Source organism: Cibotium barometz, chromosome 58, assembly GCF_041138505.1.
Source record: "Cibotium barometz isolate CiBa-2024 chromosome 58, ASM4113850v1, whole genome shotgun sequence".
NCBI classification, from domain to species: Eukaryota; Viridiplantae; Streptophyta; class Polypodiopsida; order Cyatheales; family Cibotiaceae; genus Cibotium; species Cibotium barometz.
Window position 1 is genome coordinate 33573052 of NC_141103.1, and position 72089 is coordinate 33645140.

General features: G+C 40.2%; 6 pseudogenes; all 6 read right to left on the reverse strand.

Moving 5' to 3' along the window:
* Nucleotides 1–1701, reverse strand: part of LOC147606187 (3,9-dihydroxypterocarpan 6A-monooxygenase-like) — a 2019-nt pseudogene extending 318 nt beyond the window's left edge.
* A 17589-nt stretch (nt 1702–19290) lies between these two features.
* On the reverse strand, nt 19291–21310 carry LOC147606188 (3,9-dihydroxypterocarpan 6A-monooxygenase-like; annotated as a pseudogene).
* Nucleotides 21311–26778: 5468 nt separating this feature from the next.
* Nucleotides 26779–27255, reverse strand: LOC147606189 (cytochrome P450 71B37 pseudogene; annotated as a pseudogene).
* Nucleotides 27256–34163: 6908 nt separating this feature from the next.
* On the reverse strand, nt 34164–36174 carry LOC147606190 (3,9-dihydroxypterocarpan 6A-monooxygenase-like; annotated as a pseudogene).
* Nucleotides 36175–43056: 6882 nt separating this feature from the next.
* Nucleotides 43057–45071, reverse strand: LOC147606191 (3,9-dihydroxypterocarpan 6A-monooxygenase-like; annotated as a pseudogene).
* Nucleotides 45072–52123: 7052 nt separating this feature from the next.
* Nucleotides 52124–54140, reverse strand: LOC147606192 (3,9-dihydroxypterocarpan 6A-monooxygenase-like; annotated as a pseudogene).
* Between the last annotated feature and the right edge of the window lie 17949 nt (nt 54141–72089).

The following is a 72089-nucleotide window of genomic DNA, read 5'->3' on the forward strand; positions in this document are numbered from 1 at the left end:
TTCTCTGTCATGTCTGGCTTGTCTGTAGTTGTCCAAACAAAACCATGAAGGAGACTTGCCAAAACAATGTGCACATTGAGAAGGCCTAACTTCAACCCAGGGCAAGCCCTCCTGCCAGATCCAAAAGGTATTAGCTCAAAGTGATGTCCACGTACATCCATGCTGCTGTCCAAAAATCTCTGAGGACAAAACTCTAAAGGTTTTTCCCATGTGTTTGGGTCTCCCATACATTCACATAAGCTAGGCTGTTTGCAGGGATGTCGTAACCAGATATTTGGCATGGTTGCATTGACATATGTGGTGCTAGGAGAGGCGCAGTTGGATGCAATCTCAAAGACTCCTTCACCCCCACTGCTCCTAAGTAGGGTAGGTGAGGAATGTCTGACTCTTGAACTAGGCGTGATGTTCCCACTATGTGTTCAAGTTCTTCTTGCACAGTCTGCATTTTTCCGGGGTTCGTAAGCAGGTCTGCAAGTGCCCACTCAATTGTGATTGCAGATGTGTCAATCCCTGCAAAGAACATGTCCTAGTTGAAAGAAAAAAACAAACTAGTTAGATCCTGAGAGCATCACATCACATATATCTGCGCCAAAACGAGATAAGATGGCATGCTTATAATAACTCCCTCGACGCAAAAATCAATCAATCTCTCTCTCTCTCTCTCTCTCTCTCTCTAAATGATAGGAAAACGAATGGTCTCTAATCTTACCATTAAAATTGCCCTGATTTTTCCGTCTCGAATTTGGAGATCCTTGTGCTTGGCGTCGAGAGAGGCTGATAATAGTAGGTCCAGGAAGTCGTGTGCACTGTTTGCAGGAGATCCATTGCTCCGACGTCTCATGTCGCGCCGATCGTCGATAATCTCTTGAAAAACAGTGCTTGCTTTACGCGCAACGGCCTTGCTTTGTCTCACATAGCCTTGCAGATCCATCCACGCCAAGGAAGGGATGTAGTCGCCCACGTTGAAGACGCCCAGGAGATGGATCATTTCGAGCATTAGGTCTACAATGTCATGAGAGCTAGTGGCGAGCTCCGCCAGGCTCTTGCCGAGTGCCATTCTGGAAATGATGTTGCTGGAAGCGGTGTGCAGCTTTGGCCGGAGAGATACGGGTGTTCCCACTACATCTAGGATGGAGCGCATGAGGGCGCTCACTTCTTCTTTTCTCACGGGCTCGAAGTACTCGAGCCGCTTGTTGGTGAAGAGGTCGGTGACGCAGAGCTCCCACATGAGCTTCCAGTAAGGGCCGGGTGGAGCAAAGACCATGTCCATGTGGCCGTCGAAGACGTGAGTAGGGACGGCGAAATTGTGCGGGCGCGAAGAGAAGGTTTGGTCGTGCTTCTGCAGGATCTGCTTAGCCATGTCCGGTGTGGAAGCCACGATGAGAGGGACGGAGCCCAGCCTGAGGGACATGAGGGGGCCATGGGTCTTGCTGAGATTGTAGAGAGAGTGGTGTGGGTTCTTTCCTAGCAAGTGCAGGTGGCCAACGATGGGCAAAGCTGGAGGTCCTGGGGGCAGCTTAATGCTTGATCGTGCTTTCCTCAGCAACACAATAGGAAGCAGAATACACACGAAGATGGTAGGAAGGAAGGCGAGGCACAAGCCATAGCCACCAGCCAACAAGCTGCCGTGGTGATGACGAAACGCCTCCATAACCAGGAAAGAAACTCTGATAGGAGGATAATGATCACTTAAGGCCTTCGTATTTCAATCAGTTCATTGCCTCTCCAACCTTGTAGAGGTCTCACTTTCTCTTTCTGTGCACCCTCCTCCCACGTGCACCGACAGAAATAAACTATTTTTCTAACAAGTCCAATTAGTTCATTTCCTTCGTATTTCAATGAGTTCTATCTTTTTCTTTTTCTGATCTTTTTCCGTAGTGTAGCCCCTATTTCTTTTTCCAACTTTCCCCCTGTTTGAATATGTCTTAAATGAGGGTCTAGCAACAAGTGTATAGTCCACTTGTTTTTCCTTGAGATACCACCTTTTAGTTCTAGGTCCATATCTGGGTAAGCTACTTCTCAAACCATTATAACATCTTACCTACAACAGTAAACCAAAGGTTAAGAGCCCTCTCCTAGTATGTTTGAGGCCACATCCAGACCAGGGTACAAGTCATGTTATGTTCCTCTGTAGATTCAGTAAAAAATAACCCAGCTCAGCACATCTCATCTTGTTCACATTACACACAGACCAACACATGCAAACACATTTATGCATTACATCTGAAGCTTCGAGACCAACAAGTGAGACCTTCTGAAAAACAGTGGCATTCCTAGTGCACCGGATTTCCCACAGAACACAAGCTCTGATAATGTTCCATTCTCTTCTCAGAATCTGGATTGCACGGACGTTCCAAGATTTGTACGACCGTTCCTTCTTGCACCTGTTGCCATGGACATTCCAAGATTGGTACGACCGTTTCTTCTTCCACCTGTTGCTATGGCCATACCAATTCTTGATCCAAATCCCCCATCCTTGCCCCTCTTGTAGAGTTGGCCCTCTATCAGCATATAGTTGGCCGCTTCAACTTCAATAGCACGCTTTCGATATTTAGGAATTGTTCGATCAGTATGACCATGCTGAAGATAGTCCACAATATACTTACTCCAGCTTGGTGTAGTTGAAATTTGGAATAATGTGACATTATGAATTGGTTGTTGAATATGACATGAAGCACAGTTACGAACAAATTTTTCAGCATCCGCATGCATGGTAGGCCACCATTGCCCATCCTGAGTTTTATACGTCGCACACAAGTAGTAGCTGATGCATGGATTCCACCAATACCCTCATGTGCCCATTCCAAGATCTCCTCATATTGGTCAGGGTTAGGTATAAGCCGCAACACTCCATCATTACCCTGACGATACAATCTCCTTGAGATTAACTTGAATGGTCGCCATAGGTCCACATTAGGACCCGCTAGTTGTATCTGCCCACTTGTCAAAATTTCTAAGATGGGTTCAGACCATTTAGGAGCTGTCTCTACAAGGAAAAGTGTTGAATCTAACATATCATCATCCACACCCACCACAGGAGCTTCTCCAGAGGTGATTCGAGACAAATGATCTGCCCTAAGATGAGTTGTTCCTTTTCGAACTGCCACTTCAAAATCAAACTAAAGAAGGATGACAAACCACCTCACAATCCTTCCAGTTGCACAAGGCTTATTCACCAAATATAGCAGTGCTTGATGGTCCACAAAAAATATAAATTTGTTTGTCAAAAGGTAATGGCGAAACTTTTTCACTACATATATCATGGACAAACCTTCTCTTTCTGTGTTGTGGTATAATTCTTCTCAGCATTGTTCAACTGTCGACTAGCATATGAGATTGGGAAATCCTTATTATGTTCTCCCAATTGAGCCAAAATACATCCAATTGCAAAGTTTGAAGTATCAATATAGACATGAAAGATTTGGTTTCAATCTGGTGCCCGTAAGATGGGTGCAGATACTAATGCTTGCTTCAACTTTTCAAAGGATTCCTCACACTCATCAGTCCAATTAAACTTTACAAGAAGAGCATATAATGGTCTGGCTAGGACAGCGTACATGTAGATGAATCGACGATAATAGCCACAATGTCCCATGAATATTTGTACCCCTTTAGGGTTGATAGGCTGAGGTAATGAGACAATGACATCAATTTTATCCATATCTGTTGAAATACCATTGCGAGAGAAACAATATGGCCCAAAATCTTCCCTTGTCTTACCATGAATTTGCACTTGTCAGGATTCAAGCATATACGATAAACTTGACACTTTTGAAACACAAGTCTGAGGTGTTCTATATGATCATCACGCTCTTGTGAGTGAACACATAAATCATCCATGAAGATCTCAAGAAATAGCCTAAGGTACTCCTTGAATACATGACTCATTAACCGCTGAAAGGTTGCAGGTGCATTTGTTAGACCAAATGGCATAACACGATAGGCAAAGATGCCATCTTCAGTAGCAAAGGCTGTCTTGTGTTGATCCTTCGGATCAATTGACACTTGATTGTAACCAGAGAATCCATCCAAGAAACTATATGCCTTTTTCCCTGTAACACGTTCTAAAACATGATCCGTGAGATTGGAAGTGGGTAATGATCACGTACAGTAGCTGCATTTACCTTCTTGAGGTTTACACATACTCGAAGTTTTCCATTTTTCTTGGGCACCACTACAATAGGGGAGACCCATTCAGTGTGTTCAATCTCGTAGATAAATTTTTCCTCTAAGAGCTTGTCTATTTCTTCTTTTATCTTTCGTGCAAAATTCTCATTGTAAGTATAAGGACGTTGCTGGCTTTGCATCCTCTCGCAATGGAATTGTATGCTGACATATGCTTGGATCAACTCCTTTGAGGTCTTTATAACTCCAAGCAAAAACATCGCGATACTCCTTTATGGTTTGAATTAATAACTTCTCCTCATCTAAGGACAAGTCTGTGGCAATCCACACATAGCGAGGCTCTTCTCCTGGCTTAGCGATATCAAATTTTTTTGCATCTTCTGGACCATCATATGAAACCCCTGGCATGCTTGACTTTTGTCACATGGGCTGTTGAAGAACAATCTTCCGATCTTAAAGAGTGTACTGTGTGAAGTTGGGGGGAACATTGAGACCTTGTTCTTGTCCACTTGAGTCATCACTAATTGAAGACCATGCAGTTTGAGCTCTCTTTTGCAATCTTGCATCAGAGTTTTTCATTCAACCTTTATCTTTGCGCTTCCGAAACTCTCTTTTGAATCTGTTTGAGACTTGATTTTTTGTTTTGGTCTCTTTGTTTTTTTGCGATTTTTGCTAACAGTTTTTAGCTTTTCTCCTGGTTGGAATCTATCTGATCGTTTTACTTGGTCTTTGATACTATCTTGTGCTTGGACATAGTATAGATATCCATTCTTTCCTGAGAAGTGAGGTGGTGGTCGAGAGTGTTCATTCTTAAACTCCTTGTTTTCTTTTTGTATTCTCTCACGTCGTTCCCTCTCATCTTGTTTACGGATTCTCTTATGGCTCTTACAGCATTTACGTTTGAGGAATCTCTATTTGAACCTCCCTTCCTCTCAAGAGTAGGCGTGCCTTTCCTAACTCTTCCTCGAGGATTATCACATCATCATCAAAATCAGAGTCCCATCCATCTTCCTTATCAGCATCATTAGCAGATTCGAGTGTTAAATCCTCCACTGAGACTTCCTCTACACGCAGTGCTATGGATGCATCCCCATAGTACAAATCATCTAGAAGGTCACGTGGTTGTACCATTCGTATAGGAATAATGTAATATCCATCTAAGTCACAAAATTGAATTGGCTTAGGTAAAGCACATGTCGATAATGTTACAAGGACATGACTCCATTCTAGGGGATCAATTAAGTGCTCAGGGAAGGGTTGTGAAATGTATGCCTTATCTGATACACTTCGATTACCCTTAAGTTTCTCAGTGTTGAAATCCTTACATGAGGCTCCACACATCCACAGATCTTCTCGCCCATCTGACAATGTAACTCTTGAGCCCTCAGATGAAGCAGAATCAAACTCATCTATTGGAGACCTTGTTACATCACGATATGAGTGATTCTTTAGGTTGACCCTTGTGATGACAGAATCATGTCGGAGGTACAAATAATTGTATCCCCAATCTTGAATCATTTGAAATTGTTGCATGAATGGTCTACCCAATATCACTTCATAGTTTGGATGCTTTCCAAAATCCATTACTGCAAATGTGTGCTCATATTTAATCCCACATGTGGTGACCAATATGTTCTCTATCAGCCCAATGGGATGTTCTAAGCTTCCATATGCTAGTTGCAAGCACATCCTTGTACTCCTAATAGCTGGTTTGCCCCACTTTTCCCAAATGGACCTTGTCACAATGCCCACTCCTGCACCACTATCAAGTATTGCAGTTGAAGCTACTTTTCGCACTTCTAATGGGAGGGTAGCATTTCCCTGATTGTCCTCACAAAATTTTCCTACTTTGTTGATAGGAACTGGCATAACATGCTTTGTCTCAAGGTGTATAGTACATTGATGGTGACCCTTTTGTAGCAATACCTGCTCTGACAAACATGTGGCAATATCATTCCACAACTCTGGTCGAAGCTTTATCAAATCAAGCAAAGGTAAGGTACAAGCCACTGGTGCTGACAAAATAGCTTGCACGATACCCATATCCATCTCCTTTATTTCATATCTACCCCGATCCACATCACATCACATCACATCATATCCATTTCAAATCACATCTCATCCATTCACATCTATCCCGATTCACATCACATCCATTTCACATCACATCTCATCCATTCACATCTATCCCGATTCACATCACATCCATTTCATATCACATCTCCTCCATTTACATCTATCCCGATTTACATCACATCACATCCATTCACATCCATCACATCACATCACATCTCCTCCATTCACATCACATCACATCACATCCATTCATATCCATCACATCACATCCATTCACATTCATCACATTAATTTATATCACATCCATTCACATCCATCACATCACATCCATTCATATCCATCATATTCATTCTCATCACCATCCCATCACATACATTCTATCCACATTACATCACATCCACATCTATCCGCATCATATCTCATTCATACACATCCTATCTCATTCATCCACTTCCATCCAGTCATTCACATGCACGACTATTCACATCCATCCATTCATTCACATTCACACCTATCACTTCACATCTCATCACATTCACATCCACATCCACATCCCTTTACATCACATCACACCCACATCTCTTTACATCACATCACATCACATCCACATCACATCCATTCACATCCACATCCCCTTTACATCACATCACATCTCATTCCACATCCGCATCCGCATCCACATCCATTCACATTACATCACATCTTATCGCATCCACATCCATTTACATCACATCACATCCATCCACATCCACATCCATTTACATCACATCACATCTTATCACATTCACATCCACATCCATTTACATTACATCACATCTTATCGCATCCACATCCACATCCATTTACATCACATCACATCTTATCACATTCACATCCACATCCATTTACATCACATCACATCCTATCACATCCATATCCACATCCATTTAATTTACATCTCATCCTTTCACATAACCTCACATCTCATTCTCATCTCATCATTCACATCCACATCCATTTACTTCACATTCTTTCATATACACATCCACATCCATTTACATCACATCACATCCTTTCACATCCCATTCACATCTTATCACATCTCTTTCCTATTTAGTAGCTTTTTCTACTTCGATATCGACGATGGGACTTTTTCTAAATTTCTGCCAATTGCTTGGCCTAGGTAAAGGTTCTTTTTCTCAACGGATATTTTCATATTCTTTCTTAATTTTCTCAAGTGAAAAATATTCAATATTCTTCTTTTTGAGTAAAAGATTCATGGGATTTACAAAAATCAATTCTACCCATATTCCCAATAATGCTCAAAATTCCACTTTTGATAAATACTCATAATTTGAATTATGCTAAAAATTCCTCTTTCTCCCATTTAATTTCTTGGATCTCAAATATCATGGGAATTCTTCTTTTTGAATTTAATTAATTGCATTCCAAATGTCATAGGAATTTCTCTTTTATCATAAAATAAATTTATCTAAAATTTCTCTTTTCTTTAATAAAAATATCCAATATTATCCTAATATGCAAAGAATTATACTTTTACCATTTAAATGATTGAATTCCAAATGTCATGGGAATTCCTCTTTTATCATTTTAATATTTCTCATGCATAAATTTGCTCAACTTAGTGCAAAAAAAGCTATTGGAATCTCCCCATTTTAACTAATTAGGACTATAAAAAAGCTACCACCACACTCAGCAAGAAGAGGCAAATTTATATATGCAAATTGAAGTCACATTAAGGGTGTTGGTAACAAGGAGAATTTCTTAGAATGTAGCTCACCATTTTGCCATCAAAACAACCACCTAGAGGGAAACTTAAGTTTGTGCAACTCATCCCATCACCAAATCCTCGAAAAAAGAGACTCTTCAATGAACCACATTAAAATCCAAATCCCCCATCCTTGCCCCTCTTGTAGAGTTGGCCCTCTATCAGCATATAGTTGGCCGCTTCAACTTCAATAGCACGCTTTCGATATTTAGGAATTGTTCGATCAGTATGACCATGCTGAAGATAGTCCACAATATACTTACTCCAACTTGGTGTAGTTGAAATTTGGAATAATGTGACATTATGAATTGGTTGTTGAATATGACATGAAGCACAGTTACGAACAAATTTTTCAGCATCCGCATGCATGGTAGGCCACCATTGCCCATCCTGAGTTTTATACGTCGCACACAAGTAGTAGCTGATGCATGGATTCCACCAATACCCTCATGTGCCCATTCCAAGATCTCCTCATATTGGTCAGGGTTAGGTATAAGCCGCAACACTCCATCATTACCCTGACGATACAATCTCCTTGAGATTAACTTGAATGGTCGCCATAGGTCCACATTAGGACCCGCTAGTTGTATCTGCCCACTTGTCAAAATTTCTAAGATGGGTTCAGACCATTTAGGAGCTGTCTCTACAAGGAAAAGTGTTGAATCTAACATATCATCATCCACACCCACCACAGGAGCTTCTCCAGAGGTGATTCGAGACAAATGATCTGCCCTAAGATGAGTTGTTCCTTTTCGAACTGCCACTTCAAAATCAAACTAAAGAAGGATGACAAACCACCTCACAATCCTTCCAGTTGCACAAGGCTTATTCACCAAATATAGCAGTGCTTGATGGTCCACAAAAAATATAAATTTGTTTGTCAAAAGGTAATGGCGAAACTTTTTCACTACATATATCATGGACAAACCTTCTCTTTCTGTGTTGTGGTATAATTCTTCTCAGCATTGTTCAACTGTCGACTAGCATATGAGATTGGGAAATCCTTATTATGTTCTCCCAATTGAGCCAAAATACATCCAATTGCAAAGTTTGAAGTATCAATATAGACATGAAAGATTTGGTTTCAATCTGGTGCCCGTAAGATGGGTGCAGATACTAATGCTTGCTTCAACTTTTCAAAGGATTCCTCACACTCATCAGTCCAATTAAACTTTACAAGAAGAGCATATAATGGTCTGGCTAGGACAGCGTACATGTAGATGAATCGACGATAATAGCCACAATGTCCCATGAATATTTGTACCCCTTTAGGGTTGATAGGCTGAGGTAATGAGACAATGACATCAATTTTATCCATATCTGTTGAAATACCATTGCGAGAGAAACAATATGGCCCAAAATCTTCCCTTGTCTTACCATGAATTTGCACTTGTCAGGATTCAAGCATATACGATAAACTTGACACTTTTGAAACACAAGTCTGAGGTGTTCTATATGATCATCACGCTCTTGTGAGTGAACACATAAATCATCCATGAAGATCTCAAGAAATAGCCTAAGGTACTCCTTGAATACATGACTCATTAACCGCTGAAAGGTTGCAGGTGCATTTGTTAGACCAAATGGCATAACACGATAGGCAAAGATGCCATCTTCAGTAGCAAAGGCTGTCTTGTGTTGATCCTTCGGATCAATTGACACTTGATTGTAACCAGAGAATCCATCCAAGAAACTATATGCCTTTTTCCCTGTAACACGTTCTAAAACATGATCCGTGAGATTGGAAGTGGGTAATGATCACGTACAGTAGCTGCATTTACCTTCTTGAGGTTTACACATACTCGAAGTTTTCCATTTTTCTTGGGCACCACTACAATAGGGGAGACCCATTCAGTGTGTTCAATCTCGTAGATAAATTTTTCCTCTAAGAGCTTGTCTATTTCTTCTTTTATCTTTCGTGCAAAATTCTCATTGTAAGTATAAGGACGTTGCTGGCTTTGCATCCTCTCGCAATGGAATTGTATGCTGACATATGCTTGGATCAACTCCTTTGAGGTCTTTATAACTCCAAGCAAAAACATCGCGATACTCCTTTATGGTTTGAATTAATAACTTCTCCTCATCTAAGGACAAGTCTGTGGCAATCCACACATAGCGAGGCTCTTCTCCTGGCTTAGCGATATCAAATTTTTTTGCATCTTCTGGACCATCATATGAAACCCCTGGCATGCTTGACTTTTGTCACATGGGCTGTTGAAGAACAATCTTCCGATCTTAAAGAGTGTACTGTGTGAAGTTGGGGGGAACATTGAGACCTTGTTCTTGTCCACTTGAGTCATCACTAATTGAAGACCATGCAGTTTGAGCTCTCTTTTGCAATCTTGCATCAGAGTTTTTCATTCAACCTTTATCTTTGCGCTTCCGAAACTCTCTTTTGAATCTGTTTGAGACTTGATTTTTTGTTTTGGTCTCTTTGTTTTTTTGCGATTTTTGCTAACAGTTTTTAGCTTTTCTCCTGGTTGGAATCTATCTGATCGTTTTACTTGGTCTTTGATACTATCTTGTGCTTGGACATAGTATAGATATCCATTCTTTCCTGAGAAGTGAGGTGGTGGTCGAGAGTGTTCATTCTTAAACTCCTTGTTTTCTTTTTGTATTCTCTCACGTCGTTCCCTCTCATCTTGTTTACGGATTCTCTTATGGCTCTTACAGCATTTACGTTTGAGGAATCTCTATTTGAACCTCCCTTCCTCTCAAGAGTAGGCGTGCCTTTCCTAACTCTTCCTCGAGGATTATCACATCATCATCAAAATCAGAGTCCCATCCATCTTCCTTATCAGCATCATTAGCAGATTCGAGTGTTAAATCCTCCACTGAGACTTCCTCTACACGCAGTGCTATGGATGCATCCCCATAGTACAAATCATCTAGAAGGTCACGTGGTTGTACCATTCGTATAGGAATAATGTAATATCCATCTAAGTCACAAAATTGAATTGGCTTAGGTAAAGCACATGTCGATAATGTTGCAAGGACATGACTCCATTCTAGGGGATCAACTAAGTGCTCAGGGAAGGGTTGTGGAATGTATGCCTCATCTGATACACTTCGATTACCCTTAAGTTTCTCAGTGTTGAAATCCTTACATGAGGCTCCACACATCCACAGATCTTCTCGCCCATCTGACAATGTAACTCTTGAGCCCTCAGATGAAGCAGAATCAAACTCATCTATTGGAGACCTTGTTACATCACGATATGAGTGATTCTTTAGGTTGACCCTTGTGATGACAGAATCATGTCGGAGGTACAAATAATTGTATCCCCAATCTTGAATCATTTGAAATTGTTGCATGAATGGTCTACCCAATATCACTTCATAGTTTGGATGCTTTCCAAAATCCATTACTGCAAATGTGTGCTCATATTTAATCCCACATGTGGTGACCAATATGTTCTCTATCAGCCCAATGGGATGTTCTAAGCTTCCATCTGCTAGTTGCAAGCGCATCCTTGTACTCCTAATAGCTGGTTTGCCCCACTTTTCCCAAATGGACCTTGTCACAATGCCCACTCCTGCACCACTATCAAGTATTGCAGTTGAAGCTACTTTTCGCACTTCTAATGGGAGGGTAGCATTTCCCTGATTGTCCTCACAAAATTTTCCTACTTTGTTGATAGGAACTGGCATAACATGCTTTGTCTCAAGGTGTATAGTACATTGATGGTGACCCTTTTGTAGCAATACCTGCTCTGACAAACATGTGGCAATATCATTCCACAACTCTGGTCGAAGCTTTATCAAATCAAGCAAAGGTAAGGTACAAGCCACTGGTGCTGACAAAATAGCTTGCACGATACCCATATCCATCTCCTTTATTTCATATCTACCCCGATCCACATCACATCACATCACATCATATCCATTTCAAATCACATCTCATCCATTCACATCTATCCCGATTCACATCACATCCATTTCACATCACATCTCATCCATTCACATCTATCCCGATTCACATCACATCCATTTCATATCACATCTCCTCCATTTACATCTATCCCGATTTACATCACATCACATCCATTCACATCCATCACATCACATCACATCTCCTCCATTCACATCACATCACATCACATCCATTCATATCCATCACATCACATCCATTCACATTCATCACATTAATTTATATCACATCCATTCACATCCATCACATCACATCCATTCATATCCATCATATTCATTCTCATCACCATCCCATCACATACATTCTATCCACATTACATCACATCCACATCTATCCGCATCATATCTCATTCATACACATCCTATCTCATTCATCCACTTCCATCCAGTCATTCACATGCACGACTATTCACATCCATCCATTCATTCACATTCACACCTATCACTTCACATCTCATCACATTCACATCCACATCCACATCCCTTTACATCACATCACACCCACATCTCTTTACATCACATCACATCACATCCACATCACATCCATTCACATCCACATCCCCTTTACATCACATCACATCTCATTCCACATCCGCATCCGCATCCACATCCATTCACATTACATCACATCTTATCGCATCCACATCCATTTACATCACATCACATCCATCCACATCCACATCCATTTACATCACATCACATCTTATCACATTCACATCCACATCCATTTACATTACATCACATCTTATCGCATCCACATCCACATCCATTTACATCACATCACATCTTATCACATTCACATCCACATCCATTTACATCACATCACATCCTATCACATCCATATCCACATCCATTTAATTTACATCTCATCCTTTCACATAACCTCACATCTCATTCTCATCTCATCATTCACATCCACATCCATTTACTTCACACTCTTTCATATACACATCCACATCCATTTACATCACATCACATCCTTTCACATCCCATTCACATCTTATCACATCTCTTTCCTATTTAGTAGCTTTTTCTACTTCGATATCGACGATGGGACTTTTTCTAAATTTCTGCCAATTGCTTGGCCTAGGTAATGTTACCATATTATAGTAGTGATGTGTGTGAACACACTTAGGACCGCCGGGGCACTTTTTCCCTCACTAGGAGGTTTTTTCCCCCGTGCATTGTACATACGCCCATTATCTTCTAGGGCTTGTTATCTTTCATTTTTGGCACTCATAATACACTACTGTGTTGTGCTCAAGCTTCCTCATCTTCTTGAAGTTGTGTGTGCATTCCTGCAACCCTAATTCCAACAATTGGTATCAGAGCAGGCTTCCTCCTCCCGGGCAGCATCACCGGCACCTGCCGCTTCATCTCCTCCGATTGCGACGAGGTTTCACGAGCGTCTGCAGGTTAGTATATGCCGTGGGCGAGCCCGTAGGGCTCGGTTGTTTCAGAATTTTGATCTGAAGTCATTTCGCCCTCCGTTTTTGCATTCCAAGTACTGCGCAGGCAAAATCGTCCTACTGTGCAGATTTTCTGTCAAGATTAAAATCTGCAGGACAGGTGCCCATTCGTCTGTTTTGGGCTGTGCTACATAGCACAGGTCGATTTTATACAGGTTTACCTCTTACAGACAGCATTTACATCTAGTAGTAGAGTCATTGGCCATGGCTGACAACAATGATGTATTCCGCATGTTGGCTGCTGAGGATAAGTTGGATGGCACCAACTATCCATTGTGGGCATATATGATGCGACATGTATTGGTAGCAAAGGGGTTATGGAACATTGTGCAGGGTATTGATGCACGTCCTATTGTGGCTGGGAATGCTGCAAACACATCAGAAACAGGTACTGTTGATGATGGTGCAGGCACAAGTGCTGTAGCAACTGTTCGAGAACCACCACTTTCAGCAGAGCAGATTCGTTGGGATGGTAGAGATGCGCAGGCTCATGCCTTGATTGCGCTGTCTGTCAAACGTACCATTATCCCACATATTCGCTCCTGCAGGACTTCTAAGGATGCTTGGGATGTACTTGCCACATTGTATCAGGCAAGAAATGAGGCTCGTGTTGCTTACCTCCGAAAACAGTTGGAGAGTGAGCATATGAACGAAGGTGATTCTATGGATAGCTTTTTGACAAAGATCAAGGATTTCAAAGAGCAGCTCATTTCTGCAGATGAAATCCTGTCAGACAGTTCACTTGTGCAGACTGTTTTGAATGGTCTACCAGATTCTTATCAGGGTTTTGCTTCCACTCTTCGCTTGATGATGAAAGGCAATCCCAATGCCTTATCATTTGAGGAGTTAGTTTCTGTTTTGCTGCAAGAAGACCAGTCAAGGCAAAACAGGAATATTATGCGTGTCGCAGATCAAGCTTTCGTTGCTAGTCAGAGAAGCGGGAAAGGTAAAGCTGGCTTTTCTTCTAGTAAGCAGAAATCTGCAAATGCTGCGCAACCAAAGAAGGAAGACAAAGATGAGAAGAAGGGTGACAAACAGAAGACATTTTGCAAGTACTGTAAGGGAAATGATCATGTCATCAAAGCGTGTCCTAAGCTGGCTGCGAAAGAGGCTAAGAAGAAAGAGGCTGGTATGGCTGTTGCAGATGCCTCTCCTTCTAACAATGAATCTGCTAATGTTGTGCTAGATACAGAATGGGCATTCAATGCGCAGTGCAGTTATGACCCATCTTTGCATGACACATGTATGTCTGCAGTAGATTCAGATGTATGGTACTTTGACAGTGGTGCCACTAAGCATATCACCTCGCAGCGCAGTTTATTCACTTTCCTTGAGTCTGCTCCCACAGGGAATACTGTCACTTGTGCCAATAACTCCTCTTATCCCGTTGAAGGAGTTGGACAGATTGTGCTGAATGTTGCAAATGGCAACACCTTTACACTTTTTGATGCATTGTATGTGCCAGGGATCAAAAAGAATCTGCTGTCAGTCTCCGCATTTGCCAAAACAGGTTTGGTTGTAAAATTTGTGGATGACAGATGTACTGTTCATGATCTCTCTTGTGGTGACATCATTGTAGCATCTGGTTCACTATGTCGAGGGCTGTATAAGCTCAATATGGATGGCAAATGTGTAGAGGATTCAGCATGTGCTATTATGGATACGCAGGCTATTTCAAATGCAAAACTGTGGCATGCACGTTTTGGTCATCTGAATTTTGCAAGTTTGCTGTGCCTGCAGAAATCTGAAATGGTGTCTTCTTTGCCTAAGCTTGAGGCACCTGTCAAGCATGTTTGTGAGGGCTGCATATTGGGTAAAATGCAGCGTGCTTCCTTTCCCAAAGATGGATCAGTGAGAGCTGAACGCAGATTGCAGCTTGTTCACAGTGATGTTTGTGGTCCCATGCAAACTCCATCATTTGGAAACTACCTTTACTTCGTGACTTTCATTGATGATTTTACCAGGCATGCATGGGTATATCCTTTGAAGGCAAAGTCCGAAGTGTTTTTGTGCTTCAAACAGTTTCTGGTTATGGCTGAAAATGTGTCAGAAAGTAAGATGGGCACCCTCCGTTCAGATCGAGGGGGGGAGTATATGTCTTCAGAATTTAATGCATTTCTGGCTGAGCGTGGGATAAAACACCAATGTACAGTGCCGTATACACCACAGCAAAATGGTGTGGCTGAGAGAAAAAACAGGTCTCTCATGGAAATGGCAAGATGTATGGTTAAGAGTCAAAGTCTACCACATGGTTTTTGGCTTGAGGCTGTCATGTGTGCCACTTATGTACTAAACAGGTGTCCCACCAAAGCATTACAGGTTGTCACTCCATATGAGGCTTGGCATAGCCGCAAGCCATCTGTTGGCCATTTACATGTTTTTGGTTGCCTGGCATATGCATTAGTGCCTGTGCAACATCGCAGAAAATTGGATGACAAAGCTGTCAAATGTATTTTTGTTGGATATAGTGCTGAGAGCAAAGGCTATCGTTTGTATCATCCACAGACAAAGCGCATTTTGGTTAGCCGTGATGTTGTATTTGTGGAAGATGCAGTTCAGCCCTTGGTTTCATGTACTAAGGAGACAGATATCAGCTCACGTGATGTCTATGATACATTGTTGCCTCTTTTCAGTGGTGCACAGTCAAGTGCAATACCTCATGAGGCAGTTTTTCAGCCTATGCAGGTTTTAAATGATGGCACAGATCAGCCTGTATCTGATGCAGATGTGCATGATGCACTTGAGGATGAGAGACAAGAGATTGAGGGCTCTAGGAACATGCCTAGATGGCTGGTGCAGACTTTGCGTGACAGCAAGTTGGATGCCCCTTTGTCTAGTCGCACTCGTTCTGGCTCTCATGATGCCTCTTATGCGTCAGATTGTTATGCATTGGCTGTTTCTAGTATGTGCGATGAAAGTGAGCCTGTTTCATTTGATGAGGCACAAAGTTCAGAAAATTGGATGGCTGCTATGCAAGCAGAATACGATGCTATTATGAAGAATAGTACATGGTCTTTATGTGACTTGCCCCCTGGCAAGAAGGCCATTGGCACTAAGTGGGTATACAAATTGAAGCGTAAGCCTGATGGCACAGTGGATCGCCATAAGGCTAGGCTTGTTGCAAAAGGTTATGCTCAAGAGAAGGGCATTGATTTTGATGAGACTTTTGCTCCCACATGTCGTATGACCACTGTTCGTAGCATCTGTGCATTAGCAGCTCATAATGGTTGGAATGTACATCAGCTGGACATAAAGACTGCGTTCTTAAATGGAGATTTGCATGAGGAGGTGTATGTATCGCAGCCTCGTGGTTTTGTTCAAAGAGGGCAGGAAAACAAAGTGTGCAGGTTAAAAAAGGCTTTATATGGTTTAAAGCAAGCTCCACGAGCTTGGTATGAAAAAATACATGCATATTTGACTGCACATGGGTTTCAGAATAGTCCAACAGAAAGCACTTTGTATGTTAAACGTGTGGATGGTGTACATCTAATCATTGCTCTCTATGTCGATGACATGCTACTCACAGGACCAAATGAGAGTCATATTGCTGATTTTAAGGCTGATTTGAATGCCTCTTTTGAGATGTCAGATTTGGGGCATTTGCATCATTATTTGGGGATACAATTTAAGCAGTGTGATGGAGGTATTGCTTTGTGTCAGACAAAGTATATTGAAACATTGTTGCGGAGATTTGGCCTTGAAGACTGCAAGCCTATTGCTACTCCAATGGAGACAGGTTTGAAGTTGAGTCTTCATGATGCTGGAGATCACTTTGATGTCACACTCTATCAGACAGCTGTTGGTTGCCTCATTTATGTATGCATTACGAGGCCAGACATTCAGTTTGCAGTCTCACAGGTGAGCAGATTTATGCATAGCCCAGGCATTAAGCATTGGCAGGCAGTGAAGCGTATCTTTCGCTATTTTAGTGGTACTCGGCATCTTGGGTTGTTTTATCCCAAGGGGGGATCATTGCCGCCAGATTTACATGTTTTTTCAGATTCTGACTGGGCTGGTTGTTATGACACACGCGTGTCCACGAGTGGTTTTTGCTTCATGCTTGGAAGCTCATGCATATCATGGTTGAGCAAGAAGCAGCCTACTGTGGCCACTTCTAGTTGTGAAGCTGAGTACAGGGCAGCTTTCACAGCTACGGTTGAGTGTGTGTGGCTCAGACGCCTTATGGCTGATTTGGGTGTTGGGCAGCCATCTGCCACCACCATCTTCACTGACAGTCAGAGCGCATTGGCAGTTGCGCGGAACCCAGTGTTCCATGCTCGTACGAAGCACATTGAGGTGCACTACCATTATGTCAGGGAGAGACTCTCTGCAGGAGAGATCAGTTTGGCTTATGTGCCAACACAGGATAACCTTGCAGACCTTTTCACAAAGGCTCTGCCTCGTGAGAAGTTCGAAGCTTTTCGCAAAGCTTTGGGCTTACTCCCTTTTGTGGATTCGTCCACATAGCTAGACACTTCCCTATACATGAGTGCTAGCTCTTGTTCACCGCATCACTCCAGGGGGGATTTGTTACCATATTATAGTAGTGATGTGTGTGAACACACTTAGGACCGCCGGGGCACTTTTTCCCTCACTAGGAGGTTTTTTCCCCTGTGCATTGTACATACGCCCATTATCTTCTAGGGCTTGTTATCTTTTATTTTTGGCACTCATAATACACTACTGTGTTGTGCTCAAGCTTCCTCATCTTCTTGAAGTTGTGTGTGCATTCCTGCAACCCTAATTCCAACAGGTAAAGGTTCTTTTTCTCAACGGATATTTTCATATTCTTTCTTAATTTTCTCAAGTGAAAAATATTCAATATTCTTCTTTTTGAGTAAAAGATTCATGGGATTTACAAAAATCAATTCTACCCATATTCCCAATAATGCTCAAAATTCCACTTTTGATAAATACTCATAATTTGAATTATGCTAAAAATTCCTCTTTCTCCCATTTAATTTCTTGGATCTCAAATATCATGGGAATTCTTCTTTTTGAATTTAATTAATTGCATTCCAAATGTCATAGGAATTTCTCTTTTATCATAAAATAAATTTATCTAAAATTTCTCTTTTCTTTAATAAAAATATCCAATATTATCCTAATATGCCAAGAATTATACTTTTACCATTTAAATGATTGAATTCCAAATGTCATGGGAATTCCTCTTTTATCATTTTAATATTTCTCATGCATAAATTTGCTCAACTTAGTGCAAAAAAAGCTATTGGAATCTCCCCATTTTAACTAATTAGGACTATAAAAAAGCTACCACCACACTCAGCAAGAAGAGGCAAATTTATATATGCAAATTGAAGTCACATTAAGGGTGTTGGTAACAAGGAGAATTTCTTAGAATGTAGCTCACCATTTTGCCATCAAAACAACCACCTAGAGGGAAACTTAAGTTTGTGCAACTCATCCCATCACCAAATCCTCGAAAAAAGAGACTCTTCAATGAACCACATTAAAAAAGATGTCAAAAATAGTGTGTGAAAATTCATCATAATAGGATTGTAAAAATACCCCACATGCATCGAGTTAACAAGACATAAAAGTATCCCATGACACTTTTGTATTTACCAACTAGTGTCAGTAGACATATATTTTTGCACTAATTTTTAGTAGAAAGATTTTTATAACAAAATAATCAACAAGTGTTGGAAATATCCATTTACAAAATAGAGTTTTGACAGTTTATAGTGTTATTATTGTAAACAATAAATATTTTCGATAGCCACCATCACATCGAAAGAAGACAAAAATGTTATTCAAAACACGTCTAAATCAAGACTTCCCAAACTTTCAAAAACAAAACTTTTGCTAAAATTTCCACGTTGGATCTCTTCAATCCACTGTTCGAAAAAAACCCGGGTATAGTGTAATTTGCACTTGCAGATTTATAAAATTACCTTCAAATCTGAAACTTAAGGGTACAAAAACCTGCAGATTTTGAGGGGTTGTAGAACAAAAACCTTCAAAATTTAAAAATTTTCTTTATAAATAATTTCACAATTTTTAGATGAAGGTTTTTTACTTTTTGGGAAAATAGTTTTTATTCGAATACTGCTTCAATCTTGAGCACTCTCCATTGACCAAGCCTTTCCTCCCAAGCCTCCCACCATCTTGCATAAGGCATGACCAAAACGTTTATTGTTATGCTTCAAAGAGATGTCTAGGCAACTTGGGCCTAGCTATTGCAACTAATGGATCGACTAATGTCATAATAATGCCAAACTTCTCTGTCATGTCTGGCTTGTCTGTAGTTGTCCAAACAAAACCATGAAGGAGACTTGCCAAAACAATGTGCACATTGAGAAGGCCTAACTTCAACCCAGGGCAAGCCCTCCTGCCAGATCCAAAAGGTATTAGCTCAAAGTGATGTCCACGTACATCCATGCTGCTGTCCAAAAATCTCTGAGGACAAAACTCTAAAGGTTTTTCCCATGTGTTTGGGTCTCCCATACATTCACATAAGCTAGGCTGTTTGCAGGGATGTCGTAACCAGATATTTGGCATGGTTGCATTGACATATGTGGTGCTAGGAGAGGCGCAGTTGGATGCAATCTCAAAGACTCCTTCACCCCCACTGCTCCTAAGTAGGGTAGGTGAGGAATGTCTGACTCTTGAACTAGGCGTGATGTTCCCACTATGTGTTCAAGTTCTTCTTGCACAGTCTGCATTTTTCCGGGGTTCGTAAGCAGGTCTGCAAGTGCCCACTCAATTGTGATTGCAGATGTGTCAATCCCTGCAAAGAACATGTCCTAGTTGAAAGAAAAAAACAAACTAGTTAGATCCTGAGAGCATCACATCACATATATCTGCGCCAAAACGAGATAAGATGGCATGCTTATAATAACTCCCTCGACGCAAAAATCAATCAATCTCTCTCTCTCTCTCTCTCTCTCTCTCTAAATGATAGGAAAACGAATGGTCTCTAATCTTACCATTAAAATTGCCCTGATTTTTCCGTCTCGAATTTGGAGATCCTTGTGCTTGGCGTCGAGAGAGGCTGATAATAGTAGGTCCAGGAAGTCGTGTGCACTGTTTGCAGGAGATCCATTGCTCCGACGTCTCATGTCGCGCCGATCGTCGATAATCTCTTGAAAAACAGTGCTTGCTTTACGCGCAACGGCCTTGCTTTGTCTCACATAGCCTTGCAGATCCATCCACGCCAAGGAAGGGATGTAGTCGCCCACGTTGAAGACGCCCAGGAGATGGATCATTTCGAGCATTAGGTCTACAATGTCATGAGAGCTAGTGGCGAGCTCCGCCAGGCTCTTGCCGAGTGCCATTCTGGAAATGATGTTGCTGGAAGCGGTGTGCAGCTTTGGCCGGAGAGATACGGGTGTTCCCACTACATCTAGGATGGAGCGCATGAGGGCGCTCACTTCTTCTTTTCTCACGGGCTCGAAGTACTCGAGCCGCTTGTTGGTGAAGAGGTCGGTGACGCAGAGCTCCCACATGAGCTTCCAGTAAGGGCCGGGTGGAGCAAAGACCATGTCCATGTGGCCGTCGAAGACGTGAGTAGGGATGGCGAAATTGTGCGGGCGCGAAGAGAAGGTTTGGTCGTGCTTCTGCAGGATCTGCTTAGCCATGTCCGGTGTGGAAGCCACGATGAGAGGGACGGAGCCCAGCCTGAGGGACATGAGGGGGCCATGGGTCTTGCTGAGATTGTAGAGAGAGTGGTGTGGGTTCTTTCCTAGCAAGTGCAGGTGGCCAACGATGGGCAAAGCTGGAGGTCCTGGGGGCAGCTTAATGCTTGATCGTGCTTTCCTCAGCAACACAATAGGAAGCAGAATACACACGAAGATGGTAGGAAGGAAGGCGAGGCACAAGCCATAGCCACCAGCCAACAAGCTGCCGTGGTGATGACGAAACGCCTCCATAACCAGGAAAGAAACTCTGATAGGAGGATAATGATCACTTAAGGCCTTCGTATTTCAATCAGTTCATTGCCTCTCCAACCTTGTAGAGGTCTCACTTTCTCTTTCTGTGCACCCTCCTCCCACGTGCACCGACAGAAATAAACTATTTTTCTAACAAGTCCAATTAGTTCATTTCCTTCGTATTTCAATGAGTTCTATCTTTTTCTTTTTCTGATCTTTTTCCGTAGTGCAGCCCCTATTTCTTTTTCCAACTTTCCCCCTGTTTGAATATGTCTTAAATGAGGGTCTAGCAACAAGTGTATAGTCCACTTGTTTTTCCTTGAGATACCACCTTTTAGTTCTAGGTCCATATCTGGGTAAGCTACTTCTCAAACCATTATAACATCTTACCTACAACAGTAAACCAAAGGTTAAGAGCCCTCTCCTAGTATGTTTGAGGCCACATCCAGACCAGGGTACAAGTCATGTTATGTTCCTCTGTAGATTCAGTAAAAAATAACCCAGCTCAGCACATCTCATCTTGTTCACATTACACACAGACCAACACATGCAAACACATTTATGCATTACATCTGAAGCTTCGAGACCAACAAGTGAGACCTTCTGAAAAACAGTGGCATTCCTAGTGCACCGGATTTCCCACAGAACACAAGCTCTGATAATGTTCCATTCTCTTCTCAGAATCTGGATTGCACGGACGTTCCAAGATTTGTACGACCGTTCCTTCTTGCACCTGTTGCCATGGACATTCCAAGATTGGTACGACCGTTTCTTCTTCCACCTGTTGCTATGGCCATACCAATTCTTGATCCAAATCCCCCATCCTTGCCCCTCTTGTAGAGTTGGCCCTCTATCAGCATATAGTTGGCCGCTTCAACTTCAATAGCACGCTTTCGATATTTAGGAATTGTTCGATCAGTATGACCATGCTGAAGATAGTCCACAATATACTTACTCCAACTTGGTGTAGTTGAAATTTGGAATAATGTGACATTATGAATTGGTTGTTGAATATGACATGAAGCACAGTTACGAACAAATTTTTCAGCATCCGCATGCATGGTAGGCCACCATTGCCCATCCTGAGTTTTATACGTCGCACACAAGTAGTAGCTGATGCATGGATTCCACCCTCATGTGCCCATCCCAAGATCTCCTCATATTGGTCAGGGTTAGGTATAAGCCGCAACACTCCATCATTACCCTGACGATACAATCTCCTTGAGATTAACTTGAATGGTCGCCATAGGTCCACATTAGGACCCGCTAGTTGTATCTGCCCACTTGTCAAAATTTCTAAGATGGGTTCAGACCATTTAGGAGCTGTCTCTACAAGGAAAAGTGTTGAATCTAACATATCATCATCCACACCCACCACAGGAGCTTCTCCAGAGGTGATTCGAGACAAATGATCTGCCCTAAGATGAGTTGTTCCTTTTCGAACTGCCACTTCAAAATCAAACTAAAGAAGGATGACAAACCACCTCACAATCCTTCCAGTTGCACAAGGCTTATTCACCAAATATAGCAGTGCTTGATGGTCCACAAAAAATATAAATTTGTTTGTCAAAAGGTAATGGCGAAACTTTTTCACTACATATATCATGGACAAACCTTCTCTTTCTGTGTTGTGGTATAATTCTTCTCAGCATTGTTCAACTGTCGACTAGCATATGAGATTGGGAAATCCTTATTATGTTCTCCCAATTGAGCCAAAATACATCCAATTGCAAAGTTTGAAGTATCAATATAGACATGAAAGATTTGGTTTCAATCTGGTGCCCGTAAGATGGGTGCAGACACTAATGCTTGCTTCAACTTTTCAAAGGATTCCTCACACTCATCAGTCCAATTAAACTTTACAAGAAGAGCATATAATGGTCTGGCTAGGACAGCGTACATGTAGATGAATCGACGATAATAGCCACAATGTCCCATGAATATTTGTACCCCTTTAGGGTTGATAGGCTGAGGTAATGAGACAATGACATCAATTTTATCCATATCTGTTGAAATACCATTGCGAGAGAAACAATATGGCCCAAAATCTTCCCTTGTCTTACCATGAATTTGCACTTGTCAGGATTCAAGCATATACGATAAACTTGATACTTTTGAAACACAAGTCTGAGGTGTTCTATATGATCATCACGCTCTTGTGAGTGAACACATAAATCATCCATGAAGATCTCAAGAAATAGCCTAAGGTACTCCTTGAATACATGACTCATTAACCGCTGAAAGGTTGCAGGTGCATTTGTTAGACCAAATGGCATAACACGATAGGCAAAGATGCCATCTTCAGTAGCAAAGGCTGTCTTGTGTTGATCCTTCGGATCAATTGACACTTGATTGTAACCAGAGAATCCATCCAAGAAACTATATGCCTTTTTCCCTGTAACACGTTCTAAAACATGATCCGTGAGATTGGAAGTGGGTAATGATCACGTACAGTAGCTGCATTTACCTTCTTGAGGTTTACACATACTCGAAGTTTTCCATTTTTCTTGGGCACCACTACAATAGGGGAGACCCATTCAGTGTGTTCAATCTCGTAGATAAATTTTTCCTCTAAGAGCTTGTCTATTTCTTCTTTTATCTTTCGTGCAAAATTCTCATTGTAAGTATAAGGACGTTGCTGGCTTTGCATCCTCTCGCAATGGAATTGTATGCTGACATATGCTTGGATCAACTCCTTTGAGGTCTTTATAACTCCAAGCAAAAACATCGCGATACTCCTTTATGGTTTGAATTAATAACTTCTCCTCATCTAAGGACAAGTCTGTGGCAATCCACACATAGCGAGGCTCTTCTCCTGGCTTAGCGATATCAAATTTTTTTGCATCTTCTGGACCATCATATGAAACCCCTGGCATGCTTGACTTTTGTCACATGGGCTGTTGAAGAACAATCTTCCGATCTTAAAGAGTGTACTGTGTGAAGTTGGGGGGAACATTGAGACCTTGTTCTTGTCCACTTGAGTCATCACTAATTGAAGACCATGCAGTTTGAGCTCTCTTTTGCAATCTTGCATCAGAGTTTTTCATTCAACCTTTATCTTTGCGCTTCCGAAACTCTCTTTTGAATCTGTTTGAGACTTGATTTTTTGTTTTGGTCTCTTTGTTTTTTTGCGATTTTTGCTAACAGTTTTTAGCTTTTCTCCTGGTTGGAATCTATCTGATCGTTTTACTTGGTCTTTGATACTATCTTGTGCTTGGACATAGTATAGATATCCATTCTTTCCTGAGAAGTGAGGTGGTGGTCGAGAGTGTTCATTCTTAAACTCCTTGTTTTCTTTTTGTATTCTCTCACGTCGTTCCCTCTCATCTTGTTTACGGATTCTCTTATGGCTCTTACAGCATTTACGTTTGAGGAATCTCTATTTGAACCTCCCTTCCTCTCAAGAGTAGGCGTGCCTTTCCTAACTCTTCCTCGAGGATTATCACATCATCATCAAAATCAGAGTCCCATCCATCTTCCTTATCAGCATCATTAGCAGATTCGAGTGTTAAATCCTCCACTGAGACTTCCTCTACACGCAGTGCTATGGATGCATCCCCATAGTACAAATCATCTAGAAGGTCACGTGGTTGTACCATTCGTATAGGAATAATGTAATATCCATCTAAGTCACAAAATTGAATTGGCTTAGGTAAAGCACATGTCGATAATGTTACAAGGACATGACTCCATTCTAGGGGATCAATTAAGTGCTCAGGGAAGGGTTGTGAAATGTATGCCTCATCTGATACACTTCGATTACCCTTAAGTTTCTCAGTGTTGAAATCCTTACATGAGGCTCCACACATCCACAGATCTTCTCGCCCATCTGACAATGTAACTCTTGAGCCCTCAGATGAAGCAGAATCAAACTCATCTATTGGAGACCTTGTTACATCACGATATGAGTGATTCTTTAGGTTGACCCTTGTGATGACAGAATCATGTCGGAGGTACAAATAATTGTATCCCCAATCTTGAATCATTTGAAATTGTTGCATGAATGGTCTACCCAATATCACTTCATAGTTTGGATGCTTTCCAAAATCCATTACTGCAAATGTGTGCTCATATTTAATCCCACATGTGGTGACCAATATGTTCTCTATCAGCCCAATGGGATGTTCTAAGCTTCCATCTGCTAGTTGCAAGCGCATCCTTGTACTCCTAATAGCTGGTTTGCCCCACTTTTCCCAAATGGACCTTGTCACAATGCCCACTCCTGCACCACTATCAAGTATTGCAGTTGAAGCTACTTTTCGCACTTCTAATGGGAGGGTAGCATTTCCCTGATTGTCCTCACAAAATTTTCCTACTTTGTTGATAGGAACTGGCATAACATGCTTTGTCTCAAGGTGTATAGTACATTGATGGTGACCCTTTTGTAGCAATACCTGCTCTGACAAACATGTGACAATATCATTCCACAACTCTGGTCGAAGCTTTATCAAATCAAGCAAAGGTAAGGTACAAGCCACTGGTGCTGACAAAATAGCTTGCACGATACCCATATCCATCTCCTTTATTTCATATCTACCTCGATCCACATCACATCACATCACATCATATCCATTTCAAATCACATCTCATCCATTCACATCTATCCCGATTCACATCACATCCATTTCACATCACATCTCATCCATTCACATCTATCCCGATTCACATCACATCCATTTCATATCACATCTCCTCCATTTACATCTATCCCGATTTACATCACATCACATCCATTCACATCCATCACATCACATCACATCTCCTCCATTCACATCACATCACATCACATCCATTCATATCCATCACATCACATCCATTCACATTCATCACATTAATTTATATCACATCCATTCACATCCATCACATCACATCCATTCATATCCATCATATTCATTCTCATCACCATCCCATCACATACATTCTATCCACATTACATCACATCCACATCTATCCGCATCATATCTCATTCATACACATCCTATCTCATTCATCCACTTCCATCCAGTCATTCACATGCACGACTATTCACATCCATCCATTCATTCACATTCACACCTATCACTTCACATCTCATCACATTCACATCCACATCCACATCCCTTTACATCACATCACACCCACATCTCTTTACATCACATCACATCACATCCACATCACATCCATTCACATCCACATCCCCTTTACATCACATCACATCTCATTCCACATCCGCATCCGCATCCACATCCATTCACATTACATCACATCTTATCGCATCCACATCCATTTACATCACATCACATCCATCCACATCCACATCCATTTACATCACATCACATCCATCCACATCCACATCCATTTACATCACATCACATCTTATCGCATTCACATCCACATCCATTTACATTACATCACATCTTATCGCATCCACATCCACATCCATTTACATCACATCACATCTTATCACATTCACATCCACATCCATTTACATCACATCACATCCTATCACATCCATATCCACATCCATTTAATTTACATCTCATCCTTTCACATGCTTGTTGGTGAAGAGGTCGGTGACGCAGAGCTCCCGCATGAGCTTCCAGTAAGGGCCGGGTGGAGCAAAGACCATGTCCATGTGGCCGCCGAAGACGTGAGTAGGGACGGCGAAATTGTGCGGGCGCGAAGAGAAGGTTTGGTCGTGCTTCTGCAGGATCTGCTTAGCCATGTCTGGTGTGGAAGCCACGATGAGAGGGACGGAGCCCAGCCTGAGGGACATGAGGGGGCCATGGGTCTTGCTGAGATTGTAGAGAGAGTGGTGTGGGTTCTTTCCTAGCAAGTGCAGGTGGCCAACGATGGGCAAAGCTGGAGGTCCTGGGGGCAGCTTAATGCTTGATCGTGCTTTCCTCAGCAACACAATAGGAAGCAGAATACACACGAAGATGGTAGGAAGGAAGGCGAGGCACAAGCCATAGCCACCAGCCAACAAGCTGCCGTGGTGATGACGAAACGCCTCCATAACCAGGAAAGAAACTCTGATAGGAGGATAATGATCACTTAAGGCCTTCGTATTTCAATCAGTTCATTGCCTCTCCAACCTTGTAGAGGTCTCACTTTCTCTTTCTGTGCACCCTCCTCCCACGTGCACCGACAGAAATAAACTATTTTTCTAACAAGTCCAATTAGTTCATTTCCTTCGTATTTCAATGAGTTCTATCTTTTTCTTTTTCTGATCTTTTTCCGTAGTGCAGCCCCTATTTCTTTTTCCAACTTTCCCCCTGTTTGAATATGTCTTAAATGAGGGTCTAGCAACAAGTGTATAGTCCACTTGTTTTTCCTTGAGATACCACCTTTTAGTTCTAGGTCCATATCTGGGTAAGCTACTTCTCAAACCATTATAACATCTTACCTACAACAGTAAACCAAAGGTTAAGAGCCCTCTCCTAGTATGTTTGAGGCCACATCCAGACCAGGGTACAAGTCATGTTATGTTCCTCTGTAGATTCAGTAAAAAATAACCCAGCTCAGCACATCTCATCTTGTTCACATTACACACAGACCAACACATGCAAACACATTTATGCATTACATCTGAAGCTTCGAGACCAACAAGTGAGACCTTCTGAAAAACAGTGGCATTCCTAGTGCACCGGATTTCCCACAGAACACAAGCTCTGATAATGTTCCATTCTCTTCTCAGAATCTGGATTGCACGGACGTTCCAAGATTTGTACGACCGTTCCTTCTTGCACCTGTTGCCATGGACATTCCAAGATTGGTACGACCGTTTCTTCTTCCACCTGTTGCTATGGCCATACCAATTCTTGATCCAAATCCCCCATCCTTGCCCCTCTTGTAGAGTTGGCCCTCTATCAGCATATAGTTGGCCGCTTCAACTTCAATAGCACGCTTTCGATATTTAGGAATTGTTCGATCAGTATGACCATGCTGAAGATAGTCCACAATATACTTACTCCAACTTGGTGTAGTTGAAATTTGGAATAATGTGACATTATGAATTGGTTGTTGAATATGACATGAAGCACAGTTACGAACAAATTTTTCAGCATCCGCATGCATGGTAGGCCACCATTGCCCATCCTGAGCTTTATACGTCGCACACAAGTAGTAGCTGATGCATGGATTCCACCAATACCCTCATGTGCCCATTCCAAGATCTCCTCATATTGGTCAGGGTTAGGTATAAGCCGCAACACTCCATCATTACCCTGACGATACAATCTCCTTGAGATTAACTTGAATGGTCGCCATAGGTCCACATTAGGACCCGCTAGTTGTATCTGCCCACTTGTTAAAATTTCTAAGATGGGTTCAGACCATTTAGGAGCTGTCTCTACAAGGAAAAGTGTTGAATCTAACATATCATCATCCACACCCACCACAGGAGCTTCTCCAGAGGTGATTCGAGACAAATGATCTGCCCTAAGATGAGTTGTTCCTTTTCGAACTGCCACTTCAAAATCAAACTAAAGAAGGATGACAAACCACCTCACAATCCTTCCAGTTGCACAAGGCTTATTCACCAAATATAGCAGTGCTTGATGGTCCACAAAAAATATAAATTTGTTTGTCAAAAGGTAATGGCGAAACTTTTTCACTACATATATCATGGACAAACCTTCTCTTTCTGTGTTGTGGTATAATTCTTCTCAGCATTGTTCAACTGTCGACTAGCATATGAGATTGGGAAATCCTTATTATGTTCTCCCAATTGAGCCAAAATACATCCAATTGCAAAGTTTGAAGTATCAATATAGACATGAAAGATTTGGTTTCAATCTGGTGCCCGTAAGATGGGTGCAGACACTAATGCTTGCTTCAACTTTTCAAAGGATTCCTCACACTCATCAGTCCAATTAAACTTTACAAGAAGAGCATATAATGGTCTGGCTAGGACAGCGTACATGTAGATGAATCGACGATAATAGCCACAATGTCCCATGAATATTTGTACCCCTTTAGGGTTGATAGGCTGAGGTAATGAGACAATGACATCAATTTTATCCATATCTGTTGAAATACCATTGCGAGAGAAACAATATGGCCCAAAATCTTCCCTTGTCTTACCATGAATTTGCACTTGTCAGGATTCAAGCATATACGATAAACTTGACACTTTTGAAACACAAGTCTGAGGTGTTCTATATGATCATCACGCTCTTGTGAGTGAACACATAAATCATCCATGAAGATCTCAAGAAATAGCCTAAGGTACTCCTTGAATACATGACTCATTAACCGCTGAAAGGTTGCAGGTGCATTTGTTAGACCAAATGGCATAACACGATAGGCAAAGATGCCATCTTCAGTAGCAAAGGCTGTCTTGTGTTGATCCTTCGGATCAATTGACACTTGATTGTAACCAGAGAATCCATCCAAGAAACTATATGCCTTTTTCCCTGCAACACGTTCTAAAACATGATCCGTGAGATTGGAAGTGGGTAATGATCACGTAAAGTAGCTGCATTTACCTTCTTGAGGTTTACACATACTCGAAGTTTTCCATTTTTCTTGGGCACCACTACAATAGGGGAGACCCATTCAGTGTGTTCAATCTCGTAGATAAATTTTTCCTTTAAGAGCTTGTCTATTTCTTCTTTTATCTTTCGTGCAAAATTCTCATTGTAAGTATAAGGACGTTGCTGGCTTTGCATCCTCTCGCAATGGAATTGTATGCTGACATATGCTTGGATCAACTCCTTTGAGGTCTTTATAACTCCAAGCAAAAACATCGCGATACTCCTTTATGGTTTGAATTAATAACTTCTCCTCATCTAAGGACAAGTCTGTGGCAATCCACACATAGCGAGGCTCTTCTCCTGGCTTAGCGATATCAATTTTTTTTGCATCTTCTGGACCATCATATGAAACCCCTGGCATGCTTGACTTTTGTCACATGGGCTGTTGAAGAACAATCTTCCGATCTTAAAGAGTGTACTGTGTGAAGTTGGGGGGAACATTGAGACCTTGTTCTTGTCCACTTGAGTCATCACTAATTGAAGACCATGCAGTTTGAGCTCTCTTTTGCAATCTTGCATCAGAGTTTTTCATTCAACCTTTATCTTTGTGCTTCCGAAACTCTCTTTTGAATCTGTTTGAGACTTGATTTTTTGTTTTGGTCTCTTTGTTTTTTTGCGATTTTTGCTAACAGTTTTTAGCTTTTCTCCTGGTTGGAATCTATCTGATCGTTTTACTTGGTCTTTGATACTATCTTGTGCTTGGACATAGTATAGATATCCATTCTTTCCTGAGAAGTGAGGTGGTGGTCGAGAGTGTTCATTCTTAAACTCCTTGTTTTCTTTTTGTATTCTCTCACGTCGTTCCCTCTCATCTTGTTTACGGATTCTCTTATGGCTCTTACAGCATTTACGTTTGAGGAATCTCTATTTGAACCTCCCTTCCTCTCAAGAGTAGGCGTGCCTTTCCTAACTCTTCCTCGAGGATTATCACATCATCATCAAAATCAGAGTCCCATCCATCTTCCTTATCAGCATCATTAGCAGATTCGAGTGTTAAATCCTCCACTGAGACTTCCTCTACACGCAGTGCTATGGATGCATCCCCATAGTACAAATCATCTAGAAGGTCACGTGGTTGTACCATTCGTATAGGAATAATGTAATATCCATCTAAGTCACAAAATTGAATTGGCTTAGGTAAAGCACATGTCGATAATGTTGCAAGGACATGACTCCATTCTAGGGGATCAATTAAGTGCTCAGGGAAGGGTTGTGGAATGTATGCCTCATCTGATACACTTCGATTACCCTTAAGTTTCTCAGTGTTGAAATCCTTACATGAGGCTCCACACATCCACAGATCTTCTCGCCCATCTGACAATGTAACTCTTGAGCCCTCAGATGAAGCAGAATCAAACTCATCTATTGGAGACCTTGTTACATCACGATATGAGTGATTCTTTAGGTTGACCCTTGTGATGACAGAATCATGTCGGAGGTACAAATAATTGTATCCCCAATCTTGAATCATTTGAAATTGTTGCATGAATGGTCTACCCAATATCACTTCATAGTTTGGATGCTTTCCAAAATCCATTACTGCAAATGTGTGCTCATATTTAATCCCACATGTGGTGACCAATATGTTCTCTATCAGCCCAATGGGATGTTCTAAGCTTCCATCTGCTAGTTGCAAGCGCATCCTTGTACTCCTAATAGCTGGTTTGCCCCACTTTTCCCAAATGGACCTTGTCACAATGCCCACTCCTGCACCACTATCAAGTATTGCAGTTGAAGCTACTTTTCGCACTTCTAATGGGAGGGTAGCATTTCCCTGATTGTCCTCACAAAATTTTCCTACTTTGTTGATAGGAACTGGCATAACATGCTTTGTCTCAAGGTGTATAGTACATTGATGGTGACCCTTTTGTAGCAATACCTGCTCTGACAAACATGTGGCAATATCATTCCACAACTCTGGTCGAAGCTTTATCAAATCAAGCAAAGGTAAGGTACAAGCCACTGGTGCTGACAAAATAGCTTGCACGATACCCATATCCATCTCCTTTATTTCATATCTACCCCGATCCACATCACATCACATCACATCATATCCATTTCAAATCACATCTCATCCATTCACATCTATCCCGATTCACATCACATCCATTTCACATCACATCTCATCCATTCACATCTATCCCGATTCACATCACATCCATTTCATATCACATCTCCTCCATTTACATCTATCCCGATTTACATCACATCACATCCATTCACATCCATCACATCACATCTCCTCCATTCACATCACATCACATCTCCTCCATTCACATCACATCACATCACATCCATTCATATCCATCACATCACATCCATTCACATTCATCACATTAATTTATATCACATCCATTCACATCCATCACATCACATCCATTCATATCCATCATATTCATTCTCATCACCATCCCATCACATACATTCTATCCACATTACATCACATCCACATCTATCCGCATCATATCTCATTCATACACATCCTATCTCATTCATCCACTTCCATCCAGTCATTCACATGCACGACTATTCACATCCATCCATTCATTCACATTCACACCTATCACTTCACATCTCATCACATTCACATCCACATCCACATCCCTTTACATCACATCACACCCACATCTCTTTACATCACATCACATCACATCCACATCACATCCATTCACATCCACATCCCCTTTACATCACATCACATCTCATTCCACATCCGCATCCGCATCCACATCCATTCACATTACATCACATCTTATCGCATCCACATCCATTTACATCACATCACATCCATCCACATCCACATCCATTTACATCACATCACATCTTATCACATTCACATCCACATCCATTTACATTATATCACATCTTATCGCATCCACATCCACATCCATTTACATCACATCACATCTTATCACATTCACATCCACATCCATTTACATCACATCACATCCTATCACATCCATATCCACATCCATTTAATTTACATCTCATCCTTTCACATAACCTCACATCTCATTCTCATCTCATCATTCACATCCACATCCATTTACTTCACATTCTTTCATATACACATCCACATCCATTTACATCACATCACATCCTTTCACATCCCATTCACATCTTATCACATCTCTTTCCTATTTAGTAGCTTTTTCTACTTCGATATCGACGATGGGACTTTTTCTAAATTTCTGCCAATTGCTTGGCCTAGGTAAAGGTTCTTTTTCTCAACGGATATTTTCATATTCTTTCTTAATTTTCTCAAGTGAAAAATATTCAATATTCTTCTTTTTGAGTAAAAGATTCATGGGATTTACAAAAATCAATTCTACCCATATTCCCAATAATGCTCAAAATTCCACTTTTGATAAATACTCATAATTTGAATTATGCTAAAAATTCCTCTTTCTCCCATTTAATTTCTTGGATCTCAAATATCATGGGAATTCTTCTTTTTGAATTTAATTAATTGCATTCCAAATGTCATAGGAATTTCTCTTTTATCATAAAATAAATTTATCTAAAATTTCTCTTTTCTTTAATAAAAATATCCAATATTATCCTAATATGCCAAGAATTATACTTTTACCATTTAAATGATTGAATTCCAAATGTCATGGGAATTCCTCTTTTATCATTTTAATATTTCTCATGCATAAATTTGCTCAACTTAGTGCAAAAAAAGCTATTGGAATCTCCCCATTTTAACTAATTAGGACTATAAAAAAGCTACCACCACACTCAGCAAGAAGAGGCAAATTTATATATGCAAATTGAAGTCACATTAAGGGTGTTGGTAACAAGGAGAATTTCTTAGAATGTAGCTCACCATTTTGCCATCAAAACAACCACCTAGAGGGAAACTTAAGTTTGTGCAACTCATCCCATCACCAAATCCTCGAAAAAAGAGACTCTTCAATGAACCACATTAAAAAAGATGTCAAAAATAGTGTGTGAAAATTCATCATAATAGGATTGTAAAAATACCCCACATGCATCGAGTTAACAAGACATAAAAGTATCCCATGACACTTTTGTATTTACCAACTAGTGTCAGTAGACATATATTTTTGCACTAATTTTTAGTAGAAAGATTTTTATAACAAAATAATCAACAAGTGTTGGAAATATCCATTTACAAAATAGAGTTTTGACAGTTTATAGTGTTATTATTGTAAACAATAAATATTTTCGATAGCCACCATCACATCGAAAGAAGACAAAAATGTTATTCAAAACACGTCTAAATCAAGACTTCCCAAACTTTCAAAAACAAAACTTTTGCTAAAATTTCCACGTTGGATCTCTTCAATCCACTGTTCGAAAAAAACCCGGGTATAGTGTAATTTGCACTTGCAGATTTATAAAATTACCTTCAAATCTGAAACTTAAGGGTACAAAAACCTGCAGATTTTGAGGGGTTGTAGAACAAAAACCTTCAAAATTTAAAAATTTTCTTTATAAATAATTTCACAATTTTTAGATGAAGGTTTTTTACTTTTTGGGAAAATAGTTTTTATTCGAATACTGCTTCAATCTTGAGCACTCTCCATTGACCAAGCCTTTCCTCCCAAGCCTCCCACCATCTTGCATAAGGCATGACCAAAATGTTTATTGTTATGCTTCAAAGAGATGTCTAGGCAACTTGGGCCTAGCTATTGCAACTAATGGATCGACTAATGTCATAATAATGCCAAACTTCTCTGTCATGTCTGGCTTGTCTGTAGTTGTCCAAACAAAACCATGAAGGAGACTTGCCAAAACAATGTGCACATTGAGAAGGCCTAACTTCAACCCAGGGCAAGCCCTCCTGCCAGATCCAAAAGGTATTAGCTCAAAGTGATGTCCACGTACATCCATGCTGCTGTCCAAAAATCTCTGAGGACAAAACTCTAAAGGTTTTTCCCATGTGTTTGGGTCTCCCATACATTCACATAAGCTAGGCTGTTTGCAGGGATGTCGTAACCAGATATTTGGCATGGTTGCATTGACATATGTGGTGCTAGGAGAGGCGCAGTTGGATGCAATCTCAAAGACTCCTTCACCCCCACTGCTCCTAAGTAGGGTAGGTGAGGAATGTCTGACTCTTGAACTAGGCGTGATGTTCCCACTATGTGTTCAAGTTCTTCTTGCACAGTCTGCATTTTTCCGGGGTTCGTAAGCAGGTCTGCAAGTGCCCACTCAATTGTGATTGCAGATGTGTCAATCCCTGCAAAGAACATGTCCTAGTTGAAAGAAAAAAACAAACTAGTTAGATCCTGAGAGCATCACATCACATATATCTGCGCCAAAACGAGATAAGATGGCATGCTTATAATAACTCCCTCGACGCAAAAATCAATCAATCTCTCTCTCTCTCTCTCTCTCTCTCTAAATGATAGGAAAACGAATGGTCTCTAATCTTACCATTAAAATTGCCCTGATTTTTCCGTCTCGAATTTGGAGATCCTTGTGCTTGGCGTCGAGAGAGGCTGATAATAGTAGGTCCAGGAAGTCGTGTGCACTGTTTGCAGGAGATCCATTGCTCCGACGTCTCATGTCGCGCCGATCGTCGATAATCTCTTGAAAAACAGTGCTTGCTTTACGCGCAACGGCCTTGCTTTGTCTCACATAGCCTTGCAGATCCATCCACGCCAAGGAAGGGATGTAGTCGCCCACGTTGAAGACGCCCAGGAGATGGATCATTTCGAGCATTAGGTCTACAATGTCATGAGAGCTAGTGGCGAGCTCCGCCAGGCTCTTGCCGAGTGCCATTCTAGAAATGATGTTGCTGGAAGCGGTGTGCAGCTTTGGCCGGAGAGATACGGGTGTTCCCACTGCATCTAGGATGGAGCGCATGAGGGCGCTCACTTCTTCTTTTCTCACGGGCTCGAAGTACTCGAGCCGCTTGTTGGTGAAGAGGTCGGTGACGCAGAGCTCCCGCATGAGCTTCCAGTAAGGGCCGGGTGGAGCAAAGACCATGTCCATGTGGCCGCCGAAGACGTGAGTAGGGACGGCGAAATTGTGCGGGCGCGAAGAGAAGGTTTGGTCGTGCTTCTGCAGGATCTGCTTAGCCATGTCCGGTGTGGAAGCCACGATGAGAGGGACGGAGCCCAGCCTGAGGGACATGAGGGGGCCATGGGTCTTGCTGAGATTGTAGAGAGAGTGGTGTGGGTTCTTTCCTAGCAAGTGCAGGTGGCCAACGATGGGCAAAGCTGGAGGTCCTGGGGGCAGCTTAATGCTTGATCGTGCTTTCCTCAGCAACACAATAGGAAGCAGAATACACACGAAGATGGTAGGAAGGAAGGCGAGGCACAAGCCATAGCCACCAGCCAACAAGCTGCCGTGGTGATGACGAAACGCCTCCATAACCAGGAAAGAAACTCTGATAGGAGGATAATGATCACTTAAGGCCTTCGTATTTCAATCAGTTCATTGCCTCTCCAACCTTGTAGAGGTCTCACTTTCTCTTTCTGTGCACCCTCCTCCCACGTGCACCGACAGAAATAAACTATTTTTCTAACAAGTCCAATTAGTTCATTTCCTTCGTATTTCAATGAGTTCTATCTTTTTCTTTTTCTGATCTTTTTCCGTAGTGCAGCCCCTATTTCTTTTTCCAACTTTCCCCCTGTTTGAATATGTCTTAAATGAGGGTCTAGCAACAAGTGTATAGTCCACTTGTTTTTCCTTGAGACACCACCTTTTAGTTCTAGGTCCATATCTGGGTAAGCTACTTCTCAAACCATTATAACATCTTACCTACAACAGTAAACCAAAGGTTAAGAGCCCTCTCCTAGTATGTTTGAGGCCACATCCAGACCAGGGTACAAGTCATGTTATGTTCCTCTGTAGATTCAGTAAAAAATAACCCAGCTCAGCACATCTCATCTTGTTCACATTCATGCAAACACATTTATGCATTACATCTGAAGCTTCGAGACCAACAAGTGAGACCTTCTGAAAAACAGTGGCATTCCTAGTGCACCGGATTTCCCACAGAACACAAGCTCTGATAATGTTCCATTCTCTTCTCAGAATCTGGATTGCACGGATGTTCCAAGATTTGTACGACCGTTCCTTCTTGCACCTGTTGCCATGGACATTCCAAGATTGGTACGACCGTTTCTTCTTCCACCTGTTGCTATGGCCATACCAATTCTTGATCCAAATCCCCCATCCTTGCCCCTCTTGTAGAGTTGGCCCTCTATCAGCATATAGTTGGCCGCTTCAACTTCAATAGCACGCTTTCGATATTTAGGAATTGTTTGATCAGTATGACCATGCTGAAGATAGTCCACAATATACTTACTCCAACTTGGTGTAGTTGAAATTTGGAATAATGTGACATTATGAATTGGTTGTTGAATATGACATGAAGCACAGTTACGAACAAATTTTTCAGCATCCGCATGCATGGTAGGCCACCATTGCCCATCCTGAGTTTTATACGTCGCACACAAGTAGTAGCTGATGCATGGATTCCACCAATACCCTCATGTGCCCATCCCAAGATCTCCTCATATTGGTCAGGGTTAGGTATAAGCCGCAACACTCCATCATTACCCTGACGATACAATCTCCTTGAGATTAACTTGAATGGTCGCCATAGGTCCACATTAGGACCCGCTAGTTGTATCTGCCCACTTGTCAAAATTTCTAAGATGGGTTCAGACCATTTAGGAGCTGTCTCTACAAGGAAAAGTGTTGAATCTAACATATCATCATCCACACCCACCATAGGAGCTTCTCCAGAGGTGATTCGAGACAAATGATCTGCCCTAAGATGAGTTGTTCCTTTTCGAACTGCCACTTCAAAATCAAACTAAAGAAGGATGACAAACCACCTCACAATCCTTCCAGTTGCACAAGGCTTATTCACCAAATATAGCAGTGCTTGATGGTCCACAAAAAATATAAATTTGTTTGCCAAAAGGTAATGGCGAAACTTTTTCACTACATATATCATGGACAAACCTTCTCTTTCTGTGTTGTGGTATAATTCTTCTCAGCATTGTTCAACTGTCGACTAGCATATGAGATTGGGAAATCCTTATTATGTTCTCCCAATTGAGCGCCAAAATACATCCAATTGCAAAGTTTGAAGCATCAATATAGACATGAAAGATTTGGTTTCAATCTGGTGCCCGTAAGATGGGTGCAGACACTAATGCTTGCTTCAACTTTTCAAAGGATTCCTCACACTCATCAGTCCAATTAAACTTTACAAGAAGAGCATATAATGGTCTGGCTAGGACAGCGTACATGTAGATGAATCGACGATAATAGCCACAATGTCCCATGAATATTTGTACCCCTTTAGGGTTGATAGGCTGAGGTAATGAGACAATGACATCAATTTTATCCATATCTGTTGAAATACCATTGCGAGAGAAACAATATGGCCCAAAATCTTCCCTTGTCTTACCATGAATTTGCACTTGTCAGGATTCAAGCATATACGATAAACTTGACACTTTTAAAACACAAGTCTGAGGTGTTCTATATGATCATCACGCTCTTGTGAGTGAACACATAAATCATCCATGAAGATCTCAAGAAATAGCCTAAGGTACTCCTTGAATACATGACTCATTAACCGCTGAAAGGTTGCAGGTGCATTTGTTAGACCAAATGGCATAACACGATAGGCAAAGATGCCATCTTCAGTAGCAAAGGCTGTCTTGTGTTGATCCTTCGGATCAATTGACACTTGATTGTAACCAGAGAATCCATCCAAGAAACTATATGCCTTTTTCCCTGCAACACGTTCTAAAACATGATCCGTGAGATTGGAAGTGGGTAATGATCACGTAAAGTAGCTGCATTTACCTTCTTGAGGTTTACACATACTCGAAGTTTTCCATTTTTCTTGGGCACCACTACAATAGGGGAGACCCATTCAGTGTGTTCAATCTCGTAGATAAATTTTTCCTCTAAGAGCTTGTCTATTTCTTCTTTTATCTTTCGTGCAAAATTCTCATTGTAAGTATAAGGACGTTGCTGGCTTTGCATCCTCTCGCAATGGAATTGTATGCTGACATATGCTTGGATCAACTCCTTTGAGGTCTTTATAACTCCAAGCAAAAACATCGCGATACTCCTTTATGGTTTGAATTAATAACTTCTCCTCATCTAAGGACAAGTCTGTGGCAATCCACACATAGCGAGGCTCTTCTCCTGGCTTAGCGATATCAAATTTTTTTGCATCTTCTGGACCATCATATGAAACCCCTGGCATGCTTGACTTTTGTCACATGGGCTGTTGAAGAACAATCTTCCGATCTTAAAGAGTGTACTGTGTGAAGTTGGGGGGAACATTGAGACCTTGTTCTTGTCCACTTGAGTCATCACTAATTGAAGACCATGCAGTTTGAGCTCTCTTTTGCAATCTTGCATCAGAGTTTTTCATTCAACCTTTATCTTTGCGCTTCCGAAACTCTCTTTTGAATCTGTTTGAGACTTGATTTTTTGTTTTGGTCTCTTTGTTTTTTTGCGATTTTTGCTAACAGTTTTTAGCTTTTCTCCTGGTTGGAATCTATCTGATCGTTTTACTTGGTCTTTGATACTATCTTGTGCTTGGACATAGTATAGATATCCATTCTTTCCTGAGAAGTGAGGTGGTGGTCGAGAGTGTTCATTCTTAAACTCCTTGTTTTCTTTTTGTATTCTCTCACGTCGTTCCCTCTCATCTTGTTTACGGATTCTCTTATGGCTCTTACAGCATTTACGTTTGAGGAATCTCTATTTGAACCTCCCTTCCTCTCAAGAGTAGGCGTGCCTTTCCTAACTCTTCCTCGAGGATTATCACATCATCATCAAAATCAGAGTCCCATCCATCTTCCTTATCAGCATCATTAGCAGATTCGAGTGTTAAATCCTCCACTGAGACTTCCTCTACACGCAGTGCTATGGATGCATCCCCATAGTACAAATCATCTAGAAGGTCACGTGGTTGTACCATTCGTATAGGAATAATGTAATATCCATCTAAGTCACAAAATTGAATTGGCTTAGGTAAAGCACATGTCGATAATGTTGCAAGGACATGACTCCATTCTAGGGGATCAACTAAGTGCTCAGGGAAGGGTTGTGGAATGTATGCCTCATCTGATACACTTCGATTACCCTTAAGTTTCTCAGTGTTGAAATCCTTACATGAGGCTCCACACATCCACAGATCTTCTCGCCCATCTGACAATGTAACTCTTGAGCCCTCAGATGAAGCAGAATCAAACTCATCTATTGGAGACCTTGTTACATCACGATATGAGTGATTCTTTAGGTTGACCCTTGTGATGACAGAATCATGTCGGAGGTACAAATAATTGTATCCCCAATCTTGAATCATTTGAAATTGTTGCATGAATGGTCTACCCAATATCACTTCATAGTTTGGATGCTTTCCAAAATCCATTACTGCAAATGTGTGCTCATATTTAATCCCACATGTGGTGACCAATATGTTCTCTATCAGCCCAATGGGATGTTCTAAGCTTCCATCTGCTAGTTGCAAGCGCATCCTTGTACTCCTAATAGCTGGTTTGCTCCACTTTTCCCAAATGGACCTTGTCACAATGCCCACTCCTGCACCACTATCAAGTATTGCAGTTGAAGCTACTTTTCGCACTTCTAATGGGAGGGTAGCATTTCCCTGATTGTCCTCACAAAATTTTCCTACTTTGTTGATAGGAACTGGCATAACATGCTTTGTCTCAAGGTGTATAGTACATTGATGGTGACCCTTTTGTAGCAATACCTGCTTTGACAAACATGTGGCAATATCATTCCACAACTCTGGTCGAAGCTTTATCAAATCAAGCAAATGTAAGGTACAAGCCACTGGTGCTGACAAAATAGCTTGCACGATACCCATATCCATCTCCTTTATTTCATATCTACCCCGATCCACATCACATCACATCACATCATATCCATTTCAAATCACATCTCATCCATTCACATCTATCCCGATTCACATCACATCCATTTCACATCACATCTCATCCATTCACATCTATCCCGATTCACATCACATCCATTTCATATGACATCTCCTCCATTTACATCTATCCCGATTTACATCACATCACATCCATTCACATCCATCACATCACATCTCCTCCATTCACATCACATCACATCTCCTCCATTCACATCACATCTCCTCCATTCACATCCATTCATATCCATCACATCACATCCATTCACATTCATCACATTAATTTATATCACATCCATTCACATCCATCACATCACATCCATTCATATCCATCATATTCATTCTCATCACCATCCCATCACATACATTCTATCCACATTACATCACATCCACATCTATCCGCATCATATCTCATTCATACACATCCTATCTCATTCATCCACTTCCATCCAGTCATTCACATGCACGACTATTCACATCCATCCATTCATTCACATTCACACCTATCACTTCACATCTCATCACATTCACATCCACATCCACATCCCTTTACATCACATCACACCCACATCTCTTTACATCACATCACATCACATCCACATCACATCCATTCACATCCACATCCCCTTTACATCACATCACATCTCATTCCACATCCGCATCCGCATCCACATCCATTCACATTACATCACATCTTATCGCATCCACATCCATTTACATCACATCACATCCATCCACATCCACATCCATTTACATCACATCACATCCATCCACATCCACATCCATTTACATCACATCACATCTTATCACATTCACATCCACATCCATTTACATTACATCACATCTTATCGCATCCACATCCACATCCATTTACATCACATCACATCTTATCACATTCACATCCACATCCATTTACATCACATCACATCCTATCACATCCATATCCACATCCATTTAATTTACATCTCATCCTTTCACATAACCTCACATCTCATTCTCATCTCATCATTCACATCCACATCCATTTACTTCACATTCTTTCATATACACATCCACATCCATTTACATCACATCACATCCTTTCACATCCCATTCACATCTTATCACATCTCTTTCCTATTTAGTAGCTTTTTCTACTTCGATATCGACGATGGGACTTTTTCTAAATTTCTGCCAATTGCTTGGCCTAGGTAAAGGTTCTTTTTCTCAACGGATATTTTCATATTCTTTCTTAATTTTCTCAAGTGAAAAATATTCAATATTCTTCTTTTTGAGTAAAAGATTCATGGGGTTTACAAAAATCAATTCTACCCATATTCCCAATAATGCTCAAAATTCCACTTTTGATAAATACTCATAATTTGAATTATGCTAAAAATTCCTCTTTCTCCCATTTAATTTCTTGGATCTCAAATATCATGGGAATTCTTCTTTTTGAATTTAATTAATTGCATTCCAAATGTCATAGGAATTTCTCTTTTATCATAAAATAAATTTATCTAAAATTTCTCTTTTCTTTAATAAAAATATCCAATATTATCCTAATATGCCAAGAATTATACTTTTACCATTTAAATGATTGAATTCCAAATGTCATGGGAATTCCTCTTTTATCATTTTAATATTTCTCATGCATAAATTTGCTCAACTTAGTGCAAAAAAAGCTATTGGAATCTCCCCATTTTAACTAATTAGGACTATAAAAAAGCTACCACCACACTCAGCAAGAAGAGGCAAATTTATATATGCAAATTGAAGTCACATTAAGGGTGTTGGTAACAAGGAGAATTTCTTAGAATGTAGCTCACCATTTTGCCATCAAAACAACCACCTAGAGGGAAACTTAAGTTTGTGCAACTCATCCCATCACCAAATCCTCGAAAAAAGAGACTCTTCAATGAACCACATTAAAAAAGATGTCAAAAATAGTGTGTGAAAATTCATCATAATAGGATTGTAAAAATACCTCACATGCATCGAGTTAACAAGACATAAAAGTATCCCATGACACTTTTGTATTTACCAACTAGTGTCAGTAGACATATATTTTTGCACTAATTTTTAGTAGAAAGATTTTTATAACAAAATAATCAACAAGTGTTGGAAATATCCATTTACAAAATAGAGTTTTGACAGTTTATAGTGTTATTATTGTAAACAATAAATATTTTCGATAGCCACCATCACATCGAAAGAAGACAAAAATGTTATTCAAAACACGTCTAAATCAAGACTTCCCAAACTTTCAAAAACAAAACTTTTGCTAAAATTTCCACGTTGGATCTCTTCAATCCACTGTTCGAAAAAAACCCGGGTATAGTGTAATTTGCACTTGCAGATTTATAAAATTACCTTCAAATCTGAAACTTAAGGGTACAAAAACCTGCAGATTTTGAGGGGTTGTAGAACAAAAACCTTCAAAATTTAAAAATTTTCTTTATAAATAATTTCACAATTTTTAGATGAAGGTTTTTTACTTTTTGGGAAAATAGTTTTTATTCGAATACTGCTTCAATCTTGAGCACTCTCCATTGACCAAGCCTTTCCTCCCAAGCCTCCCACCATCTTGCATAAGGCATGACCAAAACGTTTATTGTTATGCTTCAAAGAGATGTCTAGGCAACTTGGGCCTAGCTATTGCAACTAATGGATCGACTAATGTCATAATAATGCCAAACTTCTCTGTCATGTCTGGCTTGTCTGTAGTTGTCCAAACAAAACCATGAAGGAGACTTGCCAAAACAATGTGCACATTGAGAAGGCCTAACTTCAACCCAGGGCAAGCCCTCCTGCCAGATCCAAAAGGTATTAGCTCAAAGTGATGTCCACGTACATCCATGCTGCTGTCCAAAAATCTCTGAGGACAAAACTCTAAAGGTTTTTCCCATGTGTTTGGGTCTCCCATACATTCACATAAGCTAGGCTGTTTGCAGGGATGTCGTAACCAGATATTTGGCATGGTTGCATTGACATATGTGGTGCTAGGAGAGGCGCAGTTGGATGCAATCTCAAAGACTCCTTCACCCCCACTGCTCCTAAGTAGGGTAGGTGAGGAATGTCTGACTCTTGAACTAGGCGTGATGTTCCCACTATGTGTTCAAGTTCTTCTTGCACAGTCTGCATTTTTCCGGGGTTCGTAAGCAGGTCTGCAAGTGCCCACTCAATTGTGATTGCAGATGTGTCAATCCCTGCAAAGAACATGTCCTAGTTGAAAGAAAAAAACAAACTAGTTAGATCCTGAGAGCATCACATCACATATATCTGCGCCAAAACGAGATAAGATGGCATGCTTATAATAACTCCCTCGACGCAAAAATCAATCAATCTCTCTCTCTCTCTCTCTCTCTCTCTAAATGATAGGAAAACGAATGGTCTCTAATCTTACCATTAAAATTGCCCTGATTTTTCCGTCTCGAATTTGGAGATCCTTGTGCTTGGCGTCGAGAGAGGCTGATAATAGTAGGTCCAGGAAGTCGTGTGCACTGTTTGCAGGAGATCCATTGCTCCGACGTCTCATGTCGCGCCGATCGTCGATAATCTCTTGAAAAACAGTGCTTGCTTTACGCGCAACGGCCTTGCTTTGTCTCACATAGCCTTGCAGATCCATCCACGCCAAGGAAGGGATGTAGTCGCCCACGTTGAAGACGCCCAGGAGATGGATCATTTCGAGCATTAGGTCTACAATGTCATGAGAGCTAGTGGCGAGCTCCGCCAGGCTCTTGCCGAGTGCCATTCTGGAAATGATGTTGCTGGAAGCGGTGTGCAGCTTTGGCCGGAGAGATACGGGTGTTCCCACTACATCTAGGATGGAGCGCATGAGGGCGCTCACTTCTTCTTTTCTCACGGGCTCGAAGTACTCGAGCCGCTTGTTGGTGAAGAGGTCGGTGACGCAGAGCTCTCGCATGAGCTTCCAGTAAGGGCCGGGTGGAGCAAAGACCATGTCCATGTGGCCGCCGAAGACGTGAGTAGGGACGGCGAAATTGTGCGGGCGCGAAGAGAAGGTTTGGTCGTGCTTCTGCAGGATCTGCTTAGCCATGTCCGGTGTGGAAGCCACGATGAGAGGGACGGAGCCCAGCCTGAGGGACATGAGGGGGCCATGGGTCTTGCTGAGATTGTAGAGAGAGTGGTGTGGGTTCTTTCCTAGCAAGTGCAGGTGGCCAACGATGGGCAAAGCTGGAGGTCCTGGGGGCAGCTTAATGCTTGATCGTGCTTTCCTCAGCAACACAATAGGAAGCAGAATACACACGAAGATGGTAGGAAGGAAGGCGAGGCACAAGCCATAGCCACCAGCCAACAAGCTGCCGTGGTGATGACGAAACGCCTCCATAACCAGGAAAGAAACTCTGATAGGAGGATAATGATCACTTAAGGCCTTCGTATTTCAATCAGTTCATTGCCTCTCCAACCTTGTAGAGGTCTCACTTTCTCTTTCTGTGCACCCTCCTCCCACGTGCACCGACAGAAATAAACTATTTTTCTAACAAGTCCAATTAGTTCATTTCCTTCGTATTTCAATGAGTTCTATCTTTTTCTTTTTCTGATCTTTTTCCGTAGTGCAGCCCCTATTTCTTTTTCCAACTTTCCCCCTGTTTGAATATGTCTTAAATGAGGGTCTAGCAACAAGTGTATAGTCCACTTGTTTTTCCTTGAGATACCACCTTTTAGTTCTAGGTCCATATCTGGGTAAGCTACTTCTCAAACCATTATAACATCTTACCTACAACAGTAAACCAAAGGTTAAGAGCCCTCTCCTAGTATGTTTGAAGCCACATCCAGACCAGGGTACAAGTCATGTTATGTTCCTCTGTAGATTCAGTAAAAAATAACCCAGCTCAGCACATCTCATCTTGTTCACATTACACACAGACCAACACATGCAAACACATTTATGCATTACATCTGAAGCTTCGAGACCAACAAGTGAGACCTTCTGAAAAACAGTGGCATTCCTAGTGCACCGGATTTCCCACAGAACACAAGCTCTGATAATGTTCCATTCTCTTCTCAGAATCTGGATTGCACGGACGTTCCAAGATTTGTACGACCGTTCCTTCTTGCACCTGTTGCCATGGACATTCCAAGATTGGTACGACCGTTTCTTCTTCCACCTGTTGCTATGGCCATACCAATTCTTGATCCAAATCCCCCATCCTTGCCCCTCTTGTAGAGTTGGCCCTCTATCAGCATATAGTTGGCCGCTTCAACTTCAATAGCACGCTTTCGATATTTAGGAATTGTTCGATCAGTATGACCATGCTGAAGATAGTCCACAATATACTTACTCCAACTTGGTGTAGTTGAAATTTGGAATAATGTGACATTATGAATTGGTTGTTGAATATGACATGAAGCACAGTTACGAACAAATTTTTCAGCATCCGCATGCATGGTAGGCCACCATTGCCCATCCTGAGTTTTATACGTCGCACACAAGTAGTAGCTGATGCATGGATTCCACCAATACCCTCATGTGCCCATTCCAAGATCTCCTCATATTGGTCAGGGTTAGGTATAAGCCGCAACACTCCATCATTACCCTGACGATACAATCTCCTTGAGATTAACTTGAATGGTCGCCATAGGTCCACATTAGGACCCGCTAGTTGTATCTGCCCACTTGTCAAAATTTCTAAGATGGGTTCAGACCATTTAGGAGCTGTCTCTACAAGGAAAAGTGTTGAATCTAACATATCATCATCCACACCCACCACAGGAGCTTCTCCAGAGGTGATTCGAGACAAATGATCTGCCCTAAGATGAGTTGTTCCTTTTCGAACTGCCACTTCAAAATCAAACTAAAGAAGGATGACAAACCACCTCACAATCCTTCCAGTTGCACAAGGCTTATTCACCAAATATAGCAGTGCTTGATGGTCCACAAAAAATATAAATTTGTTTGTCAAAAGGTAATGGCAAAACTTTTTCACTACATATATCACGGACAAACCTTCTCTTTCTGTGTTGTGGTATAATTCTTCTCAGCATTGTTCAACTGTCGACTAGCATATGAGATTGGGAAATCCTTATTATGTTCTCCCAATTGAGCCAAAATACATCCAATTGCAAAGTTTGAAGTATCAATATAGACATGAAAGATTTGGTTTCAATCTGGTGCCCGTAAGATGGGTGCAGACACTAATGCTTGCTTCAACTTTTCAAAGGATTCCTCACACTCATCAGTCCAATTAAACTTTACAAGAAGAGCATATAATGGTCTGGCTAGGACAGCGTACATGTAGATGAATCGACGATAATAGCCACAATGTCCCATGAATATTTGTACCCCTTTAGGGTTGATAGGCTGAGGTAATGAGACAATGACATCAATTTTATCCATATCTGTTGAAATACCATTGCGAGAGAAACAATATGGCCCAAAATCTTCCCTTGTCTTACCATGAATTTGCACTTGTCAGGATTCAAGCATATACGATAAACTTGACACTTTTGAAACACAAGTCTGAGGTGTTCTATATGATCATCACGCTCTTGTGAGTGAACACATAAATCATCCATGAAGATCTCAAGAAATAGCCTAAGGTACTCCTTGAATACATGACTCATTAACCGCTGAAAGGTTGCAGGTGCATTTGTTAGACCAAATGGCATAACACGATAGGCAAAGATGCCATCTTCAGTAGCAAAGGATGTCTTGTGTTGATCCTTCGGATCAATTGACACTTGATTGTAACCAGAGAATCCATCCAAGAAACTATATGCCTTTTTCCCTGTAACACGTTCTAAAACATGATCCGTGAGATTGGAAGTGGGTAATGATCACGTACAGTAGCTGCATTTACCTTCTTGAGGTTTACACATACTCGAAGTTTTCCATTTTTCTTGGGCACCACTACAATAGGGGAGACCCATTCAGTGTGTTCAATCTCGTAGATAAATTTTTCCTCTAAGAGCTTGTCTATTTCTTCTTTTATCTTTCGTGCAAAATTCTCATTGTAAGTATAAGGACGTTGCTGGCTTTGCATCCTCTCGCAATGGAATTGTATGCTGACATATGCTTGGATCAACTCCTTTGAGGTCTTTATAACTCCAAGCAAAAACATCGCGATACTCCTTTATGGTTTGAATTAATAACTTCTCCTCATCTAAGGACAAGTCTGTGGCAATCCACACATAGCGAGGCTCTTCTCCTGGCTTAGCGATATCAATTTTTTTTGCATCTTCTGGACCATCATATGAAACCCCTGGCATGCTTGACTTTTGTCACATGGGCTGTTGAAGAACAATCTTCCGATCTTAAAGAGTGTACTGTGTGAAGTTGGGGGGAACATTGAGACCTTGTTCTTGTCCACTTGAGTCATCACTAATTGAAGACCATGCAGTTTGAGCTCTCTTTTGCAATCTTGCATCAGAGTTTTTCATTCAACCTTTATCTTTGCGCTTCCGAAACTCTCTTTTGAATCTGTTTGAGACTTGATTTTTTGTTTTGGTCTCTTTGTTTTTTTGCGATTTTTGCTAACAGTTTTTAGCTTTTCTCCTGGTTGGAATCTATCTGATCGTTTTACTTGGTCTTTGATACTATCTTGTGCTTGGACATAGTATAGATATCCATTCTTTCCTGAGAAGTGAGGTGGTGGTCGAGAGTGTTCATTCTTAAACTCCTTGTTTTCTTTTTGTATTCTCTCACGTCGTTCCCTCTCATCTTGTTTACGGATTCTCTTATGGCTCTTACAGAATTTACGTTTGAGGAATCTCTATTTGAACCTCCCTTCCTCTCAAGAGTAGGCGTGCCTTTCCTAACTCTTCCTCGAGGATTATCACATCATCATCAAAATCAGAGTCCCATCCATCTTCCTTATCAGCATCATTAGCAGATTCGAGTGTTAAATCCTCCACTGAGACTTCCTCTACACGCAGTGCTATGGATGCATCCCCATAGTACAAATCATCTAGAAGGTCACGTGGTTGTACCATTCGTATAGGAATAATGTAATATCCATCTAAGTCACAAAATTGAATTGGCTTAGGTAAAGCACATGTCGATAATGTTACAAGGACATGACTCCATTCTAGGGGATCAATTAAGTGCTCAGGGAAGGGTTGTGAAATGTATGCCTCATCTGATACACTTCGATTACCCTTAAGTTTCTCAGTGTTGAAATCCTTACATGAGGCTCCACACATCCACAGATCTTCTCGCCCATCTGACAATGTAACTCTTGAGCCCTCAGATGACTCCATTCTAGGGGATCAATTAAGTGCTCAGGGAAGGGTTGTGAAATGTATGCCTCATCTGATACACTTCGATTACCCTTAAGTTTCTCAGTGTTGAAATCCTTACATGAGGCTCCACACATCCACAGATCTTCTCGCCCATCTGACAATGTAACTCTTGAGCCCTCAGATGAAGCAGAATCAAACTCATCTATTGGAGACCTTGTTACATCACGATATGAGTGATTCTTTAGGTTGACCCTTGTGATGACAGAATCATGTCGGAGGTACAAATAATTGTATCCCCAATCTTGAATCATTTGAAATTGTTGCATGAATGGTCTACCCAATATCACTTCATAGTTTGGATGCTTTCCAAAATCCATTACTGCAAATGTGTGCTCATATTTAATCCCACATGTGGTGACCAATATGTTCTCTATCAGCCCAATGGGATGTTCTAAGCTTCCATCTGCTAGTTGCAAGCGTATCCTTGTACTCCTAATAGCTGGTTTGCCCCACTTTTCCCAAATGGACCTTGTCACAATGCCCACTCCTGCACCACTATCAAGTATTGCAGTTGAAGCTACTTTTCGCACTTCTAATGGGAGGGTAGCATTTCCCTGATTGTCCTCACAAAATTTTCCTACTTTGTTGATAGGAACTGGCATAACATGCTTTGTCTCAAGGTGTATAGTACATTGATGGTGACCCTTTTGTAGCAATACCTGCTCTGACAAACATGTGGCAATATCATTCCACAACTCTGGTCGAAGCTTTATCAAATCAAGCAAAGGTAAGGTACAAGCCACTGGTGCTGACAAAATAGCTTGCACGATACCCATATCCATCTCCTTTATTTCATATCTACCCCGATCCACATCACATCACATCACATCATATCCATTTCAAATCACATCTCATCCATTCACATCTATCCCGATTCACATCACATCCATTTCACATCACATCTCATCCATTCACATCTATCCCGATTCACATCACATCCATTTCATATCACATCTCCTCCATTTACATCTATCCCGATTTACATCACATCACATCCATTCACATCCATCACATCACATCACATCTCCTCCATTCACATCACATCTCCTCCATTCACATCCATTCATATCCATCACATCACATCCATTCACATTCATCACATTAATTTATATCACATCCATTCACATCCATCACATCACATCCATTCATATCCATCATATTCATTCTCATCACCATCCCATCACATACATTCTATCCACATTACATCACATCCACATCTATCCGCATCATATCTCATTCATACACATCCTATCTCATTCATCCACTTCCATCCAGTCATTCACATGCACGACTATTCACATCCATCCATTCATTCACATTCACACCTATCACTTCACATCTCATCACATTCACATCCACATCCACATCCCTTTACATCACATCACACCCACATCTCTTTACATCACATCACATCACATCCACATCACATCCATTCACATCCACATCCCCTTTACATCACATCACATCTCATTCCACATCCGCATCCGCATCCACATCCATTCACATTACATCACATCTTATCGCATCCACATCCATTTACATCACATCACATCCATCCACATCCACATCCATTTACATCACATCACATCCATCCACATCCACATCCATTTACATCACATCACATCTTATCACATTCACATCCACATCCATTTACATTACATCACATCTTATCGCATCCACATCCACATCCATTTACATCACATCACATCTTATCACATTCACATCCACATCCATTTACATCACATCACATCCTATCACATCCATATCCACATCCATTTAATTTACATCTCATCCTTTCACATAACCTCACATCTCATTCTCATCTCATCATTCACATCCACATCCATTTACTTCACATTCTTTCATATACACATCCACATCCATTTACATCACATCACATCCTTTCACATCCCATTCACATCTTATCACATCTCTTTCCTATTTAGTAGCTTTTTCTACTTCGATATCGACGATGGGACTTTTTCTAAATTTCTGCCAATTGCTTGGCCTAGGTAAAGGTTCTTTTTCTCAACGGATATTTTCATATTCTTTCTTAATTTTCTCAAGTGAAAAATATTCAATATTCTTCTTTTTGAGTAAAAGATTCATGGGGTTTACAAAAATCAATTCTACCCATATTCCCAATAATGCTCAAAATTCCACTTTTGATAAATACTCATAATTTGAATTATGCTAAAAATTCCTCTTTCTCCCATTTAATTTCTTGGATCTCAAATATCATGGGAATTCTTCTTTTTGAATTTAATTAATTGCATTCCAAATGTCATAGGAATTTCTCTTTTATCATAAAATAAATTTATCTAAAATTTCTCTTTTCTTTAATAAAAATATCCAATATTATCCTAATATGCCAAGAATTATACTTTTACCATTTAAATGATTGAATTCCAAATGTCATGGGAATTCCTCTTTTATCATTTTAATATTTCTCATGCATAAATTTGCTCAACTTAGTGCAAAAAAAGCTATTGGAATCTCCCCATTTTAACTAATTAGGACTATAAAAAAGCTACCACCACACTCAGCAAGAAGAGGCAAATTTATATATGCAAATTGAAGTCACATTAAGGGTGTTGGTAACAAGGAGAATTTCTTAGAATGTAGCTCACCATTTTGCCATCAAAACAACCACCTAGAGGGAAACTTAAGTTTGTGCAACTCATCCCATCACCAAATCCTCGAAAAAAGAGACTCTTCAATGAACCACATTAAAAAAGATGTCAAAAATAGTGTGTGAAAATTCATCATAATAGGATTGTAAAAATACCTCACATGCATCGAGTTAACAAGACATAAAAGTATCCCATGACACTTTTGTATTTACCAACTAGTGTCAGTAGACATATATTTTTGCACTAATTTTTAGTAGAAAGATTTTTATAACAAAATAATCAACAAGTGTTGGAAATATCCATTTACAAAATAGAGTTTTGACAGTTTATAGTGTTATTATTGTAAACAATAAATATTTTCGATAGCCACCATCACATCGAAAGAAGACAAAAATGTTATTCAAAACACGTCTAAATCAAGACTTCCCAAACTTTCAAAAACAAAACTTTTGCTAAAATTTCCACGTTGGATCTCTTCAATCCACTGTTCGAAAAAAACCCGGGTATAGTGTAATTTGCACTTGCAGATTTATAAAATTACCTTCAAATCTGAAACTTAAGGGTACAAAAACCTGCAGATTTTGAGGGGTTGTAGAACAAAAACCTTCAAAATTTAAAAATTTTCTTTATAAATAATTTCACAATTTTTAGATGAAGGTTTTTTACTTTTTGGGAAAATAGTTTTTATTCGAATACTGCTTCAATCTTGAGCACTCTCCATTGACCAAGCCTTTCCTCCCAAGCCTCCCACCATCTTGCATAAGGCATGACCAAAACGTTTATTGTTATGCTTCAAAGAGATGTCTAGGCAACTTGGGCCTAGCTATTGCAACTAATGGATCGACTAATGTCATAATAATGCCAAACTTCTCTGTCATGTCTGGCTTGTCTGTAGTTGTCCAAACAAAACCATGAAGGAGACTTGCCAAAACAATGTGCACATTGAGAAGGCCTAACTTCAACCCAGGGCAAGCCCTCCTGCCAGATCCAAAAGGTATTAGCTCAAAGTGATGTCCACGTACATCCATGCTGCTGTCCAAAAATCTCTGAGGACAAAACTCTAAAGGTTTTTCCCATGTGTTTGGGTCTCCCATACATTCACATAAGCTAGGCTGTTTGCAGGGATGTCGTAACCAGATATTTGGCATGGTTGCATTGACATATGTGGTGCTAGGAGAGGCGCAGTTGGATGCAATCTCAAAGACTCCTTCACCCCCACTGCTCCTAAGTAGGGTAGGTGAGGAATGTCTGACTCTTGAACTAGGCGTGATGTTCCCACTATGTGTTCAAGTTCTTCTTGCACAGTCTGCATTTTTCCGGGGTTCGTAAGCAGGTCTGCAAGTGCCCACTCAATTGTGATTGCAGATGTGTCAATCCCTGCAAAGAACATGTCCTAGTTGAAAGAAAAAAACAAACTAGTTAGATCCTGAGAGCATCACATCACATATATCTGCGCCAAAACGAGATAAGATGGCATGCTTATAATAACTCCCTCGACGCAAAAATCAATCAATCTCTCTCTCTCTCTCTCTCTCTCTCTCTCTCTAAATGATAGGAAAACGAATGGTCTCTAATCTTACCATTAAAATTGCCCTGATTTTTCCGTCTCGAATTTGGAGATCCTTGTGCTTGGCGTCGAGAGAGGCTGATAATAGTAGGTCCAGGAAGTCGTGTGCACTGTTTGCAGGAGATCCATTGCTCCGACGTCTCATGTCGCGCCGATCGTCGATAATCTCTTGAAAAACAGTGCTTGCTTTACGCGCAACGGCCTTGCTTTGTCTCACATAGCCTTGCAGATCCATCCACGCCAAGGAAGGGATGTAGTCGCCCACGTTGAAGACGCCCAGGAGATGGATCATTTCGAGCATTAGGTCTACAATGTCATGAGAGCTAGTGGCGAGCTCCGCCAGGCTCTTGCCGAGTGCCATTCTGGAAATGATGTTGCTGGAAGCGGTGTGCAGCTTTGGCCGGAGAGATACGGGTGTTCCCACTGCATCTAGGATGGAGCGCATGAGGGCGCTCACTTCTTCTTTTCTCACGGGCTCGAAGTACTCGAGCCGCTTGTTGGTGAAGAGGTCGGTGACGCAGAGCTCCCGCATGAGCTTCCAGTAAGGGCCGCGTGGAGCAAAGACCATGTCCATGTGGCCGCCGAAGACGTGAGTAGGGACGGCGAAATTGTGCGGGCGCGAAGAGAAGGTTTGGTCGTGCTTCTGCAGGATCTGCTTAGCCATGTCCGGTGTGGAAGCCACGATGAGAGGGACGGAGCCCAGCCTGAGGGACATGAGGGGGCCATGGGTCTTGCTGAGATTGTAGAGAGAGTGGTGTGGGTTCTTTCCTAGCAAGTGCAGGTGGCCAACGATGGGCAAAGCTGGAGGTCCTGGGGGCAGCTTAATGCTTGATCGTGCTTTCCTCAGCAACACAATAGGAAGCAGAATACACACGAAGATGGTAGGAAGGAAGGCGAGGCACAAGCCATAGCCACCAGCCAACAAGCTGCCGTGGTGATGACGAAACGCCTCCATAACCAGGAAAGAAACTCTGATAGGAGGATAATGATCACTTAAGGCCTTCGTATTTCAATCAGTTCATTGCCTCTCCAACCTTGTAGAGGTCTCACTTTCTCTTTCTGTGCACCCTCCTCCCACGTGCACCGACAGAAATAAACTATTTTTCTAACAAGTCCAATTAGTTCATTTCCTTCGTATTTCAATGAGTTCTATCTTTTTCTTTTTCTGATCTTTTTCCGTAGTGCAGCCCCTATTTCTTTTTCCAACTTTCCCCCTGTTTGAATATGTCTTAAATGAGGGTCTAGCAACAAGTGTATAGTCCACTTGTTTTTCCTTGAGATACCACCTTTTAGTTCTAGGTCCATATCTGGGTAAGCTACTTCTCAAACCATTATAACATCTTACCTACAACAGTAAACCAAAGGTTAAGAGCCCTCTCCTAGTATGTTTGAAGCCACATCCAGACCAGGGTACAAGTCATGTTATGTTCCTCTGTAGATTCAGTAAAAAATAACCCAGCTCAGCACATCTCATCTTGTTCACATTACACACAGACCAACACATGCAAACACATTTATGCATTACATCTGAAGCTTCGAGACCAACAAGTGAGACCTTCTGAAAAACAGTGGCATTCCTAGTGCACCGGATTTCCCACAGAACACAAGCTCTGATAATGTTCCATTCTCTTCTCAGAATCTGGATTGCACGGACGTTCCAAGATTTGTACGACCGTTCCTTCTTGCACCTGTTGCCATGGACATTCCAAGATTGGTACGACCGTTTCTTCTTCCACCTGTTGCTATGGCCATACCAATTCTTGATCCAAATCCCCCATCCTTGCCCCTCTTGTAGAGTTGGCCCTCTATCAGCATATAGTTGGCCGCTTCAACTTCAATAGCACGCTTTCGATATTTAGGAATTGTTTGATCAGTATGACCATGCTGAAGATAGTCCACAATATACTTACTCCAACTTGGTGTAGTTGAAATTTGGAATAATGTGACATTATGAATTGGTTGTTGAATATGACATGAAGCACAGTTACGAACAAATTTTTCAGCATCCGCATGCATGGTAGGCCACCATTGCCCATCCTGAGCTTTATACGTCGCACACAAGTAGTAGCTGATGCATGGATTCCACCAATACCCTCATGTGCCCATTCCAAGATCTCCTCATATTGGTCAGGGTTAGGTATAAGCCGCAACACTCCATCATTACCCTGACGATACAATCTCCTTGAGATTAACTTGAATGGTCGCCATAGGTCCACATTAGGACCCGCTAGTTGTATCTGCCCACTTGTCAAAATTTCTAAGATGGGTTCAGACCATTTAGGAGCTGTCTCTACAAGGAAAAGTGTTGAATCTAACATATCATCATCCACACCCACCACAGGAGCTTCTCCAGAGGTGATTCGAGACAAATGATCTGCCCTAAGATGAGTTGTTCCTTTTCGAACTGCCACTTCAAAATCAAACTAAAGAAAGATGACAAACCACCTCACAATCCTTCCAGTTGCACAAGGCTTATTCACCAAATATAGCAGTGCTTGATGGTCCACAAAAAATATAAATTTGTTTGTCAAAAGGTAATGGCGAAACTTTTTCACTACATATATCATGGACAAACCTTCTCTTTCTGTGTTGTGGTATAATTCTTCTCAGCATTGTTCAACTGTCGACTAGCATATGAGATTGGGAAATCCTTATTATGTTCTCCCAATTGAGCCAAAATACATCCAATTGCAAAGTTTGAAGTATCAATATAGACATGAAAGATTTGGTTTCAATCTGGTGCCCGTAAGATGGGTGCAGACACTAATGCTTGCTTCAACTTTTCAAAGGATTCCTCACACTCATCAGTCCAATTAAACTTTACAAGAAGAGCATATAATGGTCTGGCTAGGACAGCGTACATGTAGATGAATCGACGATAATAGCCACAATGTCCCATGAATATTTGTACCCCTTTAGGGTTGATAGGCTGAGGTAATGAGACAATGACATCAATTTTATCCATATCTGTTGAAATACCATTGCGAGAGAAACAATATGGCCCAAAATCTTCCCTTGTCTTACCATGAATTTGCACTTGTCAGGATTCAAGCATATACGATAAACTTGACACTTTTGAAACACAAGTCTGAGGTGTTCTATATGATCATCACGCTCTTGTGAGTGAACACATAAATCATCCATGAAGATCTCAAGAAATAGCCTAAGGTACTCCTTGAATACATGACTCATTAACCGCTGAAAGGTTGCAGGTGCATTTGTTAGACCAAATGGCATAACACGATAGGCAAAGATGTCATCTTCAGTAGCAAAGGCTGTCTTGTGTTGATCCTTCGGATCAATTGACACTTGATTGTAACCAGAGAATCCATCCAAGAAACTATATGCCTTTTTCCCTGTAACACGTTCTAAAACATGATCCGTGAGATTGGAAGTGGGTAATGATCACGTACAGTAGCTGCATTTACCTTCTTGAGGTTTACACATACTCGAAGTTTTCCATTTTTCTTGGGCACCACTACAATAGGGGAGACCCATTCAGTGTGTTCAATCTCGTAGATAAATTTTTCCTCTAAGAGCTTGTCTATTTCTTCTTTTATCTTTCGTGCAAAATTCTCATTGTAAGTATAAGGACGTTGCTGGCTTTGCATCCTCTCGCAATGGAATTGTATGCTAACATATGCTTGGATCAACTCCTTTGAGGTCTTTATAACTCCAAGCAAAAACATCGCGATACTCCTTTATGGTTTGAATTAATAACTTCTCCTCATCTAAGGACAAGTCTGTGGCAATCCACACATAGCGAGGCTCTTCTCCTGGCTTAGCGATATCAATTTTTTTTGCATCTTCTGGACCATCATATGAAACCCCTGGCATGCTTGACTTTTGTCACATGGGCTGTTGAAGAACAATCTTCCGATCTTAAAGAGTGTACTGTGTGAAGTTGGGGGGAACATTGAGACCTTGTTCTTGTCCACTTGAGTCATCACTAATTGAAGACCATGCAGTTTGAGCTCTCTTTTGCAATCTTGCATCAGAGTTTTTCATTCAACCTTTATCTTTGCGCTTCCGAAACTCTCTTTTGAATCTGTTTGAGACTTGATTTTTTGTTTTGGTCTCTTTGTTTTTTTTGCGATTTTTGCTAACAGTTTTTAGCTTTTCTCCTGGTTGGAATCTATCTGATCGTTTTACTTGGTCTTTGATACTATCTTGTGCTTGGACATAGTATAGATATCCATTCTTTCCTGAGAAGTGAGGTGGTGGTCGAGAGTGTTCATTCTTAAACTCCTTGTTTTCTTTTTGTATTCTCTCACGTCGTTCCCTCTCATCTTGTTTACGGATTCTCTTATGGCTCTTACAGCATTTACGTTTGAGGAATCTCTATTTGAACCTCCCTTCCTCTCAAGAGTAGGCGTGCCTTTCCTAACTCTTCCTCGAGGATTATCACATCATCATCAAAATCAGAGTCCCATCCATCTTCCTTATCAGCATCATTAGCAGATTCGAGTGTTAAATCCTCCACTGAGACTTCCTCTACACGCAGTGCTATGGATGCATCCCCATAGTACAAATCATCTAGAAGGTCACGTGGTTGTACCATTCGTATAGGAATAATGTAATATCCATCTAAGTCACAAAATTGAATTGGCTTAGGTAAAGCACATGTCGATAATGTTACAAGGACATGACTCCATTCTAGGGGATCAATTAAGTGCTCAGGGAAGGGTTGTGAAATGTATGCCTCATCTGATACACTTCGATTACCCTTAAGTTTCTCAGTGTTGAAATCCTTACATGAGGCTCCACACATCCACAGATCTTCTCGCCCATCTGACAATGTAACTCTTGAGCCCTCAGATGACTCCATTCTAGGGGATCAATTAAGTGCTCAGGGAAGGGTTGTGAAATGTATGCCTCATCTGATACACTTCGATTACCCTTAAGTTTCTCAGTGTTGAAATCCTTACATGAGGCTCCACACATCCACAGATCTTCTCGCCCATCTGACAATGTAACTCTTGAGCCCTCAGATGAAGCAGAATCAAACTTGTAAGATTCCTCCCCCAGCCCCTTTTTGATGTCTAGTATCTTTCCCTGTAATCAATCCCTCTTCAGAAATATAAAGACCTTGTTTCTATCTGTTTTAGCCTAGAGAGAGAAAAATATTCTAGAGAGAGAATATTCAGATTTTGAATATTTTTGGATAGAAAAATATCTCTTCTAATTCAGATGAGTTCCCCTGAAACAGAAATTCAAAAAGAATTTTCCAATGTGCAATTGGAATTAATTGAAAATAGCTATAAAGAACCTTAGCCTAAGGGTCTAGATTTTCAGAAATCTTTAGACTATGGTCCAATTAAGGTTCCTATGGACCAATAGCATCAATCCATGTGTAGGGAGGAGATAAATCCAACTTGTAAAAAGAAAATACCCAAAAATGAGTAAATGCTCACATGAGGTGAAGAGTTGAAAATGTACAAGATTTATTAGTAAAAAACTATGAGCAATATTAAAAATATGACATATGTAAGGAAGGGGAATTCTTTAAAGGAGGTGCATATTTCACATAAGATGAAGAGTTGAAAATGTACAAGGTTTATTAGTAAAAAATTATGAGCAATATTAAAAGTATGACATATGTAAGGAAGAGGAGTTCTTTAAAGGAGGTGCATATTTCACATAAGATGAAGAGTTGAACATGTACAAGGTTTATTAGTAAAAAACTATGAGCAATATTAAAAATATGACATATGTAAGGAAAGGGAGTTCTTTAAAGGAGGTGCATATTTCACATGCTTGAATGAGTTTTAAACTCATAAAAATTGAGATATTTCATCTCTCCTCTCTCCTCATTCAAGTCTAGTTCCAAAAAGTTAGCTTAACTGACCTAAAAATGGTCAAATATTGACCAAACTGATTTAGAAAATTCTAGAATCAGTTTGTTTGGTTAGGAGCTCAATTTTTCCTATAAATAGAAGCCTCCCCCTTGTTGAAAAATAGTTAGTGTTTATGCATCGTTACTCTACTCCACCTAAGCCAAGAACTGTGAATTCATTTAATAATTCACTAGTTTTTGGAGCTTCCCTCTTTCTTCAATCCCCATTAGTGGCTCCATCAACATACTTAACCAATTGATTGGTTGGGGGCCTCTACCGTGAACAAAGAATCAAGCAAGTTGTAAGGTAATTAGTGAATATTGATCTTTCTATAATTTCTCAATGTTTCTCTCTTCTCAACCCCTCTCAAGCTTGAGAAGTTCAATTGGTATGGCTTTTTTTTTAAATACTATTGAAGTTTGAATAGTAGTGAAGAGTTACATAAGTTAATAAATGCTATTGAAGTTAATTTTCATTTATGTTTAAATTCTAATGATTTTTATGTAAATTCTCTCTCTCACTCAAGAAATGGTCATACTCATGACCCGTTCTCAATCCAAATCAAGCTTTTCATAAAGCTTTTCCTTAACCCAAGATTAAGCTATGCTTGAGGCCAATTTAATGGCTTTTTTCTATGCTTTTAGTTTATGCATATTGATGATTCAATCCACTATAGATTAATGATCCAATTAGAGATCATTTTAATTATTTCCTTAATGATAAGCTTTATCCCTTAGAAAAAATTGAGATTTATCAGTCATAGCAGCGGAGCTATGGCAAAATTTTTATAAAAATTATGCATAAAATAATTTCATTCAAAGCATAAAAAGAGGACTTCCTACCATATTCTAGGAATTATCATCCTAGATTAATTGAAAGAATTTCATTATAATCATGGAGAAATTGAATTTTAATATCATGCATAAAGGATAATTTTTTTTATATCAAAAGTGTTACTTTTATCATTTTTAATTTTCATGCATAAAAGTATGCATAAAGGAAAATTTTTTATATCAAAAGTGTTACTTTTATCATTTTTTAATTTTCATGCATAGAAGTATGCATAAAGGATAATTTTTTTATATTAAAAGTGTTACTTTTATCATTTTTAATTTTCATGCATAGAAGTATGCATAAAGAAAAAATTTTTATATCAAAAGTGTTACTTTTATCATTTTTAATTTTCATGCATAAAAGTATGCATAAAGGAAAATTTTTTATATCAAAAGTGTTACTTTTATCATTTTTTAATTTTCATGCATAGAAGTATGCATAAAGGATAATTTTTTTATATTAAAAGTGTTACTTTTATCATTTTTAATTTTCATGCATAGAAGTATGCATAAAGAAAAAAATTTTATATCAAAAGTGTTACTTTTATCATTTTTAATTTTCATGCATAGAAGTATGTATAAAGGATAATTTTTTTTTTTATCAAAAGTGTTACTTTTATCATATTGGATTTCATGCATAGAGGTATGCATAAAAGTTGAATATTTTATTATAAAAGTGTTACTTTTAGCATAATTGAATTTCATGCATAGAGGTATGCATAAAAGATATGGGAAGTGATAAGATATGATAAGATGCATGTGGATGTGGATGTGGATGTATGAATGTGGATGTATGGATGTGAATGTGGATGTGGATGTGGATGTATGAATGTGGATGTATGGATGTGAATGTGGATGTGGATGTGGATGTATGAATGTGGATGTATGGATGTGAATGTGGATGTGGATGTGGATGTATGAATGTGGATGTATGGATGTATGAATGTAGATGTATGGATGTGAATGAGGATGTAGATGTGGATGCATGGATGTAAATGTGGATGTGGATGTATGGATGTATGCATGTAGATGTGGATGCATGGATGTAAATGTGGATGTGGATGTATGGATGTATGCATGTAGATGTGGATGCATGAATGTGGATGTATGGATGTGAATGAGCATATAGATTTGGATGTATGGATGTGAATGTGCATGTAGATATGGATGTATATATGTGAATGGAAATGTGGATGTGGATGTATGTATGCATGTGGATGTGGATATGGATGTGTATGTATGAATGTGGATATGGGATGTGGATGTATAAATGAGGATGTGAAAATGGAAATAAGCATGTAGATGTGGATGCATGAATGTGGATGTATGGATGTGAATGAGGATATAGATGTGGATGTATGGATGTGAATGTGCATGTAGATATGGATGTATATATGTGAATGGGAATGTGGATGTGGATGTATGTATGCATGTGGATGTGGATATGGATGTGTATGTATGAATGTGGATATGGGATGTGGATGTATAAATGAGGATGTGAAAATGGAGATAAGCATGTAGATGTGGATGTATGGATGTGAAATTGGATGTGGATGTGGATGTATGAATGTGGAGGTATGGATGTGAATGAGGATGTGGATGTGGATGCATGGATGTAAATGTGGATGTGTATGTATGGATGTAGGCATGTAGGTGTGGATGCATGAATGTGGATGCATGGATGTGAATGTGGATGTGGATGTGGATGTATGAATGTGGATGTATGGATGTGAATATGGAATGTGGATGTATGTATGTATGTATGTGGATGTGGATGTATGAATGAGGATGTGATAATGAATGTATGCATGTGGATGTGGATATGGATGTGTAAGTATGAATGCGGATATGGATGTGGATATGGATGTGTATGTATGAATGTGGATATGGGATGTGGATGTATAAATGAGGATGTGAAAATGGAGATAAGCATGTAGATATGGATGTATGGATGTGAATGTGGATGTGGATGTGGATGTATGGATGTGGATATGGATGTGAATATATGATATGTGATGTGAAGGAATCTGAAGTGAAGAGATGGAAAATGATATGATTGGATGAGTACACATATAAATGAAATGTGGAATAAGTAATGTGGATTGCATGAGGGATAATGTGGAAAAATGAGAGTTAATATAGAAATTGTATTTGTAAACCGTTTGTAAATGCTGTTTGTAAATGGCTGTTTTATGTCAAGAATGCTGGGAAAGCATTTTGACCGTCTTGTGATTAAGGTCGTGGAGACCTAACTGATAAAGTTGCAACTGCTGACGGAGAGTCAATGGAGGACGTCTCGCGTAGCAAGGTCGGCCGAGGTCTTGACCAGCCTCGGTTCGATTAAAATGGTGAGCTTCCGGTACGGTGGATGAGGGACCAAGGAAGCGGCCTATGAGTGAAGCGCTAGGTCACCTGCGAAGGATCCTAGAGGGTGCTGACCATACGGTGCTCGGGCTCTGGGTCGCCTAGGATACCCACGCGTGCGTCGAGGAAGATATTGGAACAAGGAGTAAGAGTTGTTTTCTGGAACCGGGCATGGATCTGGTTGACTGACCTTGCTGGTCCTCAACGGATGAGTCCATGGCTCTTTTATATGGATCTGTTGGTTGATCTTGCTGATCTTCAACGAGAGTCCATCTTGATAAGTGATTATATTGTTGAGTATTATGGGCTAGGAACTATTGAAACGGCCCCTGTGTGGACAGGTGGTGAGCGTTCTAGTTGCCAATGATGCCATAGATACTCTGATGAAGGAATGATGGGAAATTATGAATCAACTGGATAATTTGGGAGATTGTGATCAGTGGTACTATGGTTTCATTAAAGGATTGTTTTAAAGTTAGCTGATGCTAAGAAAAAGGCAATTTTCATATTGGGTGTGTAAGTGGTGTGGCTAGTTTTATGTTTGCATGAAATTCCGGCTAGGGGGCCTTGGAACTCTTTTCCTTGGTACCCGGGACAAAACCTAACCAAATTCCAAATTGGATCCCATCACTACAGTGGTTGGGCGGTTGGCTAACCCATGGGATCGGATGGGGTTAGGCTGGACTGATGGATCCGTAAATCGAGATTCAATTTTTGTTATTACGATAGATAAAGTAAATCCCGGATAGTAATTGTTCTATGGATAGGAATCAACGGCTGTGCCTCCTTGGTGGGGAAAAAAGCGTTGATCCCAATGATCCAAGTGCAAGTTTCTTCCTTGATCTGACCAAGTATCTTTATAGATGCAGTCGGATCTGTTTGATCAGTAAGAGTTTTGACTACGTTAGAGTAAAAATTATCCTGGTGGAATCGCCCGTGCTTTCCGGATAAGGGAAGTTTTTCCGGGTCTGGTTTTGGAAAAACCGACGGATTAGTCTTTTGTCCGGATATCCGTGGACGAGGCCCCGAGTGTGGGACCCTGCCTCGCGCAAGAAGTGCTACTTCCGCTGCTAGTACCCCGAATCCGTTGCGCGGTGGGAAGGGGGATCTCACAGTTGGTATCAGAGCATTTGGTTAATAAAGATCAACTGAGAAGACAAATATGTCAAAAATTTATCAAGAAGCACAAAAAGGTTGTAATTGTGTGATATAATTCATACAATTTGATATTCAAACGGAAATTCGTAATTTGGTAATTGGGTCTTCAGATGGAAGTACCGCAATTATATAGAATCCCTGACTTGCTTGAGGCCTAGACATGAGGGTATTTACCTTATAATTCCAAGAGCCACGACTACCCGTATATACCGAGAGTATACTGCAGCTCTTTACTGATAGTATATACGAGTAAATCTAAGACTTGAAATTATAAGCGTTAATGCTATCCAGATGATGAATTCGAATGTGGTTGATATGATTTTTAATTCTGTTTGAGAATTGATGAATTGAATTGGATTCTGATTGAAAATTCTGATTGAAAAATGATGATTTCTGAAATTAGTTGAAATATAAAAATCTGAACAAAACCACAATGAGGATGAATGGGACGAGTCCCAGTGATGATATTCATAACTGGAATGATGATAATGAATTCATCAAATCACTATGAGATTAGTGGGTTGTGCTGTCAAATTGTTACTGTTAACACTTGATCAGTAGATCAAGTTAAGGGATGACAAATTGAGAACTTGCTTGACTGAAATTCCCGTGGAGGAATGTTCAGAAGGAAATTTTTCGATCTAATGGACCATTATCATGTTAAAGATATGAATGATATGATCTGAATATTAATGATGAGTTCTATATAAGGGATATTTATCCCAGTGTTCTGCTGGGTTGACCAGAATATAAGGAACCCCAAAATAAAATTGGATGTTAAGAAAAAGAGTTGTCCTCTACCTTGCGAGATGAGGACATCTCGCACTTTTTAAGTGGGGTAGAATGTAAGATTCCTCCCCAGCCTTCGAGGTATACAGGAGTAAGAATCTCCCTTTCTGATCTTATAATTATTCCCTCTCTAAAATAAAAGAAAGTTCTGTTTAACAAAGGAAGACCCTTTTCCTGGAATACTTCTCAAGAGTCCCACCTGTTTTAAGGATTCAGAACAATGAGTTCAGAAGTGAGAATCGATGTTTTGGATATCAAGGCTTTGTTCTTCATTCGAGTACGGCCCAAAAGAAGTTCTTTATCTCTTGGGGAGTATATGAAGTTATCCCCCAGATATTGTGAGCCTTATATCTGAATTCAATGAAAGTAGGTGACTTAGCCTACAAGCTTCTTTTATCTCTTCATCTCAAAATTCTTAATGCCTTCTATAGAAAAATGTGTCAAACCCAAATCATGGAAAGACGGTAAAACTTCAATGGCAAGTTACCGTTGGCTTCTAAGTTACGCTAGCTTCTTCCTTTATATAAGTTGTAACTTTTACTTGTCGCTCACAGTAATCTTACTTCTATCGATCTCCTTTCTTTCTTAATCTCCTTCATGGCTTGGCAACAAGAACTAGTTTTATCCCTAATGATTTCTCACCTTCAAGACGCAAGTGAATCTGTGAAGAAGGATTTTATAGAGCAGTATGAGCGCTCACTTTTCCCTCACTTGGGAACTTCTGTAGCGCAAACCAAATGGCGGACCTATCAAAACATAACTAGGGTAACACCCTGGGGTCAGCAGCACTTTCGTAACAATGTCCGCTTGGCCATGGTTATTGAAGCTTTGGGTTTGGGTCCCCGATATTACTGTGTCATGAGATCAAGGCATCTTGGGTTTTCTGAGCGGGTCTTCTTACTGGCATGTTTTCTTCCTCATGAGAAGATATGCCTTTATCCCGTTTTTGGCTTGCCTCTCAGAGGTCCTTTTGTTAGATCACCTCATACCACTGAGATAGGTGCAACAATAACCAACAGAATTATTCCCATAGATGAGTTACCTTATACTTGTGCAGCTTGTGAGGACTGCTTTTGTGATCATATGATGGACGGGCTTATGGAAGTGTAAAGAGTTCTTCTATCTTTACTGTATAAGTTCCGAGAATGAATAAAGTTTAAATCTTGTTCTTATTTTGAATCTTGCTCTCTTTAAGACGTTTCTTGGTGGTTAATCTTGATTAAAATTTTTCTCTAAGTCTCATATTCGTGCATCTTGCGAAATTATCCCAGTTTGCGAGATGAGGACATCTCGCATTTTTTAAGTGGGGTAGAATGTAAGATTCCTCCCCCAGCCCCTTTTTGATGTCTAGTATCTTTCCCTGTAATCAATCCCTCTTCAGAAATATAAAGACCTTGTTTCTATCTGTTTTAGCCTAGAGAGAGAAAAATATTCTAGAGAGAGAATATTCAGATTTTGAATATTTTTGGATAGAAAAATATCTCTTCTAATTCAGATGAGTTCCCCTGAAACAGAAATTCAAAAAGAATTTTCCAATGTGCAATTGGAATTAATTGAAAATAGCTATAAAGAACCTTAGCCTAAGGGTCTAGATTTTCAGAAATCTTTAGACTATGGTCCAATTAAGGTTCCTATGGACCAATAGCATCAATCCATGTGTAGGGAGGAGATAAATCCAACTTGTAAAAAGAAAATACCCAAAAATGAGTAAATGCTCACATGAGGTGAAGAGTTGAAAATGTACAAGATTTATTAGTAAAAAACTATGAGCAATATTAAAAATATGACATATGTAAGGAAGGGGAATTCTTTAAAGGAGGTGCATATTTCACATAAGATGAAGAGTTGAAAATGTACAAGGTTTATTAGTAAAAAATTATGAGCAATATTAAAAGTATGACATATGTAAGGAAGAGGAGTTCTTTAAAGGAGGTGCATATTTCACATAAGATGAAGAGTTGAACATGTACAAGGTTTATTAGTAAAAAACTATGAGCAATATTAAAAATATGACATATGTAAGGAAAGGGAGTTCTTTAAAGGAGGTGCATATTTCACATGCTTGAATGAGTTTTAAACTCATAAAAATTGAGATATTTCATCTCTCCTCTCTCCTCATTCAAGTCTAGTTCCAAAAAGTTAGCTTAACTGACCTAAAAATGGTCAAATATTGACCAAACTGATTTAGAAAATTCTAGAATCAGTTTGTTTGGTTAGGAGCTCAATTTTTCCTATAAATAGAAGCCTCCCCCTTGTTGAAAAATAGTTAGTGTTTATGCATCGTTACTCTACTCCACCTAAGCCAAGAACTGTGAATTCATTTAATAATTCACTAGTTTTTGGAGCTTCCCTCTTTCTTCAATCCCCATTAGTGGCTCCATCAACATACTTAACCAATTGATTGGTTGGGGGCCTCTACCGTGAACAAAGAATCAAGCAAGTTGTAAGGTAATTAGTGAATATTGATCTTTCTATAATTTCTCAATGTTTCTCTCTTCTCAACCCCTCTCAAGCTTGAGAAGTTCAATTGGTATGGCTTTTTTTTTAAATACTATTGAAGTTTGAATAGTAGTGAAGAGTTACATAAGTTAATAAATGCTATTGAAGTTAATTTTCATTTATGTTTAAATTCTAATGATTTTTATGTAAATTCTCTCTCTCACTCAAGAAATGGTCATACTCATGACCCGTTCTCAATCCAAATCAAGCTTTTCATAAAGCTTTTCCTTAACCCAAGATTAAGCTATGCTTGAGGCCAATTTAATGGCTTTTTTCTATGCTTTTAGTTTATGCATATTGATGATTCAATCCACTATAGATTAATGATCCAATTAGAGATCATTTTAATTATTTCCTTAATGATAAGCTTTATCCCTTAGAAAAAATTGAGATTTATCAGTCATAGCAGCGGAGCTATGGCAAAATTTTTATAAAAATTATGCATAAAATAATTTCATTCAAAGCATAAAAAGAGGACTTCCTACCATATTCTAGGAATTATCATCCTAGATTAATTGAAAGAATTTCATTATAATCATGGAGAAATTGAATTTTAATATCATGCATAAAGGATAATTTTTTTTATATCAAAAGTGTTACTTTTATCATTTTTAATTTTCATGCATAAAAGTATGCATAAAGGAAAATTTTTTATATCAAAAGTGTTACTTTTATCATTTTTTAATTTTCATGCATAGAAGTATGCATAAAGGATAATTTTTTTATATTAAAAGTGTTACTTTTATCATTTTTAATTTTCATGCATAGAAGTATGCATAAAGAAAAAATTTTTATATCAAAAGTGTTACTTTTATCATTTTTAATTTTCATGCATAAAAGTATGCATAAAGGAAAATTTTTTATATCAAAAGTGTTACTTTTATCATTTTTTAATTTTCATGCATAGAAGTATGCATAAAGGATAATTTTTTTATATTAAAAGTGTTACTTTTATCATTTTTAATTTTCATGCATAGAAGTATGCATAAAGAAAAAAATTTTATATCAAAAGTGTTACTTTTATCATTTTTAATTTTCATGCATAGAAGTATGTATAAAGGATAATTTTTTTTTTTTATCAAAAGTGTTACTTTTATCATATTGGATTTCATGCATAGAGGTATGCATAAAAGTTGAATATTTTATTATAAAAGTGTTACTTTTAGCATAATTGAATTTCATGCATAGAGGTATGCATAAAAGATATGGGAAGTGATAAGATATGATAAGATGCATGTGGATGTGGATGTGGATGTATGAATGTGGATGTATGGATGTGAATGTGGATGTGGATGTGGATGTATGAATGTGGATGTATGGATGTGAATGTGGATGTGGATGTGGATGTATGAATGTGGATGTATGGATGTGAATGTGGATGTGGATGTGGATGTATGAATGTGGATGTATGGATGTATGAATGTAGATGTATGGATGTGAATGAGGATGTAGATGTGGATGCATGGATGTAAATGTGGATGTGGATGTATGGATGTATGCATGTAGATGTGGATGCATGGATGTAAATGTGGATGTGGATGTATGGATGTATGCATGTAGATGTGGATGCATGAATGTGGATGTATGGATGTGAATGAGCATATAGATTTGGATGTATGGATGTGAATGTGCATGTAGATATGGATGTATATATGTGAATGGAAATGTGGATGTGGATGTATGTATGCATGTGGATGTGGATATGGATGTGTATGTATGAATGTGGATATGGGATGTGGATGTATAAATGAGGATGTGAAAATGGAAATAAGCATGTAGATGTGGATGCATGAATGTGGATGTATGGATGTGAATGAGGATATAGATGTGGATGTATGGATGTGAATGTGCATGTAGATATGGATGTATATATGTGAATGGAAATGTGGATGTGGATGTATGTATGCATGTGGATGTGGATATGGATGTGTATGTATGAATGTGGATATGGGATGTGGATGTATAAATGAGGATGTGAAAATGGAGATAAGCATGTAGATGTGGATGTATGGATGTGAAATTGGATGTGGATGTGGATGTATGAATGTGGAGGTATGGATGTGAATGAGGATGTGGATGTGGATGCATGGATGTAAATGTGGATGTGTATGTATGGATGTAGGCATGTAGGTGTGGATGCATGAATGTGGATGCATGGATGTGAATGTGGATGTGGATGTGGATGTATGAATGTGGATGTATGGATGTGAATATGGAATGTGGATGTATGTATGTATGTATGTGGATGTATGAATGAGGATGTGATAATGAATGTATGCATGTGGATGTGGATATGGATGTGTAAGTATGAATGCGGATATGGATGTGGATATGGATGTGTATGTATGAATGTGGATATGGGATGTGGATGTATAAATGAGGATGTGAAAATGGAGATAAGCATGTAGATATGGATGTATGGATGTGAATGTGGATGTGGATGTGGATGTATGGATGTGGATATGGATGTGAATATATGATATGTGATGTGAAGGAATCTGAAGTGAAGAGATGGAAAATGATATGATTGGATGAGTACACATATAAATGAAATGTGGAATAAGTAATGTGGATTGCATGAGGGATAATGTGGAAAAATGAGAGTTAATATAGAAATTGTATTTGTAAACCGTTTGTAAATGCTGTTTGTAAATGGCTGTTTTATGTCAAGAATGCTGGGAAAGCATTTTGACCGTCTTGTGATTAAGGTCGTGGAGACCTAACTGATAAAGTTGCAACTGCTGACGGAGAGTCAATGGAGGACGTCTCGCGTAGCAAGGTCGGCCGAGGTCTTGACCAGCCTCGGTTCGATTAAAATGGTGAGCTTCCGGTACGGTGGATGAGGGACCAAGGAAGCGGCCTATGAGTGAAGCGCTAGGTCACCTGCGAAGGATCCTAGAGGGTGCTGACCATACGGTGCTCGGGCTCTGGGTCGCCTAGGATACCCACGCGTGCGTCGAGGAAGATATTGGAACAAGGAGTAAGAGTTGTTTTCTGGAACCGGGCATGGATCTGGTTGACTGACCTTGCTGGTCCTCAACGGATGAGTCCATGGCTCTTTTATATGGATCTGTTGGTTGATCTTGCTGATCTTCAACGAGAGTCCATCTTGATAAGTGATTATATTGTTGAGTATTATGGGCTAGGAACTATTGAAACGGCCCCTGTGTGGACAGGTGGTGAGCGTTCTAGTTGCCAATGATGCCATAGATACTCTGATGAAGGAATGATGGGAAATTATGAATCAACTGGATAATTTGGGAGATTGTGATCAGTGGTACTATGGTTTCATTAAAGGATTGTTTTAAAGTTAGCTGATGCTAAGAAAAAGGCAATTTTCATATTGGGTGTGTAAGTGGTGTGGCTAGTTTTATGTTTGCATGAAATTCCGGCTAGGGGGCCTTGGAACTCTTTTCCTTGGTACCCGGGACAAAACCTAACCAAATTCCAAATTGGATCCCATCACTACAGTGGTTGGGCGGTTGGCTAACCCATGGGATCGGATGGGGTTAGGCTGGACTGATGGATCCGTAAATCGAGATTCAATTTTTGTTATTACGATAGATAAAGTAAATCCCGGATAGTAATTGTTCTATGGATAGGAATCAACGGCTGTGCCTCCTTGGTGGGGAAAAAAGCGTTGATCCCAATGATCCAAGTGCAAGTTTCTTCCTTGATCTGACCAAGTATCTTTATAGATGCAGTCGGATCTGTTTGATCAGTAAGAGTTTTGACTACGTTAGAGTAAAAATTATCCTGGTGGAATCGCCCGTGCTTTCCGGATAAGGGAAGTTTTTCCGGGTCTGGTTTTGGAAAAACCGACGGATTAGTCTTTTGTCCGGATATCCGTGGACGAGGCCCCGAGTGTGGGACCCTGCCTCGCGCAAGAAGTGCTACTTCCGCTGCTAGTACCCCGAATCCGTTGCGCGGTGGGAACAGGGATCTCACAAAACTCATCTATTGGAGACCTTGTTACATCACGATATGAGTGATTCTTTAGGTTGACCCTTGTGATGACAGAATCATGTCGGAGGTACAAATAATTGTATCCCCAATCTTGAATCATTTGAAATTGTTGCATGAATGGTCTACCCAATATCACTTCATAGTTTGGATGCTTTCCAAAATCCATTACTGCAAATGTGTGCTCATATTTAATCCCACATGTGGTGACCAATATGTTCTCTATCAGCCCAATGGGATGTTCTAAGCTTCCATCTGCTAGTTGCAAGCGCATCCTTGTACTCCTAATAGCTGGTTTGCCCCACTTTTCCCAAATGGACCTTGTCACAATGCCCACTCCTGCACCACTATCAAGTATTGCAGTTGAGGCTACTTTTCACACTTCTAATGGGAGGGTAGCATTTCCCTGATTGTCCTCACAAAATTTTCCTACTTTGTTGATAGGAACTGGCATAACATGCTTTGTCTCAAGGTGTATAGTACATTGATGGTGACCCTTTTGTAGCAATACCTGCTCTGACAAACATGTGGCAATATCATTCCACAACTCTGGTCGAAGCTTTATCAAATCAAGCAAAGGTAAGGTACAAGCCACTGGTGCTGACAAAATAGCTTGCACGATACCCATATCCATCTCCTTTATTTCATATCTACCCCGATCCACATCACATCACATCACATCATATCCATTTCAAATCACATCTCATCCATTCACATCTATCCCGATTCACATCACATCCATTTCACATCACATCTCATCCATTCACATCTATCCCGATTCACATCACATCCATTTCATATCACATCTCCTCCATTTACATCTATCCCGATTTACATCACATCACATCCATTCACATCCATCACATCACATCACATCTCCTCCATTCACATCACATCACATCACATCCATTCATATCCATCACATCACATCCATTCACATTCATCACATTAATTTATATCACATCCATTCACATCCATCACATCACATCCATTCATATCCATCATATTCATTCTCATCACCATCCCATCACATACATTCTATCCACATTACATCACATCCACATCTATCCGCATCATATCTCATTCATACACATCCTATCTCATTCATCCACTTCCATCCAGTCATTCACATGCACGACTATTCACATCCATCCATTCATTCACATTCACACCTATCACTTCACATCTCATCACATTCACATCCACATCCACATCCCTTTACATCACATCACACCCACATCTCTTTACATCACATCACATCACATCCACATCACATCCATTCACATCCACATCCCCTTTACATCACATCACACCCACATCTCTTTACATCACATCACATCACATCCACATCACATCCATTCACATCCACATCCCCTTTACATCACATCACATCTCATTCCACATCCGCATCCGCATCCACATCCATTCACATTACATCACATCTTATCGCATCCACATCCATTTACATCACATCACATCCATCCACATCCACATCCATTTACATCACATCA